The 72,089-nt window shown below is 46.3% G+C and overlaps 2 protein-coding genes across 2 annotated transcripts; both read right to left on the minus strand.

Annotated features, from left to right (window-relative positions):
* Window positions 1-30,183: 30,183 nt before the first annotated feature.
* On the minus strand, window positions 30,184-31,594 carry LOC119286572 (putative clathrin assembly protein At1g33340). The gene has a single exon (XM_037565958.1). The coding sequence runs from the start codon at window positions 31,541-31,543 to the stop codon at window positions 30,356-30,358; it is 1,188 nt and encodes a 395-aa protein (XP_037421855.1). The 5' UTR covers window positions 31,544-31,594; the 3' UTR covers window positions 30,184-30,355.
* A 3,636-nt stretch (window positions 31,595-35,230) lies between these two features.
* LOC119286573 (PHD finger protein ALFIN-LIKE 8) lies at window positions 35,231-44,148 on the minus strand. Its single transcript, XM_037565959.1, has 5 exons — window positions 43,913-44,148; window positions 43,764-43,796; window positions 42,501-42,729; window positions 35,974-36,100; window positions 35,231-35,883 (listed from the first exon to the last, which is right to left on the minus strand). Exons 1-5 carry the CDS (start codon window positions 44,001-44,003, stop codon window positions 35,599-35,601), a joined length of 765 nt encoding a protein of 254 aa, XP_037421856.1. The 5' UTR covers window positions 44,004-44,148; the 3' UTR covers window positions 35,231-35,598.
* Window positions 44,149-72,089: the final 27,941 nt, after the last annotated feature.

The following is a 72,089-nucleotide window of genomic DNA, read 5'->3' on the forward strand; positions in this document are numbered from 1 at the left end:
TCAAATGTGTTCTTATGCCGGGCCACCTCTTAATCATCCACTCCTTGCTATTCTTTTGTTCCGGAGTGCTCAAGATATCTCGAAGATTCATGTTTCTACTCTGCTTTCGTTCAAGATCTTTCGAGGATGTTATCTCATTCAAGCCATTTAAATCAACCGGCGCAATCTATATTTTAAATCATCAACAGTGTTTCTCTTGAGTGGGCCCTAACCCACAGGTGTTTTCCCAGGATCTTACCTGAATCTTCTTATTTTCCCGGAGCTATCCTTAATTCGTTTCAAAGTTTGACGTAAGTACGAATTATCATCAGTCAAATGCCTTTCTCCAAGATCTTTAAAAGTCTTTTCATCGTTGGCTCGACCTTTCCATTTTTTTTCATTTCGGTGTGCCTCAATAATTCATGGTGGTGTTTCTCCTCGTCATTCTCAACATTTGAAGACCGAAGAAGAGTTTCTCTCATTCTTGCTCCATTCTCTTCAAGATTCGTCATTCTAGCTTGTTGCCATCCTCTCATAGTTGTTTTTGGATTGGGAAAATTCTTTTCACCTATCTGGAGCAATTCAGGAGTCTTCTCAGTTTGATTATCCGGAGTCCATAAATTCAGGTTTATTCATTCTTAGTTGTCAGCTCTTATTCTCCAAATCTAACCGGTGCATCATTCAAGTATATTCTCTAATCAGTTCATGATCTCTTTGCTCTCTTGTATCTAAATCCTCTCAAGCATCCTCGTTCATTTTATAATTCTTCCCAGTGTTTCTTTATCTTCTCGTCGTTCATTTTCAATTCTTTCGTTCTTTCAAATCCTACGGTGGATCATTGAAGGCCTCTTCAAGTTTGCGCAATATCTATCTTAATCCTTTCTACGAGAATAAGTAGTATGCCAAATCCGTTGCTTGTCATCAATTTAAATTGGTGAAGGATAAGCATAATGTAATTCTTATTCTTGTTTCATCCAAGAGATTAATTCCTTATTCCGGAGGTTCAGCAAATTCTTTGTTTCACTTGTTTTCATCTTTTCTTTCCCGGAGTTCCAAGCTCTAATTATCACGGAGATCCATCTAAATCATTGCAAGGATTCACCTAGTGTTTTCAATTTCTCTTTCTTTTGTTATCGGAGTTCTTCATGGAGGCTCGACATGGTCTTTCATCAAGGAATTAATTCCTTCTCGAAGTTTTCATCGAGATTCATTTCTAGGGAGCTCAAGTATTTGTTCATCTTGCAATCCGGAGTGCAATTTCTTTCTACCGTATCTTTGGAGGTGGTATTATGCCATTCTTGATAATTTGAGTTCATGTTTAATGATTCACATGTTATTAAGAATGAGGTATTCTAAATCCATCAATCTCATCATTGGAGTTACCTTGGGTTATATTTCACCTAAAGCTTTCCCTAAGGATTGTTGCTATCTTTGGTGCTTATAAATGATCCAAGTTCTTCTTTATCCTCCCGGTGAAATATTTTCTCGTCTCCTTGGTCATACCAATCCAATTCTTTTTCCCGTGAGTGGCAGGTTGTCACCTCATAATTTGAGATGTATTCCATAAGACCATATCAAGCTTACTCTTTTCGTTGTTGGTTTTCCAACAACTCCGTTCGACACTTCTCCTAAGGATACCTTTTCAACCTCTTTCGTAGCAGAAGTTGGCCTTTTCTTCTACATTCTTTTATCTCAATCATCTATCTTCTATTTCTCTCTTTCAGAGGCATTGTGATGTTGCTCTCTTCAACCCATCATCTTGGTTGTCAAGATCATGTTCAGTTCCTTCCATTTTCAGTCGAGCGCCCGGTCTCTCCCGACGCCTAGCGCCGCCTGTCGCCGGCTTGCTCCGCCGCCTGCCTCCGCGCCCCGCGCCGCAACCTCGCCGGAGTTGCTGCTCGTGCCGCCGGAGTCGTGCCACCATCGCCGGAGTGCCTCCCCACCGGAGTTCCGCACCTCGCCGGTCCTACCCGTCTCGCCGTCGCCCGGGTCCGGCGTTCTCCGGCCAGATCCGGCAGCCCCCGCGCCGTCCCCGGCCTTCCCCGTCGTTCTCCGGCCGCCCCGTCATCTCTTTGTCGCCGCCGCCGCGTTCGTTCCCTGGATCGGGAGGACAACGCCCCCAGCGCCGCCCGCGTGGGCCGCGCCCGAGTCCGGCCCAGCTCGCCAGCCTCCTTCCTCTCTGTTTTGAGCCGAAGCCCATGGGTGAGCCACCATTATTCCCTGCCCCGTGCGCGACATATTATCTTACGCCCAGTTCCAGACTTGGCGATTTTCACTAAGTCCCCGAGTTTTCCAGATTAAATGCCCATGTTCATCATGTCATAACTTTGCATCTGTAGCTCCGATTCATGCGTGTAGCATATCAGATTGTTTGCCTAAGAGAGCACATCATTTCATCTCACTGCATCATTTCCATTTGAGCTCATTTTGATGCCCGAAATGTTGTTGGAAGAGTGCTATTCGAGTTTATTGTCAGATCTGTTGCACCAAATAGCTATTTGTCATTTTTGCCATGTTTAATGTGTGCATGATATGCTCATGAGCTCTACATGTGTTTTGTTATATGTTTTGCCATCTTTACAGAGGTGATATCCATGTATTTTTGTGATATGTGTGGTGACTAGCACAACCTTGCAAAGTAGTATACTCGTTAATGCTGATTTCAGGGACTTAGCATTTCCACTAAGTCTTTGGTCTATTTTTATCAATATGCCATATGTTCATGTTGTTTCCTAGTGATCCGTGCCTATTTTGAGGATGATCAGTAAGGATGTTTTGTTAATCTTGTGGTGCTCTATCCATCCATGTCTTTGTTTGCAATTATGGAGCACCCTAGCTTGAGTCAGTTGAGCTCTACTTTTGCTATTTCGTGAATCTGGGCGGATTGTCTACTTGTTAGCGATTTTGTCGAGGATGTTGTAGTTGATTCGTGCATGATATGTTGTTGTTCTTGCCATGTCTAGCTTGTACAAGGTGTATTATTGACAGGCGTATGCTTAGTTTGTCATGCCTTGCTCTGTAGTGAGTGCATCGAGCTCGTGAACATGCCTACTTGTTAACAGATTTGCATGTTTCAGTTTTTCACTAAGTGTGTAATCTGATTATGTTTTTGCCATGTTCACATGCTTGCAATTGTATTTTATGATCCCTTTTGGCTCAAGGTCACTAAGGGACTTTTGTTAAGCTCTTTGAGTAGCTCCATGCCATGCCTTGTTTTTCCATGTTAAATGCCTATAGCATATAGTTTTCATGCTCCAAAGTGTGCTACCTGATCTGAAATTGCAGACTAGTGTTAATTTCACTAAGTCTAAAACCTGTTTACCAATTGCACTTTTGCCATGCTTGTTTGAACCTGTTAATGGATGAATGGGCCGTAGCTCAGCGTTCATCTTTTGTCAAGCATCATGAGTGGATCTTTTACATGTATTTTGTTGCCATGTTTGTGTGCTGTAGCATATTTATCTTGATGCATTTAGATGGCTACTTGCTGTTTATCGCAGACCGGTGCCATATTTGTTTTGCTTGCCATTTCCAAACCGTGCATCCGATTCCGGTGATCTTTATATCGATTTCAACCGAAATCACCTCACCTTTCCAGTGGCCCACTTGGATTTCCATGTTGAGGCCAGGTTCAATCATTCCTTTGCAAATCATGCATATGCATCGCATAACGCATCCCGCATATCATACCATGTTCATGTGTTGGTTGTTTACTATGTTGTGTGCTTCTTTCCGGTGTTTGCTTCTTCGGGTTGGGTTCGGTAACGTCGCGTTTGTGAGGACCCGTTTGTCTACGTTCGTTTGTCTTCTTCATGGACTCCTTCCTCCTTGCGGGATTTCAGGCAAGATGATCATACCCTCGAAATCACTTCTATCTTTGCTTGATAGTTGCTCGCTCTTTTGCTATGCCTATGCTGTGATACCTACCACTTGCTTATCATGCCTCCCATATTGTTGAACCAAGCCTCTACCCCACCTTGTCCTAGCAAACCGTTGTTTGGCTATGTTACCGCTTTGCTCAGCCCCTCTTATAGCGGTGTTAGTTGCAAGTGAAGATTGAAGTTTGTTCCTTGTTGGAACATGGAGATGTTGTTCCTTGTTGGAACATGTTTTACTTGTTGGGATATCACAATATATATTATTTAGTTAATGCATCTATATACTTGGTAAAGGGTGGAAGGCTCGGCCTTATGCCTGGTGTTTTGTTCCACTCTTGCCGCCCTAGTTTCCGTCATATCGGTGTTATGTTCCCGGATTTTGCGTTCTTTACGCGGTTGAGTAATAATGGGAACCCCTTGACAGTTTGCCTTGAATAAAACTCCTCCAGCAAGGCCCAACATTGGTTTTACCATTCGCCACCTAGCCCTTTTTTCCCTTGGGAGTCACGCATCCCGAGGGTCATCTTTATGTTAACCACCCCCCGCCCCCCCGGGGCCAGTGCTTCTCTAAGTCTTGGTCCAACTGAGCAATGTGCGGAGCTACCAGGGGCAACTCTGGGCTGGCCCACCCGACGTCTGGCTCATCTGATGTGCCCTGATAACGATGTTGGGGAACGTAGCAATAATTCAAAATTTTCCTACGTGTCACCAAGATCAATATATGGAGTCATCTAGCAACGAGGGAGGAGTGGAACTACATACCCTTGTAGATCGTGCGTGGAAGCGTTCAAGAGAACGGGGTTGATGGAGTCGTACTCGTCGTGATCCAAATCACCGATGATCCTAGCGCCGAATGGACGGCACCTCCGCGTTCAACACACGTACGGAGCAGCGATGTCTCCTCCTTCTTGATCCAGCAAGGGGGAGGAGAGGTTGATGGAGATCCAGCAGCACGACGGCGTGGTGGTGGAAGTAGCGGGATTCCAACAGGGTTTCGCCAAGCGCTGCGGGAGGAGGGAGATGTGTCATGGGAGGGAGAGGGAGGCGCCAGGACTCAGGTGTTGCTGCCCTCCCTTCCCCCCACTATATATAGGGCCAAGGGAGAGGGGGCGCAGCCTTGGCCCTTCCTCCAAGGAAGGGTGCGGCCAAGGGAGGAGTCCACCCCCCAAGGCACCTAGGAGGTGCCTTCCCCTTTTAGGACTCTTCCTTTCTTGCTCTCTTGGCGCATGGGCCTCTTGGGGCTGGTGCCCTTGGCCCATACTGGCCAAGGCGCACCCCCTACAGACCATGTGGCCCCCTGGGGCAGGTGGCCCCACCCGGTGGACCCCCGGGACCCTTCCGGTGGTCCCGGTACAATACCGGTGACCCCGAAACTTGTCCCGATAGCCGAAATAGCACTTCCTATATATAATTCTTTACCTCCGGACCATTATGGAACTCCTCGTGACGTCCGGGATCTCATCTGGGACTCAGAACAACTTTCGGGTTACCGCATACTTATATCTCTATAACCCTAGCGTCACCGAACCTTAAGTGTGTAGACCCTATGGGTTCGGGAGACATGCAGACATGACCGAGATGACTCTCCGGTCAATAACCAACAGCGGGATCTGGATACCCATGTTGGCTCCCACATGTTCCATGATGATCTCATCGGATGAACCACAATGTCGAGGATTCAATCAATCCCGCATACAATTCCCTTTGTCTATCGGTATGTTACTTGCCCGAGATTCGATCGTCGGTATCCCGATACCTTGTTCAATCTCGTTACCGGCAAGTCTCTTTGCTCGTTCTGTAATACATCATCCCGTGATCAACTCCTTGATCACATTGTGCACATTATGATGATGTCCTACCGAGTGGGCCCAGAGATACCTCTCCATTTACACGGAGTGACAAATCCCAGTCTCGATTCGTGCCAACCCAACAGACACTTTCGGAGATACCTATAGTGTACCTTTATAGCCACCCAGTTACGTTGTGACGTTTGGCACACCCAAAGCACTCCTACGGTATCCGGGAGTTGCACAATCTCATGGTCTAAGGAAATGATACTTGACATTAGAAAAGCTTTAGCATACGAACTACATGATCTTGTGCTAGGCTTAGGATTGGGTCTTGTCCATCACATCATTCTCCCAATGATGTGATCCCGTTATCAACGACATCCAATGTCCATGGTCAGGAAACTGTAACCATCTATTGATCCACGAGCTAGTCAACTAGAGGCTTACTAGGGACATGGTGTTGTCTATGTATCCACACATGTATCTGAGTTTCCTATCAATACAATTCTAGCATGGATAATAAACGATTATCATGAACAAGGAAATATAATAATAATCAATTTATTATTGCCTCTAGGGCATATTTCCAACAGTCTCCCACTTGCACTAGAGTCAATAATCCAGTTCACATCGCTATGTGATTAACACTCAAGGTCACATCCCCATGTGACTAACACCCAAAGAGTTTACTAGAGTCAATAATCTAGTTCACATTACCATGTGATTAACACTCGATGAGTTCTGGGTTTGATCATGTTATGCTTGTGAGAGATGTTATAGTCAACGGGTCTGAATCTTTCAGATCCGTATGTACTTCGCAAATCTCTATGTCATCTCCCAGATGCAGCTACCACGTTCTATTTGGAGCTATTCCAAATAACTGTTCTACTATACGAATCCAGTTTGCTACTCAGAATAATCTGGATTAGTGTCAAAGTTTGCATCGGCGTAACCCTTTACGACGAACTCTTTTATCACCTCCATAATCGAGAAAATTCCTTAGTCCACTAGTTACTAAGGATAACTTTGACCGTTTCCTGTGATCCATTCTTGGATCACTCTTGTACCCCTTGACTGACTCATGGCAAGGCACACTTCAGGTGCGGTACATAGCATAGCATACTGTAGAGCCTACGTCTTAAGCATAGGGGATGACCTTTGTCCTTTCTCTCTATTCTGTCGTGGTCGAGCTTTAAGTCTTAACTTCATACCTTACAACTCATGCAAGAACTCCTTCTTTGACTGATCCATCTTGAACGCCTTCAAGATCATGTCAAGGTATGTGCTCATTTGAAAGTACCATTAAGCATTTTGATCTATCCTTATAGATCTTAATGCTCAATACTCAAGTAGCCTAATCCAGGTTATCCATTGAAAAACACTTTTCAAATAAATCTGCATGCTTTCCAGAAATTCTACATCATTTCTGATCAACAATATGTCAACAACATATACTCATCAGAAATTCTATAGTGCTCCCACTCACTTCTTTGGAAATACAAGTTTCTCATAAACTTTTTATAAACCCAAAATCTTTGATCATCTCATCAAAGCATACATTCTAGCTCCGAGATGCTTACTCCAGTCCTTAGAAGGATTGCTGGAGCTTTGCATACTTATTAGCATCTTTCAGGATTGACAAAACCTTCCGGTTTGTATCACATACAACCTTTCCTCAAAAAACATCGAGGAAACAATGTTTTGACATCCTATCTGCAAGATTTCATAAATAATGCAGTAATCGCTAATATAATTCCAACAGACTCTTAGCATCGCAACGAGTGAGAAAGTCTCATCGCAGTCAACTCCTTGAACTTTTCGGAAAACATCTTAACGACAAGTCGAGCTTTCTTAATGGTGATACCTACCATCATTGTCCGTCTTCCTTTTAAAAAATCCATCCGTACTCAACAGCCTTACGACCATCGAGCCGTTCTGCCAAAGTCTACACTTTGTTTTCATACATGGATCCTCTCTCGGATTTTATGGCCTCGAGCCATTTATCGGAATACGGGCCCACCATTGCTTCTCCATAGCTCGTAGGTTCATTGTTGTCTAGCAACATGACTTCCAAGACAGAATTACGTACCACTCTGAAGTAGTACGCATCCTTGTCATCCCTCGAGGTTTGTTAGTGACTTGATCTGAAGTTTCATGATCACTATCATAAGCTTCCACTTCAATTGGTGTAGGTTCCACAGGAACAACTTCCTGTGCCCTGCCACACACTAGTTGAAGAGACGGTTCAATAACCTCATCAAGTCTCCACCATCCTCCCACTCAATTCTTTCGAGAGAAACTTTTCCTCGAGAAAGGACCCGATTTTAGAAACAATCCCTTATTGCTTTCGGATCTGAGACAGGAGGTATACCCAACTGTTTTGGGTGTCCTATGAAGATGCATTTATCCGTTTTGGGTTCGAGCTTATCAGCCTGAAACTTTTCCACATAAGCGTCGCAGCCCCAAACTTTTAAGAAATGACAGCTTAGGTTTCTCTAAACCATAGTTCATACGGTGTCGTCTCAACGGAATTGCGTGGTGCCCTATTTAAAGTGAATGCGGTTGTCTCTAATGCCTAACCCATAAATGATAGTGTAATTCGATAAGAGACATCATGATATGCACCATATCCAATAGGGTGCATTTATGATGTTCGGACACACCATCACACTATGGTGTTCCAGGCGGTATTAGTCGTGAAACAATTTCCAAAATGTCTTAATTGTGTACCAAACTCGTAACTCACATATTCATCTCTATGATCACATCATAGACATTTTATCCTCTTGTCACAACGATCTTCAACTTCACTCTGAAATTACTTGAACCTTTCAATAATTCAGACTTGTGTTTCATCAAGTAAATACACTCAGCATTTACTCAAATCATCTGTGAAGTAAGAACATAACGATATCCACAGCGTGCCTCGGCACTCATTGGACTGCACACATCAAAATGTATTACTTCCAACAAGTTCCATTTTACTGAAAACGAGGCTTTCAGTCATCTTCCCATGTGGTATGATTTGCATGTCTCAAGTGATTCAAAAATCAAGTGAGTCAAACGGTCCATTTGCATAGAGTTTCTTCATGCATATCTACCAACAAACATGGTTTGCATGTCTCAATCCTTTCAAAAATGAGTGAGTCCAAAGATCCATCAACATGGAGCTTCTTCATGCGTTTTATACCAATATGACTCAAGTGGCAGTGCCACAAGTATGTGGTACTATCATTACTATCTTATATCTTTTGGCATGAACATGTGTATCACTACGATCGAGATTCAATAAACCATTCATTTTAGGTGCAAGACCATTGAAGGTATTATTCAAATAAAAAGAGTAACCATTATTCTCCTTAAAGAATAACCGTATTGCGATAAACATAATCCAATCATGTCTATGCTCAACGCAAAAACCAAATAACAATTATTTAGGTTTAACACCAATCTCGATGGTAGAGGGAGCATGTGATGCTTGATCACACCAACCTTGGAAACACTTCCAACACATATCGTCATCTCACCTTTAGCTAGTCTCCGTTTATTCCATAGCCTTTTATTTCGAGTTACCAACACTTAGCAACCGAACCGGTATCTAATACCCTGGTGCTACTAGGAGTAATAGTAAAGTACACATTAATATAATATATATCCAATATACTTCTGTCGACCTTGCCTGCCTTCTCATCTACCAAGTATCTAGGGTAGTTCTGCTTCAGTGACCATTCCCCTCATTACAGAAGCACTTAGTCTCGGGTTTGGGTTCAACCTTGGGTTTCTTCACTAGAGCAGCAACTGATTTGCCGTTTCATGAAGTATCCCTTCTTGCCCTTGCCCTTCTTGAAACTAGTGGTTTTACTAACCATCAACAATTGATGCTCCAACTTGATTTCTACTTTCCCGGTGTCAAACATCGCGAGTTGCTCAAGGATCATCATGTCTATCCCTGATATGTTATAGTTCATCACGAAGCTCTAATAGCTTGGTGGCAGTGACTATGGAGAACCATCACTGTCTCATCTGGAAGATTAACTCCCACTCGATTCAAGCGATTGTAGTACTCAGACAATCTGAGCACATGCTCAATGATTGAGCTTTTCTCCCTTAGTTTGCAGGCTTAAGAAACTTGTCAGAGGTCTCATACCTCTTGACGTGGGCATTAGTCTGAAATCCCAATTTCAGTCTTTTGGAACATCTCATATGTTCTATGACATTTCAAAACTGTCTTTGGTGCCACAATTTTAAACCGTTAGCATCAAACACTGAACTATCACGTAGTCATCAAAACATGTATGTCAGATGTTTCGTAACATCTACAGACGACGCTCGAGGTTCAGCACACTGAGCGGTGCATTAAGGACATAAGCCTTCTGTGCAGCAATGAGGACAATCCTCAGTTTACGGACCCAGTCCGCGTAATTGCTACTATCAACTTTCAACTAAATTTTCTCTAGGAACATATCTTAGTAGAACTAAAGTGTAAGCTACGACATTATTTGCAAAGACCTTTTGACTATGTTCATGATAATTAAGTTCATCTGATTATTTAATGAACTCCCACTTAGATAGACATCCCTCTAGTCATCTAAGTGATACATGATCCGAATCGACTAGACCGTGTCCGATCATCACATGAGACGGACTAGTCATCAACGGTGAACATCTCCATGTTGATCGTATCTACCATACGACTCATGCTCGACCTTTCGGTCTCTTGTGTTCCGAGGCCATGTCTGTACATGCTAGGCTCGTCAAGTTAACCTAAGTGTTTCGCATGTGTTCTGAGCCCATGTCTGTACATGCCAGGCTTGTCAACACCCGTTGTATTCGAACGTAAGAATCTATATACCCGGTCATCACATGGTGCTTCGAAACGACGAACTTTCACAACGGTGCACAGTTAGGGGGGACACTTTCTTGAAATTATTATGAGGGATCGTCTTATTTACTACCGTCGTTCTAAGTAAACAAGATGCAAAAACATGATAAACATCACATGCAATCAAATAGTGACATGATATGGCCAATATCATATTGCTCCTTTCGATCTCCATCTTCGGGGCTCCATGATCATTATCGTCACCGGCATGACACCATGATCTCCATCATCATGATCTCCATCATCGTGTCTTCATGAAGTTGTCTCGCCAACTATTACTTCTACTACTACAGCTAACGGTTAGCAATAAAGTAAAGTAATTACATGGCGTTGTTCAATGACACGCAGGTCATATAATAAATAAAGACAACTCCTACGGCTCCTGCCGGTTGTCATACTCATCGACATGCAAGTCGTGATTCTTATTACAAGAACATGATCAATCTCATACATCACATATATCATTCATCACATCCTTTGGCCATATCACATCACATAGCATACCCTGCAAAAACAAGTTAGACGTCCTCTAATTGTTGTTTGCATGTTTTACGTGGCTGCTATGGGTTTCTAGCAAGAACTTTTCTTACCTACGCAAAAACCACAACGTGATATGCCAATTGCTATTTACCCTTCATAAGGACCCTTTTCATCGAATCCAATCCGACTAAAGTGGGAGAGACAGACACTCGCTAGCCACCTTATGCAACTAGTGCATGTCAGTTGGTGGAACCAGTCTCACATAAGAGTACGTGGAAGGTCGGTCCGGGCCGCTTCATCCCACAATGCCACCGAATCAAGATTGGACTAGTAACGGTAAGTATTTAACAAAATCAACACCCACAACTACTTTGTGTTCTACTCGTGCATAGAAACTATGCATAGACCTAGCTCATGATGCCACTGTTGGGGAACGTAGCAATAATTCAAAATTTTCCTACGTGTCACCAAGATCAATATATGGAGTCATCTAGCAACGAGGGAGGAGTGGATCTACATACCCTTGTAGATTGCACGCGGAAGCGTTCAAGAGAACGGGGTTGATGGAGTCGTACTCGTCGTGATCCAAATCACCGATGATCCTAGCGCCGAACGGACGGCACCTCCGCGTTCAACACACATACGGAGCAGCGACGTCTCCTCCTTCTTGATCCAGCAAGGGGGGAGGAGAGTTTGATGGAGATCTAGCAGCACGACGGCGTGGTGGTGGAAGTAGCGGGATTCCAACAGGGCTTCGCCAAGCGCTGCGGGAGGAGGGAGATGTGTCATGGGAGGGAGAGGGAGGCGCCAGGACTCAGGTGTTGCTGCCCTCCCTTCCCCCCACTATATATAGGGCCAAGGGAGAGGGGGGGCGCAGCCTTGGCCCTTCCTCCAAGGAAGGGTGCGGCCAAGGGAGGAGTCCATCCCCCCCAAGGCACCTAGGAGGTGCCTTCCCCTTTTAGGACTCTTCCTTTCTTGCTCTCTTGGCGCATGGGCCTCTTGGGGCTGGTGCCCTTGGCCCATACAGGCCAAGGCGCACCCCCTACAGCCCATGTGGCCCCCCGGGGCAGGTGGCCCCACCCGGTGGACCCCCGGGACCCTTCCGGTGGTCCCGGTACAATACTGGTGACCCCGAAACTTGTCCCGATAGCCGAAATAGCACTTCCTATATATAATTCTTTACCTCCGGACCATTCTGGAACTCCTCGTGATGTTCGGGATCTCATTAGGGACTCCGAACAACTTTCAGGTTACCGCATACTTATATCTCTATAACCCTAGCGTCACCGAACCTTAAGTGTGTAGACCCTACGGGTTCGGGAGACATGCAGACATGACCGAGATGACTCTCCGGTCAATAACCAACAGCGGGATTTGGATACCCATGTTGGCTCCCACATGTTCCACGATGATCTCATCGGATGAACCACGATGTCAAGGATTCAATCAATCCTGCATACAATTCCCTTTGTCTATCGGTATGTTACTTGCCCGAGATTCGATCGTCGGTATCCCGATACCTTGTTCAATCTCGTTACCGGCAAGTCTCTTTACTCGTTCTGTAACACATCATCCCGTGATCAACTCCTTGATCACATTGTGCACATTATGATGATGTCCTACCGAGTGGGCCCAGAGATACCTCTCCATTTACACGGAGTGACAAATCCCAGTCTCGATTCGTGCCAACCCAACAGACACTTTCGGAGATACCTGTAGTGTACCTTTATAGCCACCCAGTTACGTTGTGACGTTTGGCACACCCAAAGCACTCCTACGGTATCCGGGAGTTGCACAATCTCATGGTCTAAGGAACTGATACTTGACATTAGAAAAGCTTTAGCATACGAACTACATGATCTTGTGCTAGGCTTAGGATTGGGTCTTGTCCATCACATCATTCTCCCAATGATGTGATCCCATTATCAACGACATCCAATGTCCATGGTCAGGAAACCGTAACCATCTATTGATCAATGAGCTAGTCAACTAGAGGCTTACTAGGGACATGGTGTTGTCTATGTATCCACACATGTATCTGAGTTTCCTATCAATACAATTCTAGCATGGATAATAAACGATTATCATGAACAAGGAAATATAATAATAATCAATTTATTATTGCCTCTAGGGAATATTTCCAACAAACGAGATATGTGCAGCTCCTATCGGGATTTGTTGGCACATCTGGGTGGCTTTGCTGGTCTTGTTTTATCTTTGTTGAAATGTCTTGTAACCGGGATTCCGGGTCTGATCGGGTCTTCCCGCTAGAAGGAATATCCTTCATTGACCGTGAGAGCTTGTGATGGGCTAAGTTGGGACACCCCTGCAGGGATTTGAACTTTCGAAAGTCGTGCCTGCGATTATGGGCAGATAGGAATTTGTTAATGTCCGGTTGTAGAAAACCTGAAGTTGACCTTAATTAAAATACATCAACCGCGTGTTTTACCGTGATGGTCTCTTTCCGGCAGAGTCCGGGAAGTGAACACGGTGTTGGAGTTATGCTTGACGTAGGTTGTTTTAGGATCACTTCTTGATCATACTTTTATCGACCGTGCTTTGCCTTCTCTTCTTGCTCTCATTTGCGTATGTTAGCCACCATATATGCTAGTCGCTTGCTGCAGTTCCACCTCATACTTTTACCCTACCTATAAGCTTAAATAGTCTTGATCGCGAGGGTGCGAGATTGCTGAGTCCCCCGTGACTCACAGATACTTCCAAAACCAGCTTGCAGGTGCCGATGAGCCCGTACAAATGACGCAACCAAGCTCAGGAGGAGCTCGATGAAGATCTTGTCCTTTGTGTTGTTTCGTACTAGTTGATCAGTAGTGGAGCCCAGTTGGGGTCGATCGGGGACCTTGTCTCTTTTGGGGTTCTTCTTTTATTTTGGTTACGTAGTCAGACCTTGATTGTATTTGGATGTTGTAATGCTTTATTCATGTATTGTGTGAAGTGGCGATTGTAAGCCATCTATGTATCTCTTTCCCTTATGTATTACATGGGTTGTGTGAAGATTACCTCACTTGCGACATTGTTTTCAATGCGGTTATGCCTCTAAGTTGTGCTTCGACATGTGGGAGATATAGCCGCATCGAGAGCGTTACACGAGATGCTTGCACCAGTCCATAGATGGATCGCTGGAGCTTGTATATTTTGTTAGCACCTTTAGGATTGACAAAACCTTCTGGTTGCATCATATACAACTCTTCTTTAATAAATCCATTAAGGAATGCAGTTTTGTTTATCCATTTGCCAGATTTCATAAAATGCGGTAATTGCTAACATGATTTGGACAGACTTAAGCATAGATACGAGTGAGAAACTCTCATCATAGTCAACACCTTGGACTTGTCGAAAACCTTTTGCGACAATTCTAGCTTTGTAGATAGTAACACTACTATCAGCGTCCGTCTTCCTCTTGAAGATCCATTTAATCTCAATGGCTCACCAATCAACGGGCAAGTCAATCAAAGTCCATACTTTGTTCTTATATATATGGATCACATCTCAGATTTCATGGCCTTAAACCATTTTGCGAAATCTGGGCTCATCATCGCTTCCTCATAGTTCGTAGGTTCGTCATGGTCAAGTAACATGACCTCCAGAACAGGAACACAGTACCACTCTGGTGCGGATCTCACTCTGGTTGATCTACGAAGTTCTGTAGTAACTTGATCTGAAGTTACATGATCATCATCATTAGCTTCCTCACTAATTGGTGTAGTAGTCACAGGAACAGATTTCTGTGATGAACTACTTTCCAATAAGGGAGCAGGTACAGTTACCTCATCAAGTTCTACTTTCCTCCCACTCACTTCTTTCAAGAGAAACTCCTTCTCTAGAAAGGATCCATTCTTAGCAATGAATGTCTTGCCTTCGGATCTGTGATAGAAGGTGTACCCAACTTTCTCCTTTGGGTATCCTATGAAGACACATTTCTCCGATTTGGGTTTGAGCTTATCAGGATGAAACTTTTTCACATAAGCATCGCAACCCCAAACTTTAAGAAACGACAACTTTGGTTTCTTGCCAAACCACAGTTCATATTGTGTCGTCTCAACGGACTTAGATGGTGCCCCTTTTTAATGTGAATGCAGATGTCTTTAATGCATGACCCCAAAATGATAGTGGTAAATCGGTAAGAAACATCATAGATTGTACAATATCAAATAAAGTACGGTTATGACATTCGGACACACCATTATGCTGTGGTGTTCCAGGTGGCACGAATTTGTGAAACTATTCCACATTGTTTTAATTGAAGACCAAACTCGTAACTCGAATATTTGTCTCCGCGATCAGATCGTAGAAACCTTATTTTCTTGTCACCATGATTTTTAACTTCACTCTGAAATTCTTTGAACTTTTCAAATGTTTCAAACTTGTGTTTCATCAAGTAGATATACTCATATCTGCTCAAATCATCTGTGAAGATCAAAAAATAATGATACCTGTCGCGAGCCTCAATATTCATCGGACCACATACATCAGTATGTATGATTTCCAACAAATCTTTTGCTCTCTCCATTGTTCCGAAGAACGGAGTCTTAGTCATCTTGCCCATGAGGCATGGTTCGCAAGCATCAACTGATTCATAATCAAATGATTCCAAAAGTCCATCAGCATGGATTTTCTTCATGCGCTTTACACCAATATGACCTAAACGGCAGTGCCACAAATAAATTGCACTATCATTATTAACTTTGCATCTTTTGGCTTCAATATTATGAAAATGTGTATCACCACGATCGAGATCCAACAAACCTTTTTCATTGGGTGTATGACCATAAAAGGTTTTATTCATGTAAACAGAACAACAATTATTCTCTAACTTACATGAATAACCGTATTGCAATAAATGTGATCCAATCATATTCATGCTCAACGCAAACACTAAATAACATTTATTTTAGGTTTAACACTAATCCCGAAAGTATAGGGAGTGTGCGATGATGATCATATCAATCTTGGAACCATTTCCAATACACATCGTTACTTCACCCTTAACTAGTCTCTGTTCATTCTGCAACTCTCGTTTCGAGTTACTACTCTTAGCAACTGAACCAGTATCAAATACCGAGGGGTTGCTACGAACACTAGTAAAATACACATCAATAATCTGTATATCAAATATACCTTTGTTCACTTTGCCATCCTTCTTATCCGCCAAATACTTGGGGCAATTCCGCTTCCAGTGACCAGTCCCTTTGCAGTAGAAGCACTTAGTCTCAGGCTTAGGACCAGACTTGGGCTTCTTCACTTGAGCAGCAACTTGCTTGCCGTTCTTCTTGAAGTTCCCCTTCTTCCCTTTGCCCTTTTCTTGAAACTAGTGGTCTTGTCTACCATCAACATTTGATATTTTTCTTGATTTCTACCTTCATTGATTTCAGCATTATGAAGAGCTTGGCAATCGTTTCCGTTATCCCTTGCATATCATAGTTCATCACGAAGTTCTACTAACTTGGTGATGGTGACTAGAGAATTCTGTCAATCACTATCTTATCTGGAAGATTAACTTCCACTTGATTCAAGCGATTGTAATACCCAGACAATCTGAGCACATGCTCACTGCTTGAGCTATTCTCCTCCATCTTTTTAGCTATAGAACTTGTTGGAGACTTCATATCTCGCAACTCGGGTATTTGCTTGAAATATTAACTTCAACTCCTGGAACATCTCATATGGTCCATGACATTCAAAACATCTTTGAAGTCCCTATTCTAAGCTGTTAAGCATGGTGCACTAAACTATCAAGTAGTCATCATATTCAGCTAGACAAACGTTCATAATGTCTGCCTCTACTCCTGCAATAGGTCTGTCACCTAGCGGTGCATCAAAGACATAATTCTTCTGTGCGGCAATGAGGATAATCCTCAGATCACGGATCCAATCCGCATCATTGCTACTAACATTTTTCAACATAATTTTTCTCTAGGAACACAATAAACTGGGAGCAACATCGCGAGCTATTGATCTACAACATAGATATGCTAATACTACCAGGACTAAGTTCATGATAAATTAAAGTTCAATTAATCATATTACTTAAGAACTCCCACTTAGATAGACATCCCTCTAATCATCTAAGTGATCACGTGATCCAAATCAACTAAACCATAACCGATCATCACATGAAATGGAGTAGCTTTCAATGGTGAACATCAATATGTTGATCATATCTACTATATGATTCATGCTCGACCTTTCGGTCTCGGTGTTCCGAGGCCATATCTTCATATGCTAGGCTCGTCAAGTTTAACCTGAGTATTCTGCGTGTGCAAAACTGGCTTGCACCCGTTGTAGATGGACGTAGAGCTTATCACACCTGATCATCACGTGGTGTCTGGGCACGACGAACTTTGGCAACGGTGCATACTCAGGGAGTACACTTTTATCTTGAAATTTAGTGAGAGATCATCTTATGATGCTACCGTCAATCAAAGCAAGATAAGATGCATAAAAGATAAACATCACATGCAATCAATATAAGTGATATGATATGGCCATCATCATCTTGTGCTTGTGGTCTCCATCTCCGAAGCACCGTCATGATCACCATCGTCACCGGCGCGACACCTTGATCACCATCGTCGCATCGTTGTCGTCTCGTCAATCTTATGCTTCCACGACTATCGCTACCGCTTAGTGATAAAGTAAAGCATTACAGCGCAATTGCATTGCATACAATAAAGCGGCAACCATATGGCTCCTGCCAGTTGCCGATAACTCGGTTACAAAACATGATCATCTCATACAATAAAATTTAGCATCATGTCTTGACCATATCACATCACAACATGCCCTACAAAAACAAGTTAGACGCCCTCTACTTTGTTGTTGCAAGTTTTACGTGGCTGCTACGAGCTTAGCAAGAACCGTTCTTACCTATGCATCAAAACCAGAATGATAGTTTGTCAAGTTGGTGTTGTTTTAACCTTCGCAAGGACCGGGCGTAGCCACACTCAGTTCAACTAAAGTTGGAGAAACTGACACTCGCCAGCCACATGTGTGAAAAGCACGTCGGTAGAACCAGTCTTGCGTAAGCGTACGCGTGATGTTGGTCCGGGCCGCTTCATCCAACAATACTGCCGAACCAAAGTATGACATGCTGGTAAGCAGTATGACTTATATCGCCCACAACTCACTTGTGTTCTACTCATGCACAACATCAACGCATAAAACCTAGGCTCGGATGCCACTGTTGGGGAACGTAGTAATTTCAAAAAATTTACTACGCACATGCAAGATCATGGTGATGCATAGCAACGAGAGGGGAGAGTGTTGTCTACGTACCCTCGTAGACCAGAAGCGGAAGCATTAGCACAACGCGGTTGATGTAGTCGTACGTCTTCATGGCCCGATCGATCAAGCACCGAAACTACGGCACCTCCGAGTTCTAGCACACGTTCAGCTCGATGACGATCCCCGGACTCCGATCCAGCAGAATGTCGGGGAAGAGTTCCGTCAGCACGACGGCGTGGTGACGATCTTGATGTTCTACCGTCGCAGGGCTTCGCCTAAGCACCACTACAATATTATCGAGGACTATGGTGGAGGGGGGCACCGCACACGGCTAAGAGATCAATGATCAACTGTTGTTTCTATGGGGTGCCCCCTTCCCCCGTATATATAGGAGCAAGGGAGGGAGGTGGCCGGCCTAGGAGGAGGGCGCGCCAAGGGGGGAGTCCTACTCCCACCGGGAGTAGGACTCCTCCTTCCCTTGTTGGAGTAGGAGAGAAGGAAAGAGGGGGAGAGGAACAAGGAAAAGTGGGCTGCACCCCTTGTCCAATTCGGGCCAGAGGGGGGGCGCGCGTCTCCTTCCTTTTGGGCTCTCTCCTCTATTCTCGTATGGCCCAATAAGGCCCATATACTCCCCGGCGAATTCCCGTAACTCTCCAGTACTCCGAAAAATACCCGAATCACTCGGAACCTTTCCGATGTCCGAATATAGTCGTCCAATATATCGATCTTTACGTCTCGACCATTTCGAGACTCCTCGTCATGTCCCTGATATCATCCGGGACTCCGAACTCCTTCGGTACATCAAAACTCATAAAGTCATAATATAACTATCATCGAAACCTTAAGCGTGTGGACCCTACGGGTTCGAGAACTATGTAGACATGACCGAGACACGTCTCCGGTCAATAACCAATAGCGGAACCTGGATGCTCATATTGGCTCCCACATATTCTACAAAGATCTTTATCGGTCAGACCGCATAACAACATACGTTGTTTCCTTTGTCATCGGTATGTTACTTGCCCGAGATTCGATCGTCGGTATCTCAATACCTAGTTCAATCTCGTTACCGGCAAGTCTCTTTACTCGTTCCGTAATACATCATCTCGCAACTAACTCATTAGTCACAATGCTTGCAAGGCTTATAGTGATGTGCATTGCCGAGAGGGCCCAGAGATACCTCTCCGACAATCGGAGTGACAAATCCTAATCTCGAAATACGCCAACCCAACAAGTACCTTCGGAGACACGTGTAGAGCACCTTTATAATCACCCAGTTACGTTGTGACGTTTGGTAGCACACAAAGTGTTCCTCCAGTAAACGGGAGTTGCATAATCTCATAGTCATAGGAACATGTATAAGTCATGAAGAAAGCAATAGCAACAAACTAAACGATCAAGTGCTATGCTAACGGAATGGGTCAAGTCAATCACATCATTCTCCTAATGATGTGATCCCGTTAATCAAATGACAACTCATGTCTATGGCTAGGAAACATAACCATCTTTGATCAACAAGCTAGTCAAGTAGAGGCATACTAGTGACACTTTGTTTATCTATGTATTCACACATGTATTATGTTTCCGGTTAATACAATTATAGCATGAATAATAAACATTTATCATGAAATAAGGAAATAAATAATAACTTTATTATTGCCTCTAGGGCATATTTCCTTCAGTTTCCCCTTTGGTGCAAAGGGGGCAAGCACAGGCCAAGGCATCGGGCAAAGGTTGCCATTCCGGTGCAACGAGACCAAGACCAGCCGGACGGAGGTCACTGTGGAGCCCAATACGGCGTCATCACCAATGCTTTTGGCAGCCGAAGACCACCTTTAGTCAGGATAACTTGTACTAGATGTTCCCCTTTAAAATGGCCAATTGTTGGCGCCCTTCCCGCTCAATTATTTGGGGAGAGGCCCAGGGCTTCTATATATAGAGCTAGCCACCATAGAGTAGAGGGACCGAGAAAACCTCGAGACATCGAGAAGAGATCGAGAGATCTGGTAGAACCCTAGCAGAGAGAGAGAGAGAGAGAGAGAGAAGCGACTGAACTCACCCTAGCAGTTCATCGCACCAGCTCAAGAACACCTGTCGCGAGGCTGTTCTTCCCTTGTACTGTCCATCATCAGCCCCAGAGGCAATCCACCATACCACACATTGGAGTAGGGTATTACACCACAACGGTGGCCCGAACCAGTATAAACCTCGTGTCTCTTGTGTTGTTCATCATTTTCATCTTAGTTCGCACGAGAGGATCGGACGTAGATCGGTAGGGTAGAGATCTCCGTGCGCACCCCAGTGTTCGAACCTCAAGGGTCTGCCGGAACCCGAAATCCGACATTTGGCGCGCCAGGTAGGAGTGCGCCAGAGTCCTTCTTCCTCCGCATCGTGTTCCGCCGCTATGCCATCCAGATGTCAAGCAACCCGGCTGCCAACGCCAACCGCTGGGCGGCGTGGCCAGCCCACGCCGTGTCGCCATCTCAGAACGACCTCAACCTTGTGCCTCAGGCAGCTCACGCTCTGCAGAGCGCTGCGGGGAGTGGGCGACGTGGCCAGACACCGCCTGCCCTCACGCCACGGCAGGTGCAGGCCGCAGCAAGGGCCTCGAACCACGCCGCTGCCACGACACCATACACCCGACGGGAGCAGGCGAACTCCAGGGCCGCGCTCACGGTGGCCCGAGAGCTACTACGGTGTCGTTTGCTGGAAGGCGGCCGCGACGTGTTGTTGGAGCGAGTGGCCGAGCTCCTGGACGCCGCCGCCTCAGGAGCGCCCCCTTTCTGCATCCAGCTGCTGCCCCAGATCCAGGACAGGTCGCACGACGGCATTATGCGCGCCCACGCGACTTCAGGCGGGTCCCAGGGCTGGTCCAGCGCCAATACCTCCGCTAGCACCGGGCGGTTGATCGCGTCGGCCCTTCCCCAGGCCGACGAGGGGATGCGCACCACGGCCTTTGGCCTCAGCGGACCACCGCGTCATCACCTACAAGGCGACGCTCCAAGTCAGACTGCGTGGCATGCAGGGCGCTACAACAAGGCCCACGAGGTGGTTGCCCCGGAGGCTTATGTACCCCACCTGGTGGTTGCCCCGGAGGCTTATGTACCCCACGAGGTGGTTGCTCCAAGTCAGACTACATATTGGAAGAAGGTCACGGCTCGTTCCTCGGGCCCGGCTGGGACGAGGAGGCGCCGGAAGCCGAGCTCTTTCAGGAACCCCAAGAGAGCATCGACAACCGCGCCGACAACAGCAACTATCGGGTACCACTCATCCCTCAGGAGCAAGCTTACGCTAACCATGGGTCGCAGGAGGTACAGGTCGCCGCAGCGGATGACTGCCCCAACACTGCAGCCTCTTATCCCTCAGGAGGAGGGCGCAGGGGGCTGCAGGAGAGGGGCCGAGATCCGGGGGTAGGCGCGGAGGTGCCCCATGGCCTGCCCCCGGCGGAGGACCCGTGGTCGTCGGGGGAACCGCTGGTGACCGCTCTACCCCATTGGCGTCGTCCTTGGTTTCCGGTCGCCGTCAATGGCGGCAGAGTGAGGCGCAAGGCGGGGCCCTCATCTGGCGATATGAAGCAAGGCCGGTACCTGTGAAGAAGGCCCAGTGTCTGTGAAGCTCGCCGCCCCGTGACACTCTCACGTAATAATGAGTGGGGTTGTACATGCCCCGGAGTCTCAGGAGCGCCGGCCTCAGGCCCTGGGGCTCCCGCCCACGCCCAGTGGCAGCACTCAGCTCTGCGCTGGTGAGAAGACGTTGAAGACTAGACTAGGTGCCGGACGCAACTTTTTTTCTTGTCTTCCGCCTTCTTGCTTTTTTTGCTTCTTCCTTGTCGGCAAGTTTCTTCGGTTTGGATTTAAGTTGGATTTGAGTTTGAAGCTTGCGTGCATTCGGGGAGGGGGTGTTTAGTCTCGTTCGAGCAATCTCTCGCGTTCTGGTTTTGGCTTTGCATCCAAGGTTAACATCGGCTGCCCCCCCCCCCCTCGCGAGCCGGGCCGGGCCAGGCACGTTCACAACCAGGACCGCTGTTACCGCACCCTTTCCGGAGGTTTTCATCGCGGGATCCACAAGTTAATCAGAAGACACCGAGGAGCAGCGGCCCCCACAGGCCCGCTCGGGACTCGTTGGGGTCGGAAGGTACACAAGTCAGCTGACCCATCACCGGGCCGACAGCTACGCTCACACATAACATCACGCTTACCAGAGTACTAAGTGCAAACCTTTACATGAGGGGCTTCCCCTCCCAAAATGCTCTTACATCCTTCAGGGTCAAGCCCGAACTTTCTTTGTGCAGGTTAAACGGCAGTAACGCGCGGTCAGTCGGACATATCACTCGCCGCGTGATGGGGGTCCTCAGAGGCATCACTGGCATCGTCGGCATTCCCGCCGCCGCCGGCGGCATCTCCATCAACGCCAGGCTCGTCCACAACATCGCCTTCATTGGAGCCCACAACCACGCCGTCGTCATCGGACGCAAAGGCCCTGACGAGGGCGCCCACGTTGTCCTCCACCCACCGCGCCAGGTCGCCCCGGACGGCAATGGGCACGGGTGCGATGGCAGCGTCGAAGTCGAAGTGGGGGTCCCTGTCCTGCAGATGGCTGAAGACGCGGGAGAAGGCACGCCCAAGCAAGGCTCGGCTCCTCTCTTCGACAAGCCAACGGGACCTCTCGGACCGGTTCTCTAGAAGCATCACCACATCGGTGAAAAATTGGAGGTTGCCGACGTAGGTGACCTCGTGCGGCTCCCTAGCGGCAGCCTCGCAGATGTAGCCCAAAGCTGTGTTGGCCCTCTCTCGGAGCGTTTGAAGCATGGGGGCGTGCACGTGCTCCAGAGCCCGCCGCCGTTGGAGCTCGTCCCCACTCTGCTGCGCGACGGCCTCGCCGTCATCAACCCTCTGTTGAAGAAGAAGCTGCTTGGCCCGGGAAGAGGACAGCTCCGCCTGCGCCACGCTGAGGGCGGCTGCGGAGGAGTCCGCGCGCCGCGTCGCTTCGGTCAGTTTGGCCCTGAGGGCTGCGGTCCTGCCCTCAGCCTCAACCTTAATCAGCCCCAACCTCGTCTTGTATTCATGCTCGAAGGCCGAGCGAGCTTCCGCCATGCGGCGATCGACTTCTTCCTGGGCCCAGGCTTCACGCGCGGCAACGTCATCCTCCGCCCGAGCCACCAGGCGCTCCCTCGTCTCCAACCGCTCAAGGTCAAAGTTGCGCTCGGCGGCCTCCAGCGTCAGCGCCTCCTCGCGCTTCAGAAGCTCCGCCTGGTCAACAGAGGCCAACCCCATCGACTCAAGGGCCGCCTGGCGCAATTCCACTTGCTGCTCCAGGGAGTTGCTCCAGGCCTGGAGCTCCCGTGCACGCTCCTCTGCATCCTTGCACCGTCGGTCTGCCTCCCGAGCCTCCTCAACGGCCAGGGAGCAGGCCTCCCGCGAAGCCGCTAGCGACGCTTCGGCCTTCGCGTTGTCGAGGTCACGTTGATGACACGCGAGGGCAATGGCCACCTTCAGCTTGCGCCTCTCCTCAGCAAGGCGCAGGCCTTCAGCCTCGAGGTGCGCATCCTCGGCAGCAAGCTCTGCTCCGACCCGGTTCACCGCATCCGCCGCCCCCTGGAGGAACTCTTCATGATGGGCACAACGCTCCCGAGCGCGCCTGAGCACATCTTCCACATCACCCTCTTCCGCTGGAGCATGCAGAGGGCCCCGAGGCGGTAAGCCCCCTCCAGGCGTGGGGCAGGGGGCTGCCGCCCTAGCCGTCACCGAATGGACCGCCCTGAGAGTCCGGCCCGGCGTCGACCCACCCACGGAGGAGGAGCCAAGGACAGACCTCAGCCATTCGCCTTCTATGACCAGAGAAGGGGCGCGGGGCAAGCCTGACGCGCCCCAAGAAGACTCGCGAAGGAAGGGCATCGGGCGAGCAAGCTCGAGGCACCCTATGGAGCAGATCACTCCACCAACCGATCCAGCGGCGAGGGCGCCACCCGAGCTCGGCGGACCCAGAGCCAGCAAAGGGGGCGGAGCTGCAGGGGCCGACTCCTGGGTCGACTCGGCGGACTCAGCAAGGCGGGACCTGAAGGGACACAATGAGCCACAAGGATAACAGAGCAAATGAGCAGGGAAAGGAGAAGGCTTACTCATCCATGGCAAAGTACTTCCTGCGCTTCAACAAGCGGCAAGGGCGGTCGTTGCCGCCTGAGGCCTCCTTCCTCTTGCGAAGGGCCTCGAAGTCTACACGAAACCGACCCAAGCGCCTGGGCGGGGGTCGGCCTGGGGCGCAGAAGAAGCCTCAGGATTGTCGGTGCCAGAGGAGTTAGCTTTGGGGGCACCGTCGGGCGTCGCCTCGCGAAGAACGGCTGGGGACTCGGGAGCCCAGGCCTCAGGAGCTGAAGGCCAAAACCCTGCTCAACCGCCACCCCAGGGCGGGCCTCGGGAGACATCGCCTCCGAGGCTTCACGCGGCGCCACCACCTCGACATCAGCCACCTCAGCTCACATCAGCTCTCTCCCCGCTCTGTCGCTTGAGGAGGGACCGCTGTGGGCGGTGGGGGGAACAACCACGACAACTGGGTTCTCGTGTGGCCCCGTGAGGCCAGCCGGGTGCAGCCCCCACTCGTCGAAGCTGGGCATCTGCTTCACGAAATCAGCCCTGCCGGAAAAAAAAGGTAGAGAAGGACGCCACGCTCCGTAGGCTGCCTGGGGAAGGATCACCAGTCAAGACCCAAAGCACCATCCGCAGCACTTCGGGCGCCAAATCCTCCTCCTGAAGCCGCATGCGGTCTCCGCGCTCCGCAAAGTCCCACATCCGGCGAGAGTGGCGTTGGAGAGGAGCAACGCGACACAGAAGGAACTCCCTCGCCACCTTGGGCGCTGTCACATTGTGGGCCCTCAACTTTCGAAGCGGCGCCAGACGAAAGCGAGTCGGGGGCTCGCGAGCGGTTCATGACCCCAGCCTGGGTTGGGAATAGCAGGCAAGGTCGGGTGCGAGAGCAAGGGGCTGGGCACCCCGACGTCCACGTACAGCCACCGCTCTCTGAACCTGGCCTGAGAAGGTGGAAGGCCAAAGTCAATCCCTGAAGCAGCCGTCTCAGGCACGGCGAAGAAGTTTACACACCCCGAGCACTAAGTGGGATCACTCAGGCGCAGAGAAAAGAAGTGGCGCAGCAGGGCAACAGAAGGAGGGATGCCTATCATCGCCTCGCACACGAAAGCAAAGACAGCCAAAAGGGTAATGGACTCCGGCCCGAGGTGCATCATGTGGATCTGATAATGGGAGAGCACAGCATTGAAGAAAGCAGAAAAGGGGGGAACCAGACCCGCCCACAAGGCATCGGCGAAGAATCGGACCTCCGTGACGGTCCTAGCAAGAAAGGCGCGGGATGCAGGCCAAACTGTGGTCCGGCCGCACTCGTTGAAGATGGAAGCAAGGGCGGAGTGGACCTTGTCCAAGGCTTCCGGGTTGAGTATGATTGACCGATCGACGGCGGGGGCCGCCGCTGGAGGTGCGCAGGACAAGGGCGCGGGCTTCTTCCCCCTTCCTTTCTTCGTCGGTGCCATGGCGTTAGGGAAGGGGAAGAGCTCGAGCCGGATTGGCGGCGGAGGTTGGAGCTCGGAGAAGAAGGAAAGGTAGGAAGCGAGCGGGCGGCCAAAGGAGGAACAACTGTGTGCAACTATGGGTCCGCTTAGCCGGGCGCGTAGCAAGGCATCGTGGGAAGTGCAGGCGCCCACATCCAATCAACCGCCATGCGGCGCCCAAGGACGTAGGCTGTTAGGGCCCGTGGCGCTTCGTGCTTGCCCTTCGCTTCTCTGCTAAGCCAAGCCCGCACGCGCCTTGGGCCCGGGGGCTACTGTCGGCGTTCTGGGAATGGGGGTCCCCAGACTTGCCTGCCTGCGGCCTGCGGCGTGGCTCAAGTGGGGGCCCAGTGCGGCCCATCTTCATTAGCCCAAGCTTAAGACCCTCGCGAGGGGCCAAGCCTCGTGGGGCGGACGACAGAAAGCTTCCTCAGAGGCAGCCTCATCAGGCAGGCTCGCGAGGAGGCGGAGAGATCAAGGCAGGGGTACCTCGCGAGGAACCCATGACGCAAGCCATGACGATCGAGACCAGGCGGGCGCCAGGCGGGCGCCGGCCTGCGCAGTGTCCTTGTTTCCCCTTTGGTGCAAAGGGGGCAAGCACATGCCAAGGCATCGGGCAAAGGTTGTCATTCCGGTGCAACAAGACCAAGACCAGCCGGACGGCCGGACGGAGGTCACCGTGGAGCCCAATACGGCGTCATCACCAGTGCTTTTGGCAGCCGAAGACCACCTTTGGTTAGGATAACTTGTACTAGATGTTCCCCTTCAAAATGGCCAATTGTTGGCGCCCTTCCCGCTCAATTATTTGGGGAGAGGCCCAGGGCCTCTATATATAGAGCTAGCCACCACAGAGTAGAGGGACCGAGAAAACCTCGAGACATCGAGAAGAGATCGAGAGATCTGGTAGAACCCTAGCAGAGAGAGAGAGAGAGAGAGAGAGAGAGAGAGAGAGAGAGAGAGAGAAGCGACTGAACTCACCCTAGCAGTTCATCGCACCAGCTCAAGAACACCTCTCACGAGGCTGTTCTTCCCTTGTACTGTCCATCATCAGCCCCAGAGGCAATCCATCATACCACACACTGGAGTAGGGTATTACACCACAATGGTGGCCCGAACCAGTATAAACCTCGTGTCTCTTGTTTTGTTCATCATTTTCATCTTAGTTCGCACGAGAGGATCGGACGTGGATCGGTAGGGTAGAGATCTCCGCGCGCACCCCAGTGTTCGAACCTCAAGGGTCTGCCGGAACCCGAGATCCGACACAGACCCAACTTCACAAATTGACAAATAATGCCTCAACATGTCAGGTACCCCATGCATCTGCACCCAAATGGAGTGCAACTTCCCTTTGGCTTTGTCATCAGGACTCCAAAAATTCACCTCCACCATAGCACCAGTACCCAGCAGGGTGAATTTCTCAAAATTCTTCAACTCCGCCAGCTTGGCCTTATTAGGAGACCTCACCAGAAATTATTTAGGACTTTGAAACTTGGCTCTCCAAGTCCACCCCCAATGAAACATCCTAGTAAGGTCTTGTACCGAAGTAGTTTCATTAAGTCCAGAGTGTGCCACCAATATTGCCATTGGATTAGCATGTTCCACAAGTGAGATCTCCTTAGTGGTTTTGCACTAGAAAACATCCCAATCCTCTTGCCCCATATCCCACATATTTAGCAACTGGTTTTGGTTGTCTCAAGATGATAGAATCTTCAGTTCTGCGTGACCCTTTCTGGCACACTACACAAAACACATTGTTTTACCATCTTTGTTGTCATGTCCAATTCCTTTGCATCTCCAACAAATATGGTCCTTTCCTCCCCCTCCATCACCCTTGGTTCCATTAACTCTTTCATTCACTTCTATTTCTCCACCAGGCACTGGCAAGACACTATTCTTATGGACATTGGCCAATAGGTACTAATGTTGTTGTGCCAATTGTTTAGGTGGGAGAAAACCAAACTGCCCATCCCAAGACCTAGTGGCACCACCTATGAAAATTTTTGTAAGGGAGCAATAGGCAGAGCCCCACCCCACTAGCGACTGATTATTCCCCTAGACTCCTTTTTGCCTACCATCACTGCCCCCTTGTCCTACAGAGCTAATCTGAGGCCTCTCCTCCCTATGTTGTTGATAGCTGCCTTTTCCACCTTGACCAACAAAATTCCTAGATCCAGAAGCACCTCTTCGATCTTCCACAAAATTTCCACCAAATCTCCCCTACTGGAACCCTTCTCCTCTAGATCCATTGTTGTTGTTCCCAGCTCCACCCATAAAGCTCCCCATACTCATAATATTTGTCCTCCTGCCTCCCAAAATTCCTCCCGGGTGAGATGTTGTTTCTGCCAGAAGGAAAATTTCCGCTCCCTCCAAATTCACCCCTTCCAAGCCTTGGTTGTCATTATCCATACCTCCCCTCCATGATCTCCGCCCCTCTATTTTGTTCTTCACCTGAGTCAGCCGCCGCAACCCTAACCTCTTCAGGACAATAGGAATCACAAAAATCCAAATACTATAGGGCAGTGATGGAGATGTGGTTTAAATATGCCCCATCCCCATCACCCTCACATGGTCCAGCCATGTCATGGGCTTCATCTCCCTCACGTGTCAGCTGTCGAAGCCCAGCAAGCCCACCCAGATCAAAAAATTTAAATTCAATCCCCACCTTCCCTCGAGAGTCAAAATCCATCACATCTTCACAAAATTCTTCCAGAAATACATTCTCATGAATATCAACTTTCTCACTATATGTTTTATCAATCTCACTCCTGCCCTTTTCATCAGAAAATCCTTTCTTATCAATGGTAAAATCATCATCCCCCTCAATCCCATCAAATAAATTTGGCAACCTGCACAAATCTTTGAATCTAGGTATGAGGGGTTTCATTTTAATTAAAGCCATATCCACCTCAGCCATATGATATTTTCCCCAATTTGGGGAATCAACACATGGATACATCTGTTGCATAATCTCTCCCAATCGACCACTTTCCTATTTACATGGTTGTCTAACATTCCCAACATCCCTGAGAAATAAACACTGCACATATCTCTCCATTTTTACTCTATTTGTATAACTAAACCATCCAATACGACGGTGTTTTTTGATCTCACTACTCGTCAATCTCCCACCACTAGACAGTGCATCAGATTGCAAGTAGCGAGCATGAGAAGGGTTATTGATCATACCATTGCTACGGTCCTTGTCGGTGTCAGCCTCTGATTCCTCGCTGCCTAACAACCAGAAGTGGTTATTAGCCAGCTGGGGGATCAGATCCCCTTTCCGGCGAGGAGAGTGGAGCGACGAGGAGCTGGTGCTGGGGCCAAATGGGCCGAGCGGCATGGTGGAGTCGTCGCGTCCTCCCCTGAAGCATCTCTGCGCCCTGGAACCCTCCTCCCACTGCTTCCTTCGCCCCCGTCGATCCCAATTGGGGTGAAAACCAATCCTGGCGCCGGGAGGGCCAGGACCGTCTCGTCTGCCCTCATCGCACATGCCCTCGTCGTTGGGGCCAACAGCTTGGTGGAGAATGAGATGAACGTCGCCCACTTGTCTGCCCTCACTGAATCCATTGAATCCGACTGGTCCATCGCCAACATCAGAATCTCCAGTGAATGGCGCTTGCGTATCCTACTGAAAAGTTCCCCTTTTTCTTCCTCTGTCAGCGAATCTAGCACCGCCTGCGCCTTCATCCGCATCTCCTCCTTGGTGTCGAACCATGACCCAATCTCGAGCAGGGGCGCACGCTTGCACGGATCCGACCCTGCAAACTCCCTCATCCTCACTTCTGTGATCTCCACCATCAATGATGAGGGTTTCGGCTCTTTGTGGCTCTTTGTGCACTAGATTGGGGAGGAAGGAGAAGATTGAATGCAACCCACCCCCTCCACCAACCCCTGATGGCTTTAAACCACTCTTACCCCGCACGTCATTCACGCAGTCGCGCCGCTCGAGGTGCGTTGCCATAGGGCCAGTCGCCTCCCCAAGTTTCACAACGTGACAAGGGAAGTGCACTGTGTTGCACGGAACAACTTCCTCACCGTGGTGTCATGCGCGTCGATCCACCACCCATCGTCGACGAGGGAGCACATGGTCCCACAACACCACCCGCCGGTAGATGAGCACCCCCGCAGCCTTGAAGTACGGCAAGTACCACGCCACCATTGCGAGTCGCCATGAGAGTCACCCGCCGCATCGCATGAAACGCTATCCATCCAAGTTACATATTGAACATCACCACATCTTATATTATGGTACGGAGGGAGTATATATAATCACTTGGTAGTTCAAACATGATGGCAAAGAACACAAAACACACTAGGTGTAAGGATATATCGAGACCGCAACAAAGGAGGCGACCAAAGAACAAAAGGAAACAACACAAATAAGTGAAAAGGAATTATTGGCTTTCTTGCCAGCTGAATGAAGACACGGACCCTTCAGAATGATTAACCTTGCACACAAGAAGAGGGGATCGAGGAGACCAATCCAATCACTCAAAATTAATATATTTGGACATTGCAAAAGAACTCCTACATACTGTACTAGCTAGGCCGGCTAGCTGCTGTGATCATCCCGGGTAAACTCACGGCCAGCCTGGTGATCTTCGTCGTCGAACTCGACCCACACCGCACTGATAGTCGTCTCCAGCTTGCTCTCAAAGGGCGCGTCGCCTTCGTTCTCCTCCGCTACCACACCGGCGCCGCCAAGCTCCTTCCGACCATCCTCTTCACAGACCGGCGGCATGAGCTCAATTGCCGAGGCCTGCGCCGGCGTAACGACCCTGACGACGGGGTACTCTGTGATCTTGCCGACATTGCTCTTCTTGCACTTGTGGTAGAACTCTTTCAGCTCAGGCGTCTGAGCGCACGCCTTCCTCAGCACCCCCTGAGCTGAGACCCTGAGAGACTTGCTGAGACGACCGGCGCTTCTTGACCTTAGCAGCACGTCGATGCCGTCATTGAAGGAGTCGTAGACCTTGAAGCTCTCCCGGAGGACAATGCCGAAGGCTGACCGCGCGGCGGCGCTGGCGCTTGTGTTGTTGTCCGGAAGGAGCTGGACAGCGACGTCAAGCAGCCTCTGGCACATGGTGAGCTTGAAGAGGAGCTCCTCGGCGGCGACGGCATCGTAGGAGGAGGCCGGGTGCGGCTTGTCGTCGTGATCTTGTGGTGGGGGGCGGGTGGGCTCCAGGTTGCCGGACTGGTTGATCACCCACTGCATGCGCTCCTCGAGGTAGGCCGTGTAGCCGTGGAGGAAAGAGCACGCGCCGGTGGCGGTCACCGTGCTGGCCGTGACATAGTTGGCGCCGGCGCCTGAGGCAGCGAGGGGAGAACAGGAGCAGCCGCAACGTGGCGCGTCGACGCGGAGGTCGCGGGAGGCCCAGAGGCCTCGGAAGTCCTGCTCGAAGTAGCGGTCGCCCGCGCGGAGGAGGCGGTGGACGAGGAGCAGAGACCGGAGCGCGGTGGCCGGGGTCCGCGCCGCCTCTAGGCGCGCCGTGATGCGGCGGGAGAGGAAGGTGATCGCGCCCGGGGCGTTGGAGACGAGGAAGAGGATCTCGTGGACGTGGCGGTCGTCACCGACGCTCCCGCCCCCTCCACCGTCCGTGCACCGCGCGATGGCCGCCTCGATGTCCGTGAGGAGCGCTCGGTCTGGCACCGCCGCCGTGGAAGCCTTGTTGGAGGCTGCGCCTACATGATCCATGAGTGACCCTAGTGCTGCCCAAATCTTGCCTCTGAACACCTTCATGTCTTATATGCCCTCATGAGAGTAGAGAGAGGAGGAGGAGATGAGAGAGATGGCGTATGTGAGTTATAGCACACTCCCTCTTGTGCATGCACTCACTTGCAGGTGGGCCAAGGGAGATATAGGTAGAGAGAGAAAGAGAGCTATAGATGGCCACGGTCAGACTCTGATGAGTGTCATCTTCACAAGAATTTCTCGAGTGAAGCGTCTGCATCAGCAAATCCACTATTGGCCTTATGACTTGGGGAAAAGGAGTTGCAGGATGAAAGCTAACCCTCCACTACTACCACCAATATCATGAGAGAGAGAGGAGAGAGAGAGAGCAAGAAATTATATTCGGAGGTCAACTCTTGGGTGGAAGAATCAAATGCCTTTGGAATGAGGTGCCCCTCCAGCATCAAAGGCTTCCTTCCTCCATTGGCAATGGACAGTAGGTTTGACTCAAACAAACAAGTTCTTTGGTATGAGGATGGATTCCTACACATCAACATCAAAACAAGGAGCTTTTGGGAGGAATGTAGGGTTTTGGGACTAACTAAAGGGGAGGCACGGTTAACCCACACTTAAGTACATTCCCAGGAGAAGCAGGGTCATAATCTATATTCCCCTCCTCACAAACATATCTCTCACCCTCAGCCACCTAGTGATGGGATAATGCTAGACTTTGCTTTATACTCGGATATACACGCCTCGCAAGAAATTAGTGGGGGCTTTACAACCCCTCATGGTCATGGTTTAGTTTAATGGTGGTGTTGATGTTGTTGTTCCGACGCACTTTGTAGCACAAAGTGTGCCGCCCGATGAGTCGACGAATCACAACGCGAAAAGTGTTAGGTTCGATAATTTCCTCGAAAGATGTTTTCGATAAAGAGAATTGCTTTTCCAATATAGAGAAATTGAAGGTGTGGAACATTCCTAGCCATTTGAAACAACTCAACCCCACATATATTCTCCGTGTCATATTGGTGGTGGCGGTAGTCGCTGGAATCAGCTACAAAAACTGCTTCACAACTTGCACTAGGTTATACAGTTGGAAGGGAAAAACAAGATAGCATATGATTAGGGTATTGTGCAAAATTTTACTGTATGCACAACTTACACTCTCTCTAGCTAAATGTCGGAAAACAGAAGACCAGCTCAAGGGAGCGTGCCTTGCGAACCGAAGAAACTAATTTCTGTATCCATGTCGACATTTTGTCACCACTTGCTTCAGTCCACCATGCTTGAATTCTTATATTCTCAAAAGGACCGATCGATCACATGGGTCGATAGCAACATCATATGGGAATTATATCTACATATCCCATGAACCCAGCATGCCAATTCTACAGGACCTTGAGCTGATCATTTGTCCATGTCATCGTATGCAACATTTCCCTCAAAGAACATTCCGTCGGAGAGGGAGGATTGGAGAAAGTGTAAAGGCAGTTCTACTTGACGAGACTAAAGGCAAAGGTAGTGTTTCTTTAATAGTACTTGCCTTTTAGTGAAACAAACAATGGACTTGGAATTTTTATGTTGTTCCTCTTTCCTATCCTCTGCCTTAGCATGAAAAATTCCACAGAAAAGGGTAGACTTTATAGGGGCCTAAGCACATCCTTCATGTGGTGCATGCAACACTAACTGGCATCAGTGGGGTTTACAATACTGGAATTTGATGCTGCTTTGCTACAGCATCAGATTCAAATCCATTAACCAGGAATTTGAGGTATTCATTAATTAATTGGCACTACATTACAAAAAACATGTATCCCAATTATTGATTATATCACCTACTAAAATAGAGCTACACCTAAAATGCGTAGTAAGTACACAAAAATGCCCATACAGCTTTATAAAAGGCTGAGTAATTGTATATTTTGATAAAATTCAACTTCCTGCTTAATTCATATTTAAGTAAACTGTGCCCGGCTAGGAGAGTATATTGCTACTAGTTTCCTCTAAATGATTACTATCTCTTAAATGAAAGAACATGGATATGTCCTCAAAATTAAGTACCTCCACGACAAAATAGATGACGTCCTAGAAAATGTGTTGTCGAACATCTCTAGCTCCAACTATGTAAAAAAGGTTATTCCGATTGCTCTTAGATAATACTAGTACCATTAGAATTTTCAAGGAAAATATGTTGTAGTTTTATGATACCATTTCTATGATTACATACTTAAAAAGCATAACGTTGCAGCTTAAAAATTGTTCATGTCTAAAATGGCATGTATTTAGGCTTGCGTTGGTGACAGTACTGAATACCAATTTTAAGGATGCCACGTGGAAAAGCTGCATTTCCTCCTTCAAAGAATTTGCATATTTACATGTATGGCGCTGAGTGTTGGCCAACTAAAAGGTGACATGTTCAACAGTTACGTGTAGCAGAGATGCGCATGTTGAGATAAATGTGTGGCCACAAAGAAAGGATTGGGCCCAAAATGATGATATACATGGTAGAGTCGGGGTAGTACTGATTGAAGAGAAGTTTGTCCAACATCGTTTAGGATGGTTTGAGCATATACATCGCAGGCCTTCTGAAACTCCATTGCATAGCGGACGGTTAAAGTGTGCTCATAATATCAAAAGAGAGGTCGAGGTAGATCAAACTTGACATGGAGGAGTCCGTAAAGAGAGATCTGAAGGACCGAAATATCACCAAAGAACTAGCCATAGACAAGGGTGCATCAAACCATGAGTTGGCTTCAAGATCTTATGAGTTTCGGCTCTAGTCTATCCTACCTTGTTCAGGACTAAAAACTTTGTTGTTTGTTATGATGGTGGTGGTTTTATATAACACAAAGAATTGAAGATAAGCTGACTAGACAGGAGCGAATGGATGTTTGGCACATAAAAAATGCCACAAGTCCTACTTACTGCAGCTGACACAAGAAATGTTACAGTATAGTAGAAGCTAACCTGCTTGCCAGCTAGGCGCTATCTGTTACAGTATAGTAGAAGCTGGCGTGGAACCTGACCTGTGTGCCACTTAAATCATCGTCATATCTATCCAAACAGCCAACACGCTAACCAGCCAAAGAAAAAATCTCACGGAACAGCAAGCCCATTGTTGTCGCCAGGATTTGGAGCGCTTGGAAAGCGCTGAAGGAGACCACAAAAGAAAAAGAAATGCGATAAACTTGGACAAGTCAAAAAGGCAAGGTTGGCAGGGCAGAGTGGGAGATAAAGTTGATAGGTTGCAACTAGTAGGACAGGGACATCACCAGCAGAAAACCAGGCCGGGAAAAGAGGAAAAGAGAGGAGCGGCACAAAAAGGAGACCTTGATTGATCTGCGTGTAAACTAGCGGGGCAGCAGCAATGGCATCGGATGCAGTCTACTCTTCCTGCCTCTTGCCAATCTGGGTGCGTGTGTTCCATCTCACAAAAGTCGAGCACTGCACAAGTCAAACCCGCCAGATTACACGGAGATTAGGCTGCCTCAAAAGCGTCGGAGAGTGGGCACTATCTATACCTGAAACATAAGTCCATGATCAGTGACATGTATTCGCAGGCAAACTTTTTTGAGCTTTTGCCACAACCAAAAGATAGGATAGCAAACCATCAGAAGGGGAATACAACCTACACTTGTGGCAAGCACCGCCGACAATCCATCTTAAACATTGAACCAGCAGCCGTGATTTCCCGAGTAGACAAACACCCAACTACTTACCATTTACCAAGTTCTAAAACAGTGGAACCATGTGTAGATGCTAGATACCATGTCCAAATAACTAGGCTGTAAAAGCTAAGATAACAGGCGATTCTTCAACAAATTACAACAAGGGTACATGATGACATGATACATCACGGGACCTAGGACACTGAGAGTCCAGAACAGGCGCACTGACAAGGCTCCAAGACATACAAGCTGTTACAATTAGTTGCTACGACTACAAGTAAATCTAGAACATCACCGACATACACCAAATAACAACACAGCAAGACCCCTAAAGCTGGTACTAATCTCAAAGCAACAACTGAATGCACATCCATTGGCATTCCGTCCCACATGCGTCTTTACAGTGAGTCAAATCCTTGGATCTTCAGACATGAGCCATGGAGGAATCCAATATCATGCTCTGGCCCTCTTGCTACTGCTGCTGCAATTTGGGCATTTGTAGTGCTTGATGTGCTCAGCTTTGGCAGGAGTGATCTTCACACACTTACCGTGGAACCATGTCTCACAAGCATCACAGCAGATCCAGAATTCATCCTGTCCATAGTTATCGTTACACGCACCACATAATGCCTTTTCATGTTCTTCTCCCTCTTCTTCCTCGCCTCCACTGTCGTCCTCATCCTTCGGAGGTGGTGGCATCTTTGGACCCCTTGAGTTGGGTTCTGGCTGGCGAGATGGCTGGGGAAGTGTGTTTGCGCCACAAGACAACAAATTATGAGCTTAGTTTTAGGTCAGCATTGTTGCAGTAAAACGAAAATGGTTCATTACCTTAGTGCCAGATTTATTTATCTTGCTGCTGCTTTTGGGGTGTTTTTCTTTGACCTGCTTCTTCGCAGTTCCGGTGACAACCTCATATATGGTGGGGAGGTTGTTTATCATGCTAAAAAGCCGCTTCCTGCAACAAAAACACAAAATGTAACTAATGACGCTGATCTTCACTATATGTAAGAAATACAATCATAAGAAATACAATCACACCTATAAAAGAATGAAATATCTAAAGGGACTAAATATGACAAGAGAAAACTTGTATCTATACAAGATGGTTAACGATTTTTTAATCTCAGAATCCACATAAGAAACCAAAGATCACAACAACAGCAAAGAGAGTACATAAAAAGGCTCACCTGTCAACCTAACCAAACTTCACATTTGCAAGAGAACAACATTTGATAAGCAGAAATACCTAGACAATTCATTTAAAGCAAAAACTGTTGACCGTAGATACTCCAACTGAATTTTCAAATTTGCATATCCAGAACTGCTCAAATAATTTCAATTTACTCATGTACAATCATTTCAATTGCAAGTATGCATGCATGCATGTCTGTTCCTACAAAATGGTAGTTCCATTTTAGGTGGTGTGTCCTTTCGCGTACTCCGTTGTAAAACTCTACTGATATATCTGCACATCTTTTGGTTCAACTGTTGATGGATTATAAGAAATGATGACTAAAACAGCAAATTCGTTATTCATTAGCAGGAATGGGTTGATCATGATGTTAATAATGTATCAAAAACTTAAATCAAAATATGCATAGAAAACAAGAGATACTCCATGGACAGTAGTAAGGCTTAAAAAGGCTCCAGGTGCTAGGTGAGCGTTTACCCAGCACCAGCTCTTAGGAGGCTTAGGGGTAGGCAGCTACTAGGTCAGAGGAGAGGATGGGGCTGCAGCGCCATGGGAGCTCGAAGGTGAGATGGGGGAGGCGGGAAGCTCCAGTGCTATCTCCTAGCAGCTGACGAGCAGAGGAGATTGGGATGGAGGCATATACTCCCTCCCTTCTGGTTTAAAGGGCTTAACTCAAAAACTCCTCAACCAAAGTAGATAGTGAGTGGTGGAACAAATTACATAGGTTGCAAAACTGTCCAATTAGCACTTTTTCCCCGCAAAAAAGGTGCTTTAATCTGGCATTAACTCCAGCGCATGTATGCATGGCCACTAAATGAGTAGAAACAGCCACATGCACTAGTTAGTTTTCTTCTAATTGCCTCAGAATCTAAAAAGGTTGATGAAGAGGAACGAAAACGGGACCAACAAATTGGAAAAACTAAAAAAAAAAAGAGATAGGCCCAATAAACCAGAAAGGAGGGAGTATGGAAGAACAGCGATTTGGGAGACGAGCGACAGGCAGATCTATCATGAGTGTTGATTTGTGCATTGGAATCTGCAGATTAACGGTGGTGCAATACGGTGAGTGGTGTGCCCAATTTGAACAGTGCTACTGTATGTAGGTGGGTGGGACAGTAGGAGGATGGTGGTTAATGAGGCAAAGAATTTATCTAGACAAAACCACTCAAAGTAATGGAAGACACATGTTGACAGATTCAACCAATAAAAAATGAACTTTCCTGACAGTAGGGACTGGGGAGCATCATATATCATGCATAGTATCATAGATTAGTCTCTTACATGATCTTATTTATTGTCATGCATGACTCATAGTAACATAAAATTTATTATGATATAGTATCATAATAATATGATACCAGCCCTCCCTTTCTTCATTTAATTCGATGCCACCTCATCAAAATTGCCAGTTGGCATGCATGATACTAGCTATGATACTCCCACTGCGGGTAGCCTCGTACAAATGGGCGGGTAATAAAGAGTAGCATTTGATTACTGTCAGTGAAAGCCTAGCTCAATGTTTGGTAAAAAGCTCACCAATATATTGCTACAATTATTGTTAGTGATCTTAAAATAATAATGACAATGTGATATTGGTACAATTATTTTCCTTAGCCACATAAAAAGAGTAATTATGCTTGATAAAAGTACATTCTATTAATAATATTAAGATTTAAGTGCCATGTACAATTAAAGTGAAAAGGTATGAGGGAATATATATATATGTCTCAGTCAACTAGATAATTAACTAATTCTCACTTTTACAAATTCATTCATACAGATCTAAGAAGTTGTTCAGTGTGTTGAGGGAATAGGAATACATTTTGAGACAGAGGGAATATTGTCTTAGTCCAATGAGAATTACCTAATTATTTGATAATTTCACAAATATTTCATGCGAATCTAAAAAGAACATTCCAATGTAATAGTTGTTCATTAAGTACCAAAAGTACTATTGTCTGAGTCGACCAAAACTTAACAAATCATCAATGAATTTTACAAATATATTCGTACATATCGAGAAACAATCACCGTGCTATAATGATTTGTTCATCTAGTGTAAAAGTATCTATTGTTTAAATATGAAATCTCGTACATATCTCCACATCGGATTGACGGCGCTTAGTGTCAACCAAGAACTAAGAAGCTCCATACGAATGAAGATAAAAATATAGTACATTAAACAATTGACACTAACCGCTCAATTTATCACTAAATGAAAAAATAGAAATGTTAACCATGAGATTAATACGAAAATGAGATATGTTATTTCATGTGCCGAAGTAGATTACCCAGGTATTTTAGGGTCAAGTAGATTATTTAGGGGCTTCTTTAGGGCAAGATAAACTATTAGCTATGACATACTTGCCCCCAACTGTTTTGGTGTTAATGACAACTCAAAAGAGGGGACGCACAGTGGAGATTTGGTGGGAATCAACTCACGTACACTAACCTACATGCACTCACAACCCATCCCATGGAAGAGAGAACCCACTTTGAAAACCTGGCTATGTTTTGTTTCTAGCACCCCAGGAACCAACTTCGGGCACAACAGAAAGGATGCAATTGGGTTGTAATGTTTCTGTTGAGCCTTCCCCCAGCAGCCCGGACCCTCCGGCCAGCCCCCCAGACTTAGCAGAAAAGTTTTCAACTTCGGTTGCAACCTCGGTGGGAGGCTCAAGGAGAATAGGGTGAGCCTATCGTGGCGCTCGAGAAGCTTTGGTTTTCGCACCGCTCTAGCGGACATTAGCACTCTCCCAAGAGTGCAAGGTTGGGGATACATCCTCTTCTCTAACTTGTGATTCTTGCTTAACTTGTTCTGTTAACTTGCTTGTTGCATCATATAGAATGGTCTCACCGTAGAGTGCATATGTAGAGAACTTAATGTATCCTCACTATCCCTAATTTGTCAAGAAAACCTTAAAAATTGTAGTCCCCTATATCGAGTGGCCATCTTTGTCATGTCAGAAACTCAGAACATCTGCAACCCATGGAAAATCTCAATTGGGATGCATGGAAAGGGAACTCTGCAGCGCTCCAGAATACTAATCCATATATGAAACTATAATATGAATACCCCGAGATAATAGCATGATGGACCAAAAAGAAAGAGACATAACTTAAAAGAAAAGAGAAAGACAGGAGCAGCAGATTTCCCCGATGTAAAGAAGATACTAAAAGTCTCATTTGTTGATTCTCTTAAAAAATCACTGACACTATTCTAATTTATTAGATTCTTGTTTAAAAGAATCAAAAAAGTTCAATAGGACGAACACATAAAGAAGTGTATAGAGCTGCAAGGTGGGTTTGTGCCAAGGATTCCGAGCTGCCTGGTGCTCGGGGCCTAAATGGACTTTTCACATATATGGCCATTAGTTACAGCTCGTATGGAAACACTTCCTAGCCCATGTGGAAACCCTAAAATATCTTCACAGGCCGGAGGAAGAATCTAAGCCATCCATTGCTTATTAGTTGCTGCTAGATCCTTTGCTTCGACAACACCAACAGTGTACCACACGAGTCTTTGCCTCCACAGACTTCTGCTTCGACACAATCCCGATGCCTCCTCTCTCCCTGCAGCACATCTGCCTCTCTCTCCTGCAGCACCACCATTCCTCCATCACCGAGGACTTCACTGGATGCCTTGACCACAGCTAAGGGCCGAAGCAAGCAAAAGGCAACCGCCCCAGTGCTAAGGTGCGCTTCCACCTTTTTGGACCTTGGACAATAGTCAAACAAAAAGACTAATCCTGAAGGACAAATTCCTCCTTACCTACTACAAAATTTGATAAGCCATAAATGGAACAAAGCAGAAAGACACGGTGTATGATCAAGTCTAACAAAATAGAATGGAGGGGATCTATGGATGAATTAAAGCTAGATTTAACACCAAGTCTGTTAAGAATCAAATATAATATGGGACTACCTAGCACACAAAACCGAAAACAAATTTGACTAGATAACATGCAATAACACAAGAATATTCCAAGATAAAAGATGATAAAACAAGAGGCAAAAGATTTAGTGAACGACTAGATGCACTTATATGATGAGTCATTTAGTTACAAAAATCAACAAGATGAGTCACACATATATTGACGGAAAGAAAATTTTAACAAAATATTCCATGGTGATCGTTATTAGAGCATCTCTTAGTTAACAAGTGACCCAAAAGCGACTTACACATCGAGTGACAAATCACAAAGCGTCATAGCATGGAGTGGCAATCATATGTACTATAAAATTAACATGCCAACTACAGAACATTGGCCTCCCTTGCAATGAACCTTCCAAAACATTTTAGCCTATTTAGGCTTACAAAACCAACATCGAATTACACCAACTTAACTATCAGCTGGACATGCCCAACTGACAGAAAATGATGTGTCAAAAGCCACTGATAAAACATGGATGGGGAGTACAGCAGTAAATTAGCAAGAATTTTTTACAATATATCTTTGTGTAAAAACACTAATAGGCTAAAGGCAAAGCATGGTATGGTTCATGTACCCAATCAAGTACTCCCTCCATGAAGTAATATAAGAGCGTTTAGATTACTACTTTAGTGATCTAAACGCTCTTATATTACTTTACAGAGGGAGTAATTAATAGATCCACAATGAAGAAAACAAAAGTTCCTCTACATTGCAGCTATTTAACGTTTTTCATTCTGCTGTATTTTTTAACTTTTATCTAAAAAACAAGAAAAAGATCCATATCCAGGTAGAAAAAGCAAGTTAAACTTAATTTCGGTTTGGTTTTGTTTATGATGCTGTAATTGTCAACCCACAGGTCAAAACCGTAGATTAAGTTTATTTACTATTTATCTGAAATACCGTATAATGTTCCTTGTGCTCATTTCATCTTGACCATGTGGACACAAAATTTAATATCAACAGTTATTCACCAAGAAACTGAAATATCTAACCCTGTATTTTCTCAACATTCCTGCACAAGTCCATTTCCATACAGCAGTAGTATACTCTGTCCAGTCCAATATATGTTACCCTCTAACTACAGTCTCCAAAATACACAGTTTTGATCAATATGTTTTATTGAATGAATATATGTATTGTGGGCACGCAAGTTTGCTACGGCAAAGTTTGGCCACAAAACCAGATATAAAAATTTACCAACTAAAGCAGAACAAATGGTGTAAACAAAGCGAAGAAGAACAGCTTCATGGAGGCATGGCCCATGTATGCTTTTGAGCATAGCTCATCTGGATAAAGCCGAGTTTTTATAATATCTGAACTAAGCAAACATCATACTTCACCAAGAAGGCATTTTCCGACAAAAAAACTATATTATCGATGAAGTCAAGCTATGCTTGCAACATGGACATTGATTCTTGTGCTGTCTTTTGTTCTTCATGTGTCATCCAAGCCCTACCGTTCAAATCAGATCTTAGCCATCACAAAATACGTCATGCTTTCATGGGCAACCGGCCCCATTGTCTGGGCTATGCCCTCTCACACCCGATTGACCATCACCTGGTTCCCCAGCATGCCCACCGCTGCTTCGCCCCCGTCGACATTGTCTAGCACCGCTTCGCTATCCCTTCTGTTGTGGCCGACAATACTTGATACCAGCTCTACCGCGGCCCTGGCAATAGTCGTGCTTACCCTCCCAACATCCACTCCATATGTGTACTCTTCCTCTCCAACAGTGGCGAGATCGTTGAGTCCATGTACTTGTACTCCGACTCGGGAAAGATCTAGGATGGAGAGTGGCAAGCCTCGGAATTAGTGCTGATTTGTAAATGGTCGTGATTTCTCCTAACCACTAATGAGATTGACTAGCCGAACTAGAGCTTTTGTGAGCGTCATTCGAGCAAAGGTCAAGCTCAGTGAGTCACTGTGAAGCTCAAAGCTGCTTTCTAGCCAAGCGTGGGTAAGTCTTGTCTAGCCTGTTTTCTCGTTGACAGACCTAGCATGCAAATGACTAAAGTTTATGCTTCCAATATGCTTGATGCACACCGTGGGAAAAACAGTTACATTGACAACATATGAACTGAGGCCTCACTATCCGGTGGTCACATTATCAGAATATGACTAAAACCAGAGCACAACAACATTTGCTAAAAGATGAAGGGTAGAGCAACACTATACAAGCATAAGCAAATCATAAGTAAAAAAGCTGCGTGCCTAAAAAAATGCAATACCTGGATTCTTTGTCAAACCCGAATCTTGCTCCAAAGTAGAAGGCTACTGCTAGCAACCAGGCATCACTGTGCACCGCAACAAGTGACAACCAATCTTTCTCATCCATCCCATCCCGAGCAAAATTAATTCCCAGTGCCGGCTCTGGAAGTTCTGGGGGAACCTCCTCTGCAGGCAAGTTCACTTCCCATGTTTCATTGGGAAGACCATACAGACATAGATTCTCTTTCTCTGAAATCAAAATGGCAACCTCTTAAGCCCCCTGGTCCCATTCAAGACTATATTCTATCCAATAAAATCAAGCCAGGACCAAGAAAGCCTCAGCACGACTGCAACTGTGTGCCCAAGAAACAAAAACGAGAAAAGAAGAATGAGGAAAAGATCCGTCCAATCAGACTCTATAATGCGCCTTCGCGATCATAACACAACAGATACAAATTTTAAGACTAATCCGGGATAAATACTACAGCTGCCAACGAAGACTAATCCGGGATACACTAAAATATGGCAAATTATTGAGTATATCATCTGACATCACGAGGACATGTGGTGGTGAACTAAAGACGCGAAAAAGAATGCCAAACGAAGATGGCGTACCAAAACTTGGAAAGCCTCGAAAGTTCTCCACAGGATAGCCTGATCTAGTACTGTTAAACTTATGCACTATGTCCGTGGAAAATGACTAATTAAATAAAAGCCCGAAAATACCCTTCATAAGATGGATACCATGGTCATTTGGTTACACCGCACCACACATCATTTTTCTGTGTGAAGGGCGACGAGAGCACTAGTCAACAAATCAGGAAAAAAACAAGCGCCCCACCTCATCCCTTTCTCTCTCTTACCCACACCCACTGACACCCACCCACACGCACACGCACACGCACCATTTTTCTAGTACAACTGATCTGTTAGTAGATCGAAAGCAAGAAGCACCAAATTAAAACAGAGGGAAACAATCCAGTGGCTTTTCCTGCAAAAATCACAAAGCTTCCTAAAGGTTTGAAAAATCCCCAACCCACCGGTACAGTAATTCCAGCGAAATTCCCCTACAGAAATCGGGGCAGAGAGACTCCCAAATTAGAGCCAATAACAAGTTAACAACAAGTAGCGCACAAATTTCCTCTTGAGAGAAGAGGCAAAGAGAAAACCACGCCAGAAACACAAACTCCACTCAAGCAGGTAAACAACCGCATCACTTCCATGTGAAACCTCAGCGAATTCGAGGTCCGAGAACGGCGAATCGGAGATGGTCGCGAGCTCACCTGGGTCGCACTGCTGATAGAACTTCTCCACATCTGCAAATCCACCGACCAAAAAACCAGAAACTAATCAGAACCTCCAAATCCTCACAACAGAACCCCGGAAATACTCGAAAAAAATATCGGCCGGGGAGAAGAAAGCGAGCGCGCACCGGTGGTGAGCGCCTTAATCATGCCGGCCCGCCGCGCGCGGAAATCCCTGAACACGTCCTCCGGCGTGCGATGCGTGCCTCCCCCGTCCATTTGGAGGCGCGAGCGTCGCCTGAGCTCCGGGGCTAGGGTTAGGGTTTTGGTGGCGGAGGCGACTGGCCGAGGCGAGTAGTAAGGCTTTGGAACAGCGAGGGGATTGGCGACCAGCCGAGGAGATGGATTTTGAGGAGATAGTGGAGCGGAATGGCCAGTTCGGGGGACCGGAGCGCGGGCTTTGAATCACATCGAGGTTCCATCTGCAAATTTACCGCACTTGCCTGTTCTGCTGGTGGAATTGCATTCGCACCCAGGAAAGGTTTGCGATTTTCAGCTGCGCCTCCGGAGAAAACGGTCACGCGCGGCAAAGCCCTGACCGCTGTAAAGCCGTGTTAAACGCATGCCCGATGGATGAGCCGCTGGTGTGTGGGTCCTGGCAGCGGCTGTCTCTGGTTCCGTGCGACTTTGCACACCTCGAAATAAGCGAAAATTCATACAGATGTACCAGTCATATTACGGAACCAAATAATTTCAAAACACTTAGAAGCTGCACATTAACTCTCACCTTATTCCTTATTTCTTGACATAAATAAAAAAATCAACCAATAAGAAACGTGGGGTGTGTATGTTTTCAATGGCTTAGACTACGTTGCACGAGATGCAGTAGTTAGTTCATTGCATGCAATAATATTAATTAGCAAATAAACATTAAGTTCTTTCGTTTTCGCCTTCACCTTCATCGGGGTGCACAACATAAGATGATTTATGCACTGGTACGGAGGGAGTAGGGACTTGCACCTGCACATTGGTCTACCGCCATTCCGTTGGGGCGTGTTTGTTTCTTTTTAGTCTAAACACACTTCTTTTTATTGATTGATATTAAAAATAATGGGAACACTCCCTCAAAAAAAGGATAATGAGAAGACAATTTATATCGGGTGGGTTTAGGAACCACAGACAGCGTCCTACCCAAAGTCCTAAAGCATGTGTAGTAAAGCTATGTACCTCTTGTACCTCTATTTGATCTCACGTCCTTCAAAGATGAAGGAACACTCGGTGGACTAGCCTTACGTAGCTTGAATCTCCTTGATGATTGTAGCATAGTTTCCTCATGTATCTCTGAGTATGTCATTGATCACTCCTTGATAATCAGAGGATATTATCACATGTAAAGGGCTCGAGTAAGAGATAACCGAGGCACGCGGAGACGACTATGTATCTCGAAGTTCACACCCGTGTGGATGCTAATCTTCGTTTGGAGCGGTGTGGAGGCACAATGCCCCCCAAAAACTGTCTAGGGGTCACCGTAATCTCCTCACGCCCTTGCACAATGCAAGATGCCGTGATTCCACTAAGGGACCCTTGAGGGCGGTCACTGAATCCGTACAAATGGCAACCCTTTGGGGCGGTCACCGAACCCGTACACTTTGGCAACCCTTAAGGGCGATCACCGGTACCCGTCAAATTGCTTAGAGCGATCTCCGCAAATTGGAGACCTTGACGCTTGCCCGGAGCTTTACACAACAATGATTGAGCTCCGAACACCAACAACCGTCTAGGGCGCCCAAGCACCCAAGAGTAATAAGCTTCTCAACTTGTAACTTTCATGTATCACCATGGATAACTCAAACCGATGCAACTAATGCAATCGCAAGGGCACATAGAGTGCCCAAGTCCCTCACTCTCAAATCCCACCAAAGCAACGAAAGCTATGGAGGAAAAAGAGAGGAAGAACGAGAACACCAAGAACTCAAAGATCTAGATCCAAGCGGTTCCCCTCACAAAGGGGAGAAAGTGATTGGTGGAAATGTGGATCTAGATCTCCTCTCTCTTTTCCCCCAAAACTAGCAAGAATCCATGAAGGGATTGAGAGATAGCAAGCTCTAAGAAGGTCAACAATGGGGGAAGAGCACGAGCTAGAAGGATCAGGTTCAATGCGGAAGAAGACACCCTTTTATGGGTGGGAAAAAATCCAACCGTTATGTGCTCAGCCCGCACACGAGCGGTACTACCGCTCCAACGAGCGATACTACCACTCAGGCGGTAGCAACAGGAAAATAGAGCAACGGCTAGGAACTTTGGGGTGGTAGAGCTGCCAGAGTGGTACTACCGCTCATCCCAGCGGTACTACCGTGGGAGAAGTAGAACAGGGGAGTAGAGGAGGCAGGGTAGAGCATAGCACGACGGTAGTACTGCAGTAGCGGTACTACCGCCCGAACGGGGCGGTACTACCGCTTATTGGCGATACTGCCGCACTTCACTGCCGCCCTACTACCGTTGAACCTGTAAGTGCATCTAGTGCCCCTTAGTGATTTTGGTGTATTGAAGACTTATAGGTTAAGGGACTAATGAGTTTGTGAGTGTACATAGGTTTATAAGTCTATGAGGAGTTTGATATTTATGATGAAAGTCGACCCCTAAAAATGAATGTCTTCAGCTGAAGACTTTGGTTTTCTTGAAGACTTTGAAAGTGAAGAAATTGGTGTGACCATGAAGACTTGATATTCATGCGAGGATTATGAAGCGTGAAGACTTTTGTTTTCGTAGTTTCATTTTCTCTTTCTTGAGTCATAGGTGTTGGGGAACGTAGTAATTTCAAAAAAAAATCCTATGCACACGCAAGATCATGGTGATGCATAGCAACGAGAGGGGAGAGTGTTGTCTACGTACCCTCGTAGACTGGAAGCGGAAGCGTTAGCACAACGCGGTTGATGTAGTCATACGTCTTCACGGCCCGACCGATCAAGCACCGAAACTACAACACCTCAGAGTTCTAGCACACGTTCAGCTTGATGACGATCCCCGGACTCCGATCCAGCAAAGTGTCGAGGAAGAGTTCCGTCAGCACGACGGCGTGATGACGATCTTGATGTTCTACCGTCACAGGGCTTCGCCTAAGCACCGCTACAATATTATCGAGGATTATGGTGGAGGGGGGCACCGCACACGGCTAAGAGAACGATCACCAAGATCAACTTGTGTGTCTAGAGGTGCCCCCTGCCCCTGTATATAAAGGAGCAAGGGGGGAGGTGGGCCGGCCCTTGAGGCGTGCCAAGGAGGGGGGAGTCCTCCTCCTAGTAGGAGTAGGACTCCCCTTTCCTAGTCCAACTAGGAGGAGGGAAGGGGGAAGGAAAGAGAGGGAGGGGGAAAGAGGGGCCGCGCCCCCTCCCCTAGTCCAATTCGGACTCCCCATGGGAGGGGGCGCGCCACCTCCTAGGCTGCTGCCCTCTCTCTCCCCTCAGGCCCACTAAGGCCCAATACTTCCCCGGGGGGTTCCGGTAACCCTTCCGGCACTCCGGTTTTCTCCGAAATCACCCGAAACACTTTCGATGTCCGAATATAGCCGTCCAATATATCGATCTTTATGTCTCGACCATTTCGAGACTCCTCGTCATGTCCGTGATCATATCCGGGACTCCGAACAACCTTCGGTACATCAAAATATATAAACTCATAATGAAACTATCATCGTAACGTTAAGCGTGCGGACCCTACGGGTTCGAGAACAATGTAGACATGACTGAGACACGTCTCCGGTCAATAACCAATAGCGGAACCTGGATGCTCATATTGTCTCCCACATATTCTATGAAGATCTTTTATCGGTCAGACCGCATAACAACATACGTTGTTCCCTTTGTCATCGGTATGTTACTTGCCCGAGATTTGATCGTCGGTATCTCAATACCTAGTTCAATCTCGTTACCGGCAAGTCTCTTTACTCGTTCCGTAATACATCATCCCGCAACTAACTTATTAGTTGCAGTGCTTGCAAGGCTTATGTGATGTGCATTACCGAGAGGGCCCAGAGATACCTCTCCGACAATTGGAGTGACAAATCCTAATCTCGAAGTAGGCCAACCCAAGAAGTACCTTCAGAGACACCTGTAGAGCACCTTTATAATCACCCAGTTACGTTGTGACGTTTGGTGGCACATAAAGTGTTCCTCCGGTAAACGGGAGTTGCATAATCTCATAGTCATAGGAACATGTATAAGTCATGAAGAAAGCAATAGCAACAAACTAAACGATCAAGTGCTATGCTAACGGAATGGGTCAAGTCAATCACATCATTCTCCTAATGATGTGATCCCGTTAATCAAATGACAACTCATGTCCATGGTTAGGAAACATATCCATCTTTGATCAACGAGCTAGTCAAGTAGAGGCATACTAGTGACACTATGTTTGTCTATGTATTCACACATGTATTATGTTTCCGGTTAATACAATTCTAGCATGAATAATAAACATTTATCATGATATAAGGAAATAAATAATAACTTTATTATTGCCTCTAGGGCATATTTCCTTCAGTCTCCCACTTGCACTAGAGTCAATAATCTAGACTACACAGTAATGATTCTGACACCCATGGAGCCTTGGTGCTGATCATGTTTTGCTCGTGGAAGAGGCTTAGTCAGCGGGTCTGCAACATTCAGATGCGTATGTATCTTGCAAATTTCTATGTCTCCCACTTGGACTAAATCCCGAATGGAATTGAAGCGTCTCTTGATGTGCTTGGTTCTCTTGTGAAATCTGGATTCCTTTGTCAAGGCAATTGCACCAGTATTGTCACAAAAGATTTTCATTGGACCCGATGCACTAGGTATGGCACCTAGATCGGATATGAACTCCTTCATCCAGATTCCTTCATCTGCTGCTTCCGAAGCAGCTATGTACTCCACCGTTTAGTAAAAACACGTATCCAGTTTGCGATTTAGAATCGTCCGGATCAGTGTCAAAGCTTGCATCAACTTAACCATTTACGATGAGCTCTTTGTCACCTCCATATATGAGAAACATATCCTTAGTCCTTTTCAGGTATTTCAGGATGTTCTTGACCGATGTCCAGTGATCCACTCCTGGATTACTTTGGTACCTCCCTGCTAGACTTATAGCAAGGCACACATCAGGTCTGGTACACAACATTGCATACATGATAGAGCCTATGGCTGAAGCATAGGGAACATCTTTCATTTTCTCTCTATCTTCTGCGGTGGTCGGACATTGAGTCTTACTCAATTTCACACCTTGTAACACAGGCAAGAACCCTTTCTTTGCTTGATCCATTTTGAACTTCTTCAAAACTTTGTCAAGGTATGTGCTTTGTGAAAGTCCAATTAAGCATCTTGATCTATCTCTATAGATCTTAATGCCCAATATGTAAGCAGCTTCACCGAGGTCTTTCATTGAAAAACTCTTATTCAAGTATCCTTTTATGCTATTCAGAAATTCTATATCATTTCCAATCAATAATATGTCATCCACATATAATATCAGAAATGCTACAGAGCTCCCACTCACTTTCTTGTAAATACCGGTTTATGTGATGTACTGCTTTCCAATAAGGGAGTAGGTACAGTTACCTCATCAAGTTCTACTTTTCTCCCACTCACTTCTTTCGAGAGAAACTCCTTCTCTAGAAAAACTCCGAATTTAGCAACAAAAGTCTTGCCTTCAGATCTATGATAGAATGTGTACCCAATAGTCTCCTTTGGGTGTCCTATGAAGACACATTTCTCCGATTTGGGTTCGAGCTTATCAGGTTGAAGCTTTTTCACATAAGCATCGCAGCCCCAAAGAAACGACAACTTTGGTTTCTTGCCAAACCACAGTTCATAAGGCGTCGTCTCAACGAATTTCGATGGTGTCCTATTTAACGTGAATGCAGCCGTCTCTAAAGCATAACCCCAAAATGATAACGGTAAATCAGTAAGAGACATCATAGATCACACCTTATCTAATAAAATACGATTACGACGTTCGGACACACCATTACGCTGTGGTGTTCTGGGTGGCGTGAGTTGGGAAACTATTCCGCATTGTTTCAAATGTAGACCAAACTCGTAACTCAAATATTCTCCTCCACGATCAGATCGTAGAAACTTTATTTTCTTGTTACGATGTTTTTCAACTTCACTCTGAAATTCTTTGAACCTTTCAAATGTTTCAGACTTATGTTTCATTAAGTAGATATACCCATATCTGCTTAAATCATCTGTGAAGGTGAGAAAATAACGATATCCGCCACGAGCCTCAACATTCATTGGACCACATACATCTGTATGTATGATTTCCAACAAATCCATTGCTCTCTCCATAGTACCGGAGAACGGCGTTTTAGTCATCTTACCCATGAGGCACGGTTCGCAAGTACCAAGTGATTCATAATCAAGTGGTTCTAAAAGTCCATCAGTATGGAGTTTCTTCATGCGCTTTATACTGATATGACCTAAACGGCAGTGCCACAAATAAGTTGCACTATCATTATCAACTTTGCATCTTTTGATTTCAACATTATGAATATGTGTATCACTACTATCGAGATTTATCAAAAATAGACCACTCTTCAAGGGTGCATGACCATAAAAGATATTACTCATATAAATAGAACAACCATTATTCTCTGATTTAAATGAATAACCGTCTCGCATCAAACAAGATCCAGATATAATGTTCATGCTCAATGCTGGCACCAAATAACAATTATTTAGGTCTAATACTAATCTTGAAGGTAGATGTAGAGGTAGCATGCCGACCGTGATCACATCGACTTTGGAACCATTTCCCACGCGCATCGTCACCTCGTCCTTAGCCAATCCTCGCTTGATCCGTAGCCCATGTTTCGAGTTGCAAATGTTAGCAAAAGAACCAGTATCAAATACACAGGTGCTACTGCGAGCTTTAGTAAGGTACACATCAATAACATGTATATCACATATACCTTTGTTCACTTTGCCATCCTTCTTATCCGCCAAATATTTGGGGCAATTCTGCTTCCAGTGACCAGTCTGCTTGCAGTAGAAGCACTCAGTTTCAGGCTTAGGTCCAGACTTGGGTTTCTTCTCCTGAGCAGCAACTTGTTTGTTGTTCTTCTTGAAGTTCCCTTTCTTCTTCCCTTTGCCCTTTTTCTTGAAACTGGTGGTCTTATTGACCATCAATACTTGATGCTCCTTCTTGATTTCTACCTCCGCGGATTTTAGCATTGCGAAGAGCTCAGGAATAGTCTTATTCATCCCTTGCATATTATAGTTCATCACGAAGCTTTTGTAGCTTGGTGGCAGTGATTGAAGAACTCTGTCAATGACACTATCAACAGGAAGATTAACCCCCAGTTGAGTCAAGTGATTATGATACCCAAACATTTTGAGTATATGTTCACTGACAGAACTATTCTCCTCCATCTTGCAGCTATAAAACTTATTGGAGACTTCATATCTCTCAATCCGGGCATTTGCTTGAAATATTAACTTCAACTCCTGGAACATCTCATATGCTCCATGACGTTCAAAACGCTGTTGAAGACCCGGTTCTAAGCCGTAAAGCATGGCACACTGAACTATCGAGTAGTCATCAGCTTTGCTCTGCTAGACATTCATAACATCTGGTGTTGCTCCTGCAGCAGGCTTGACACTTAGCGGTGCTTCCAGGACGTAATTCTTCTGTGCAGCAATGAGGATAATCCTCAAGTTACGGACCCAGTCCGTGTAATTGCTACCATCATCTTTCAACTTTGCTTTCTCAAGGAACGCATTAAAATTCAACGGAACAACAGCACGAGCCATCTATCTACAATCAAACATAGACAAGCAAGATACTATCAGGTACTAAGTTCATGATAAATTTAAGTTCAATTAATCATATTACTTAAGAACTCCCACTTAGAAAGTTATCCCTCTGATCCTCTAAGTGATCACGTGATCCAAATCAACTAAACCATGTCCGATCATCACATGAGATGGAGTAGTATCAATGGTGAACATCAATATGTTGATCATATCTACTATATGATTCACGCTCGACCTTTCGGTCTCCGTGTTCCGAGGCCATATCTGTTATATGCTAGGCTCGTCAAGTTAAACCTGAGTATTCCGCGTGTGCAACTGTTTTGCACCCGTTGTATTGTAGAGCCTATCACACCCGATCATCACGTGGTGTCTCAGCACGAAGAACTTTCGCAACGGTGCATACTCAGGGAGAACACTTATACTTTGATAATTTAGTGAGGGATCATCTTATAATGCTACCGTCAATCAAAGCAAGATAAGATGCATAAAAGATAAACATCACATGCAATCAATATAAGTGATATGATATGGCCATCATCATCTTGTGCTTGTGATCTCCATCTTCAAAACACCGTCATGATCACCATTGTCACCGGCGCGACACCTTGATCACCATCGTAGCATCGTTGTCGTCTCGCCAATCTTATGCTTCCACGACTATCGCTACTGCTTAGTGATAAAGTAAAGCATTACAGCGTAATTGCATTGCATACAATAAAGCGACAACCATATGGCTCCTGCCAGTTGCCGATAACTTGGTTACAAAACATGATCATCTCATACAATAAAATTTAGCATCATGTCTTGACCATATCACATCACAACATGCCCTGCAAAAACAAGTTAGACGTCCTCTACTTTGTTGTTGCAAGTTTTACGTGGCTGCTACGGGTTTAGCAAGAACCGTTCTTACCTACGCATCAAAACCACAACGGTAGTTTGTCAAGTTGGTGCTGTTTTAACCTTCGCAAGGACCGGGCGTAGCCACACTTGGTTCAACTAAAGTTGGAGAAACTGACACCCGCCAGCCACCTGTGTGCAAAGCACGTCGGTAGAACCAGTCTCGCGTAAGCGTATGCGTAATGTCGGTCCGGGCCGCTTCATCCAACAATACCGCCGAACCAAAGTATGACATGCTGGTAAGCAGTATGACTTATATCGCCCAGAACTCACTTGTGTTCTACTCGTGCACAACATCAACGCATAAAACCTAGGCTCGGATGCCACTGTTGGGGAACGTAGTAATCTCAATAAAATTCCTACGCACACGCAAGATCATGGTGATGCATAGCAACGAGAGGGGAGAGTGTTGTCTACGTACCCTCGTAGATCGGAAGCGGAAGCGTTAGCACAACGTGGTTGATGTAGTCCAAATCTTCACGGCCCGACCGATCAAGCACCGAAACTACGGCACCTCCGAGTTCTAGCACACGTTCAGCTCGATGACGATCCCCGGACTCCGATCCAGCAAAGTGTCGGGGAAGAGTTCCGTCAGCACGACGGCGTGATGACGATCTTGATGTTCTACCGTCGTAGGGCTTCGCCTAAGCACCGCTACAATATTATCGAGGATTATGGTGGAGGGGGGCACCGCACACGGCTAAGAGAACGATCACCAAGATCAACTTGTGTGTCTAGAGGTGCCCCCTGCCCCTGTATATAAAGGAGCAAGGGGGGAGGCCGGCCGGCCCTTGAGGCACGCCAAGGAGGGGGGAGTCCTCCTCCTAGCAGGAGTAGGACTCCCCTTTCCTAGTCCAACTAGGAAGAGGGAAGGGGGAAGGAAAGAGAGGGAGAGGGAGAGGGAAAGAGGGGCCGCGCCCCCCTCCCCTAGTCCAATTCGGACTCCCCATGGGAGGGGGCGCGCCACCTCCTGGGCTGCTGCCCTCTCTCTCCCCTTAGGCCCACTAAGGCCCAATACTTCCCCGGGGGTTCCGATAGCCCTTCCGGCACTCCGGTTTTCTCCGAAATCACCCGAAACACTTCCAGTGTCCGAATATAGCCGTCCAATATATCGGTCTTTATGCCTCGACCATTTAGAGACTCCTCGTCATGTCCGTGATCATATCCGGGACTCCGAACAACCTTCGGTACATCAAAATATATAAACTCGTAATGAACCTGTCATCGTAATGTTAAGCATGCAGACCCTATGGGTTCGAGAATAATGTAGACATGACCGAGACACGTCTCCGGTCAATAACCAATAGCGGAACCTGGATGCTCATATTGGCTCCCACATATTCTACGAAGATCTTTTATCGGTCAGACCGCATAACAACATACATTGTTCCCTTTGTCATCGGTATGTTACTTGCCCGAGATTTGACCGTCGGTATCTCAATACCTAGTTCAATCTCGTTACCAGCAAGTCTCTTTACTCGTTCCGTAATACATCATCCCGCAACTAACTTATTAGTTGCAGTGCTTGCAAGGCTTATGTGATGTGCATTACCGAGAGGGCCCAGAGATACCTCTCCGACAATCGGAGTGACAAATCCTAATCTCGAAATACGCCAACCCAACAAGTACCTTCGGAGACACCTGTAGAGCACCTTTATAATCACCCAGTTACGTTGTGACGTTTGGTGGCACACAAAGTGTTCCTCCGGTAAACGGGAGTTGCATAATCTCATAGTCATAGGAACATGTATAAGTCATGAAGAAAGCAATAGCAACAAACTAAACGATCAAGTGCTATGCTAACGGAATGGGTCAAGTCAATCACATCATTCTCCTAATGAAGTGATCCCGTTAATCAAATGACAACTCATGTCTATGGTTAGGAAATATAACCATCTTTGATCAACGAGCTAGTCAAGTAGAGGCATACTAGTGACACTATGTTTGTCTATGTATTCACACATGTATTATGTTTCCGGTTAATACAATTCTAGCATGAATAATAAACATTTATCATGATATAAGGAAATAAATAATAACTTTATTATTGCCTCTAGGGCATATTTCCTTCAATAGGAAACACCGTACTGTTAAAGGGGGTCGAGGTAAAACTAAGGAAAAGTTTCCAAGTGATGCTCATCTCAAAATCCTACACCACCAATCCTTTCGAGTGAAGCCATTGGAAATCTCATATAGTTTAGTCAATTTCTTCAGTGACAGAGACGAAGATCTTCTAGTCTCTGAGTAATTTATTATGACTAAGGAGTTAGGAATTCGCCAGTGCGGATTGCCTACAAGTGATTAACATGATAGCCCTGAGGAATTTGATAGCCAAATTTCCGCCTGTTGTTGTGCTATGCGCCAACTGTCCCAAAATATCCACCCACCTAACGGTCATATCATTGAAGGGCATTTATGTCTTATCATGTCGGGCTTCTCCCTAGGCTATAAATAACCGCCCCCTACAACCACTAGTTGGTTGGCTGCTCCACGAGAAACTGACACTTGTCATTGAGAGCATCCCATCCTCCGAGGACTTTGACCGAAAATCATCAAGTGTGGAAAACCCAAACCCAAACACCTACAAACCCAAAGTGATTGAGCATCACTGAAGAGATTATTCCTGTGTGGAACCGACGCTTGTTACCTTTGAGGACTGTGCATCCTCCAGACAGTTAAGCGTCATGGTCTAGAGCATCCAAGAGGAAATTGTGGATCGCCGAGTGTCCGAGTCTGTGAAGGTTTGGAAGTCACCTGAAGACTTACCACGAGTGATTGGGCGAGGTCTGTGTGACCTTAGCTCAAGGAGAATACGGTGAGGACTGTGTGTCTGGGACTGTCTGTCCTCAGGTTTAAATACCTAGCCGCTCCAACCAGATGTACAACTGTCACAGCAGTTGGAACTGGTCTACCAAATCACTGTCTTCACCGAGCCACTGGTTCTATTTCCTCAACCCTTCCATTTCCTTATTCATATACTGTTGTACTTGATTGTTACTGTTTAAAGACTTTGACTGAAGACTTTCTCAATTTCCTCAATCCTAATTCTTCAGTCACCTTGTCTTCAGCCTGCTTATCCTGTGTTTACGCTACTTGTACTCTGTGCTTGTTTTCATTTCATCATGATGACTGTGCTACTACTCTGTTATGCTTGCATCTGAGTACTTATTCTGCTGCTAAGTAGTTTGTTGCTTAGGAATTTCTTCACTCTGAATTCCTCAGTGATGAATTTGTAAAAATTGCCTATTCACCCCCTCTAGTCGATATAACGCACTTTTAATTGGTATCAGAGCAAGGTACTCCCTTGTTCTGTGTGATTTTGGTTTAACCGCCTAGATAGTTATGTCGGCCGCGGGAATGAAGACAATGACATGCCCCATCTTTGACGGTCATGATTATCCCAAGTGGAAGGCCATGATGAAGAAGCGCCTCATGGCGATGAAAAGCAAACTATGGACCGTCACTGAGATTGGTCTTACCGATCTATGCAAGATGGCGGAGGCTGATGATATTCACAAGTATACTCTACTTAACCTCACGGCGAAGGAAATCATCTACTACTGTTTGTCCCAAAATCAGTTCAGGAACATTGTGCATCTCAGCCATGCGAAGGTTATCTTGGACCGACTCTATGAGGTCTATGAAGATCATCGAACTCGTCATGATCCCTAGTTTGAGGATTTCAAGGAATCGCTCAAGGCGATGACTTTCGATCCGAAATCATCATCCTCTGCACCATGCCTTATGACAAAAGGTGCCAAGGTAACTGAATGCTACCTATCTGAGTCCAGTGATGATGAATCTGGTGATGAATTTGGACCCAGCTATACCAAACTTGCTTCCCTTGCCACTAAACAACAAAGAGCTTTGGAAAAAGTTCAAAACATGCCTGATGAAAGTGATAATATGTTGGGTGAAGAAATGGATTGAACTCAAACCTTGACTGATAATCTTAAGAGACTTCAGTCCAAGTTTGACAACCTTCAAAGTCATCATAACACTCCCTTATCTGATCACGAGAAGCTTTCTTATGAATTTCTTCAAAGAAAGAAAGATCTTGAAAAGCTAAGGGTGAGTTATGAAGATCTTCAAAAGGAACGTGATTCATTGCTTGCTCAAAAGATCAGTTCCGCTCAGGTTGAATTCATTCCACCATGTTTGAAATGCATTGAACGTGAATCTGCTAATTCTTTACCTGAAAGTTCAAATGCTTCTATTGCTACAAATTCTTCAACTGTCTCTACTATCACAAATTCCTCATCTGAGGTTTCTACTAGTATCACTGATCATGCAGGGTTGAAGGAATTGTATATGACAGGTATGTACAAAAGTCTCAAAGGGCATTAGGCTCTTTGTGATGTGCTTAAAAAGCAGATCCTCAATAGGAACCCTAGGAAAGAGGGTATTGCATTTGAGAGGAAACTCAATGCTGATGGGACCTACTAGAAACCTGAGCAGTGTCCCAAAACCTCATGGGTTGCTACAAAGGGACCTCCCGTAGATCCATCCACTTTATCTGGCTTTACATGTGAATCTTCATATTCTTCTGATGAGTCATTTGACTCCAACTATAAACTGTTCAAAAATCAGAATGGTGAAGTATTTGCTAGATATGTTGGCACTAACTGCAGGAATGGTCACCCTATGAAGAAAATCTGGGTTCCCAAAAGGTGTGTTGAAAGTCTTCGGGTGAATGTCATCATGACACCACCTGCGAAGAATAGGAACCCCAGATCAAATTCTTCATATGGACCAAAGTCTTCATATGGATCCAAGTCCTCATATGGACCAAATTCCTCACGTGGATCAAATTCTTCATATGGATCCAGATCCTCATATGAACATCATCGTGCTAACACTTCTGTTTCGCAGGGAAGATCTAAGGGTTATGAATATGTGCATTATTCTTCAAATCATTATGTTCATAAGTCCTCGAAGAATTTCTTTGCTTATTCATATGCTTACTCTAACCCCTCTTCTGTGAAATGAAGTGGACTGGCTTCTATGCCAACTTTCTCATATGGAGCACGCAGAATGATGAACTCTTTGCCACCCCTCCAAATGTGGGGGTGAAGAAAAAGAACTAATCTCTTATGCAGGGTCAGGTCTCCAGACGAACTTAAACGTATGAAGAATTTACTGGAGACCTAAATATGCTTGAAAGGACATGAAATGATCGAGAAGAGGTGTCTAGAGGGGGGGGGTGAATAGACTCTTAACAAATAAAAGTAGCAATTTTTATTTTCCTCAAGTTAAGGTAGAGATTTATCACAAGTTTAAACATTCACAATACATTTCAAGAAAGCATGACAAGAGTATATGAGCAGTGGAAAGTAAAGCATGCAAGTTGCGAGAATGTAAAGGGATGGGATTGGAGTATGCAAACGGAATTGGAGACACGGAGATTTTTGGCGTGGTTCCGATAGGTGGTGCTATCGTACATCCACGTTGATGGAGACTTCAACCCACGAAGGGTAACGGTTGCGCGAGTCCACTGAGAGCTCCACCCATGAAGGGTCCACGAAGAAGCAACCTTGTCTATCCCACCATGGCCATTGCCCATGAAGGATTTGCCTCACTAGGGTAGATCTTCACGAAGTAGCACTACAAAAAAAGACACATCCGTGACATTTTGGGCCGAACGAATTTTTTTTCTATCATACTTATGACACTTCTATGACGATAATTGTGACAAAACCCGGTATCATCATAAATGTGGTGGGCTCCTACTTCTATGACAAAAAATCATGACAGAAAATGGGCTTTTCGTCCTGGGCGGGCCGAAGACGCAGTTGCATGACATTCTTTGGGCCGTCCATGACGAAAAAAAACGTGGTAGAAGCGAGGGCGAAGAAAATTTCGGGGAGTTCTCGGTTACGGTGGGTGGTCAGGGACCGAGCGATGCGCGTTTCTCTCATACACGTACGCGCGTGTGTGCGAGGCGTTGGGCTCTAACTGAACCCGAGCGATTGCACTAGCTACATTACTGAACCCGAGTGATTCCTTCGCTACTGCTGCTAACTGAAGCCGATCTATGCTGCCTCTGGATGAACAGTGAGTGTTGCTGGGGGGTTTGGATGAACAATTCCCGGTGGGGGTGGATGAACAAGACCCCGATCGATCGAGCCGGTCGGGGCTGGATGAACAGGACCACCCCGTGGAGGGCTGGATGAACAGTAGACGGTGGAGGGCTAGATGAATAGTAGCCCGTGGAGGGGTAGTTGAACAGGAGCCCGTGGAGAGGGCTGGTTGAACAGTAGCCGGTGGAGTAGCGCGCGGTGGAGGCTGGATGAACAGGAGCCCGTGGATGAACAGTCACGGGTGGAGGCTGGAGGAGGTCGACGGTGGATGAACAGTAGCCCGTGGAGGCTGGAGGGGGTCGACGGTGGAGATGAACAGTATCCCATGGAGTCCCGTTTTGCGGTACGCCACACCCCTCCCAATGAACATGACCCCCATTTCGACCGTAGCGCTCCAACACAAGTCTGTTTCCTCCGTTTTGCGGTACGCCACACCCCTCCCGATGAACAGGACCCCCATTTCGACCGTAGGAGGTCCGTTTCCTCCGTTTTGCGGTACGCCAGACCCCTCCCGATGAACAGGATCCTGTTTCGAACGTGGCCGGTCAAACACAAGGCCGTTTCCTCTGTTCTGCGGTATGCCAGGCCTCGTTTCCATCAACTGTTCCATCCAAGCCCTCCTGATGAACACGACGACGCATTCCATTCCGACCCAGCCGGTTGGCTCCCCATGAACACAATGACGACGTTGTTTCTCCGTTCCGACCCAGCCATGTACACAAGCCCTGACCGTACGTATGCGTGAGTAGGCATTCGAGACCCTGCCCGTATGTACGTACATGGTCGTATTTTCTTTCTTGCACACTGGCCGCTGTACGTACGTGTACATGCTACGTGCGCGCCTCTACTATGACACATGCGTGCCTCTACATGGACCAGTATGTACGTACACGTTCGCAACCAGAATGACAACGCTACGTATGCTTCGACCAGGTGGGTCCCGACTGTCAGGAACTTCCTTGCGTGCGAAGATGTAGCTGGTGGGTCCCAACTGTCAGGGGGCGAATAATTTTTTTGCCCGGACGCACTTCCTTGCATGCGAAGATGTCGCTGGTAGGTCCCAGCAGTCAGGGGGAACGTTTTTTTCGTGAAATACGGTTGCCCGTCTGGTGGGTCCTTGTTGTCAGGTGGAGGAATCATTATTTTCCGCGTAATAAGGAGGCACTTCCTTGCTATGACCGTGGACCCAGCTGTCAGCCTCTCCATGTACAGTCCACGTCAGATGGAAGCCGTTCCTTGACCACGTTGACGACGCCGCGTCGAGAGCACCAGGGAAGTGGACGACGGCGAGGCCTAGGAAGGGGACGACGCGGAGCCGGGGAAGACGCGGCAGTGGATGCCCACGCATAGAGGAGTATGAGGGTTCACTGGTTCGCTGCGGTGTGAGGCTGCTATCGCCGCAGAATAACAGGGGGTGTGGGTGAGTAGAGAGATGGCCTGGCCAGCGGTGGGAGTAGTAGGGGGCGGTGAGGCCTCCGCAGCATCGCAGCCGGCCACGGGAGGCAAGAGCACGAGGCACGACCGGTGCTGGTTTGGGCGGCTGGAGCAAGAAGACCAGAGGTTGAAGAAGCACTATGGCCGTTGGATGGACATCGTATGGTCACTGGAGCTAGAATCGTTCATATTGACTAAGTTGACAAAGCCCTCCGTCCCCGTCAACTTAGTTGGCCCACAATTCAACCTCCCACTATTGTGGGTCCTAGCTAGCAGGGGGGGTATTCATTTTTTGTGCGTAATAAGGAGACACTTCCTTGCATGCGAAAATATAGCTGGTGGGTCCGACCTGTCAGCGATGGGAACGTTTTTTCACGAAATACAGAGGCCCTTCCGGTGGGTCCGAGTTGTCAGGTGGAGGAATCATTATTTTGCGCGTAATAAGGAGGCATTTCCTTGCGTGTGGCCGTGGACCCAGCTGTCATCCTCTCCACGCACAGTCTACTTCCCATGGTGTCATTCATTGACCACTCCGCGCCGAGCGCATCCAAGGTGGTGGACGACGGCGGGGCCCCGGACAACAATGAGATGGAGATGGGAAGACGCGGGAGTAGAGTCGCAGACGGAGAGGTGTACGAGGGTTAACTGGTTTTGGTGCGGTGTGGTTCGGCAGTCGGTGGAGAAGAATAGGAGGTGTTGAGGGGTGGAGGGATGGCCTGGCCAATGGTGGAGTAGCACTTCACAGCGAAGTGTGCTAAGCAGAGCTGCTAGCAGGAGGAGGCGGAGCAGGTGGTCCCGGCGACGCTGGACGAAGAAGACGAGAGATTGAAGATGGATGCCAGTCGTTGGATGTAAATCCAACGGCTAACGATGTCAGAATAGTTTGTTGACTAAGTTGACAACGACTTGCATTGGCTTCGATCTATTGGCCCATATTTCAGTCTCCAAAAATGTGGCACGTATTCAACCCATTTTTTTTTAATTTATAGTCTTTTTTGCGGGGTAGAATTTACAGTCAATTTGATCTCTTTTTTTATTTACAGTCCATTAGCTGGGCTGGGTGAACAAATAATGTAGCGTCCATGCGGCCCATTTATGTTTTTCCTAAAAAATTACAGGCCATTTGCACTTTTTCGAAATACACGATTTTGCTGGGCTGATTCTAATTATAATGTTGGGGTGGGCGCAGCAATATTATCAGAAAATAAACAGGGGCTAAGCATTTTGTTATATATATTTAAATAGTAAGTGATTTATTATTACATTGGTCCTTAAATCTTACCAAGCTTTTGTACACAATCACCAGGATTTTTGTTGCCAAAAAAATCCAGGATTTTATTGTTAAGAAATTATTTTTATAAGTTAATAAAATGTGGGATATTATTTTCTTACATATGTAAGTATCTGTCAAATATATGATGACAATAACAATAATATATAATAACATATAAAATAATTTAAATATATATAATATAGTTAGAAGGGAAACATAAGTTGGACCAGGCGTTCCTATTCTTATATAGAAAAATAGAACAGACCTCTGTGTTTTCTTCAAAAAAATACATAAATTGGGCTGCCGATGTTTTAGGAAAAAAAACCTTGGATGGGAGGTCCATAGGCCGGTCGATACATGACGGCCCTCAAGAAAATACAAACAGGCCTATGGACCTCTCATCCGAGGTCGTGGGCTGCGCATGTTAAAAAAGAAAGACTAGACGGGACAGCCCAAAACCCAGCTGATACTTGCTGCCCCAGTGATAATAAATGATACCTGCTAGCTCCCCGGCTTCGTTGTGAATTTATCTCCTATAGTAACTACGTTGAAGCACCTAAAAAATGTAACTATGTTGACAAACCCGTGGGCCCCAATGTCACTATAGCATTAGGAGGAAGTATTTTTTTGATGAGCACTTGCTTGCGTATGGCAATAGACCTGGTGGGTCCCGACTATCTGCCTCTCCATGTACAGTCCTCTCCAGATTCCTCTCGTTTGTTCAACATGTTCACAACGGCAGACAATGGCGTCGCGGCGAGCGCACAAAGGCGTAGGAGGAGATCACCACTAGAGGAAGTACCTTATTAGTAACGAAACAACTGAACTAGCCTAGTGGCCGAGTGACACTACCCGACAGCTGTTCCACACGGGTTCGATTCCACCTGTGCAGAGAAAATATCTCCAAATTTTTTGCCTCTGCCTTTATTGACATGTGGGTCCCAATTGTCATCTACGCACACCATGTCCAACAGTTGCCAAAACTTCGTCCCTCGTCTTTCTCTATTTTCCGCACACTCGATATTGTGTGGGCATTTTGAAAATAGCATATCTTTTTGACTGTGCATCATATAAAGATGTGCTATGCATGATGTTAAATGGCTGTTAGTTCCAGTTTCGACCATGAATAAAACTTCCAACATGATGTCAACATTGTTAATATAAATGCTCTGCCTCTGAAAGTTGCAGTTTCTTATCTGAAACTGAACTTGGAGTTTCTTATCTGAAACTGAAACTTGTAGTTTCTTCTCTGAGAATCACATTGTCTGCACTTTTTGTTGGGGAACATAGTAATTTCAAAAAAATCCTATGCACATGCAAGATCATGGTGATGCACAACAACGAGAGGGGAGAGTGTTGTCCATGTACCCTCATAGACCGAAAGCGGAAGCGTTAGCACAACGCGGTTGATGTAGTCGTACGTCTTCACGATCCGACCGATCAAGTACCGACGGCATCTCCGAGTTCAGCACACGTTCAGCCCGTTGACGTCCCTCGAACTCCAATCCAGCCGAGTGTTGAGGGAGAGTTTCGTCAGCACGACGACATGGTGACGATGTTGATGTTCTACCAACGCAGGGCTTCGCCTAAGCACCGCTACAGCAATATCAAGGTGGACTATGGTGGAGGGGGGCACCGCACACGGCTAAAAGATCAAACGATCAATTGTTGTGTCTATGGGGTGCCCCCTGCCCCTGTATATAAAGGAGCAAGGGGGGTGCGGCCGGCCAGGGAGGAGGCGCGCTAGGAGGAGTCCTACTCCCACCGGGAGTAGGACTCCCCCCTTTCCTAGTTGGACTAGGACTTGGGAGGGGGAAAGAGTGGAGGAGAAGAAGGAAGGGGGGCGCCGCCCCCCTCTCCTTGTCCTATTCGAACTGGGGGGAGGGGCGCGCGGCCCAGCCCTAGCCGCCTCTCCTCTCTTCCACCTAGGCCCACTAAAGCCCATTAAGTCCCCGGGGGGTTCCGCTAACCTCTCGGTACTCCGGTAAAATCCCAATTTCACCCGGAACACTTCCGATATCCAAACATAGGCTTCCAATATATCAATCTTCATGTCTCGACCATTTCGAGACTCCTCGTCTTGTCCGGGATCACATACGGGACTCCGAACAACCTTCGGTACATCAAAACATGTAAACTCATAATATAACCGTCATCGAAACTTTAAGCGTGCGGACCCTACGGGTTCGAGAACTATGTAGACATGACTGAGACATGTCTCTGGTCAATAACCAATAGCGGAACCTGGATGTTCATATTGGCTCCCACATATTCTACGAAGATCTTTATCGGTCAAACCGCATAACAACATACATTGTTCCCTTTGTCATCGGTATGTTACTTTCCCGAGATTCGGTCGTCGGTATCTCAATACCTAGTTCAATCTCGTTACCGGCATGTCTCTTTACTCGTTTTGTAATACATCATCCCGCAACTAACTCATTAGTAGCAATGCTTGCAAGGCTTAAGTGATGTGCATTACCGAGAGGGCCCAGAGATACCTCTCCGATATCCGGAGTGACAAATCCTAATCTCGAAATATGCCAACCCAACAAGTACCTTCGGAGACACCTGTAGAGCACCTTTATAATCACGTAGTTACGTTGTGACGTCTGGTAGCACACAAAGTGTTCCTCCGGTAAACGGGAGTTGCATAATCTCATAGTCATAGGAACATGTATAAGTCATGAAGAAAGCAATAGCAGAATACTAAACGATCGCGTGCTAAGCTAACAGAATGAGTCAAGTCAATCACATCATTCTCATAATGATGTGACCCCGTTAATCAAATGACAACTCATGTCTATGTTTAGGAAACATAACCATCTTTGATCAACGAGCTAGTCAAGTAGAGGCATACTAGTGACAATCTGTTTGTCTATGTATTCACACATGTATTATGTTTCTGGTTAATACATTTGTAGCATGAATAATAAACATTTATCATGATATAAGGAAATAAATAATAACTTTATTATTTCCTCTAGGGAATATTTCCTTCAGTCTCCCACTTGCACTAGAGTCAATAATCTAGATTACACGGTAATGATTCTAACACCCATGGAGCCTTGGTGCTGATCATGTTTTGCTCGTGGAAGAGGCTTAGTCAACGGGTCTGCAACATTCAGATCTGTATGTATCTTGCAAATTTCTATGTCTCCCACCTAGACTAAATCCTGGATGGAATTGAAGCGCCTTTTGATGTGCTTGGTTCTCTTGTGAAATCTGGATTCCTTCGCCAAGGCAATTGCACCAGTATTGTCACAAAAGATTTTCATTGGACCCGATGCACTAGGTATGACACCTAGATCGGATATGAACTCCTTCATCTAGACTCCTTCATTTGCTACTTCCGAAGCAGCTATGTACCCTGCTTCACATGTAGATCCCGCCACAACGCTTTGTTTAGAACTGCACCAACTAACAGCTCCACCGTTCAATGTAAACACATATCCGGTTTGCGATCTAGAATCATCCGGATCAGTGTCAAATCTTGCATCAACGTAACCATTTACGATGAGCTCTTTGTCACCTCCATAAACGAGAAACATATCCTTAGTCTTTTTCAGGCATTTCAGGATGTTCTTGACCGCTGTCCAGTGATCCACTCCTAGATTACTTTGGTACCTCCCTGCTAGACTTATAGCAAGGCACACACCAGGTCTGGTACACCGCATTGCATACATGATAGAGCCTATGGCTGAAGCATAGGGAACATCTTTCATTTTCTCTCTATCTTCTGCAGTGGTCGGGCATTGAGTCTTACTCAACTTCACACCTTGTAACACAGGCAAGAACCCTTTCTTTGCTTGATCCATTTTGAACTTCTTCAAAACTTTGTCAAGGTATGTGCTTTGTGAAAGTCCAATTAAGCATCTTGATCTATCTCTATAGATCTTGATTCCCAATATATAAGCAGCTTCACCGAGGTCTTTCATTGAAAAACTCTTATTCAAGTATCCCTTTATGCTATCCAGAAATCTATATCATTTCCAATCAACAATATGTCATCCACATATAATATTAGAAATGCTACAGAGCTCCCACTCACTTTATTGTAAATACAGGCTTCTCCAAAAGTCTGTACAAAACCATATGCTTTGATCACACTATCAAAGCATTTATTCCAACTCTGAGAGGCTTGCACCAGTCCATAAATGGATCGCTGGAGCTTGCACACTTTGTTAGCTCCCTTTGGATCGACAAAACCTTCCGGTTGCATCATATACAACTCTTCTTCCAGAAATCCATTCAGGAATGCAGTTTTGACATCCATTTGCCAAATTTTATAATCATAAAATGCGGCAATTGCTAACATGATTCGGACAGACTTAAGCATCGCTACAGGTGAGAAAGTCTCATCGTAGTCAATCCCTTGAACTTGTCGAAAACCTTTCGCAACAAGTTGAGCTTTGTAGACAGTAACATTACCATCAGCGTCAGTCTTCTTCTTGAAGATCCATTTATTCTCAATTGCTTGCCGATCATCGGGCAAGTCAACCAAAGTCCACACTTTGTTCTCATACATGGATCCCATCTCAGATTTCATGGCCTCAAGCCATTTTGCGAAATCTGGGCTCACCATCGCTTATTCATAGTTCGTAGGTTCATCATGATCTAGTAGCATGACTTCCAGAACAGGATTACCGTACCACTCTGGTGCGGATCTTACTCTGGTTGATCTACGAGGTTCAGTAGTAACTTGATCTGAAGTTCCATGATCATCATCATTAACTTCCTCACTAATTGGTGTAGGCGTCACAGAAACCGGTTTCTGTGATGAACTACTTTCCAATAGAGGAGCAGGTATAGTTACCTCATCAAGTTCCACTTTCCTCCCACTCACTTCTTTCGAGAGAAACTCCTTCTCTAGAAAGGATCCATTCTTAGCAACGAATGTCTTGCCTTCGAATCTGTCATAGAAGGTGTACCCAACAGTCTCCTTTGGGTATCCTATGAAGACACATTTCTCCGATTTGGGTTCGAGCTTATTAGGTTGAAGCCTTTTCACATAAGCATCGCAGCCCCAAACTTTCAGAAACGACAACTTTGGTTTCTTGCCAAACCACAGTTCATAAGGCGTCATCTCAACGGATTTCGATGGTGCCCTATTTAACGTGAATGCGGTCGTCTCTAAAGCATAACCCCAAAATGATAGCGGTAAATCTGTAAGAGAAATCATAGATCGCACCATATCTAGTAAAGTACGATTACGATGTTCGGACACACCATTACGTCGTGGTGTTCCGGGTGGCGTGAGTTGCGAAACAATTCTACATTGTTTCAAATGTAGACCAAACTCGTAACTCAAATATTCTCCTCCATGATCAGATCGTAGAAACTTTATTTTCTTGTTACGATGATTTTCAACTTCACTCCGAAATTCTTTGAACTTTTCAAATGTTTCAGACTTATGCTTCATCAAGTAGATATACCCATATCTACTTAAATCATCTGTGAAGGTGAGAAAATAACGATATCCGCCACGAGCCTCAACATTCATCGGACCACATACATCTGTATGTATGATTTCCAACAAATCTGTTGCTCTCTCCATAGTTCCGGAGAACGGCGTTTAGTCATCTTGCCCATGAGGCATGGTTCGCAAGTACCAAGTGATTCATAATCAAGTGGTTCCAAAAGTCCATCAGTATGGAGTTTCTTCATGCGCTTTACACCGATATGACCTAAACGGCAGTGCCACAAATAAGTTGCACTATCATTATCAACTCTGCATCTTTTGGCTTCAACATTATGAATATGTGTATCACTACTATCAAGATTCATTAAAAATAGACCACTCTTCAGGGGTGCATGACCATAAAAGATATTACTCATATAAATAGAACAACCATTATTCTCTGATTTAAATGAATAACTGTCTCGCATCAAACAAGATCCAGATATAATGTTCATGCTCAACGCTGGCACCAAATAACAATTATTTAGGTCTAAAACTAATCCCGAAGGTAGATGTAGAGGCAGCGTGCCGACCGCGATCACATCGACTTTGGAACCATTTCCCACGCGCATCATCACCTCGTCCTTTGCCAGTGTTCGCTTAATCCGTAGTCCCTGTTTCGAGTTGCAAATATTAGCAACAGAACCAGTATCAAATACCCCAGTGCTACTGCGAGCTCTAGTAAGATACGCATCAATAACATGTATATCACATATACCTTTGTTCACCTTACCATCCTTCTTATCCACCAAATACTTGGGGCAGTTCCGCTTCCAGTGACCAGTCTGCTTGCAGTAGAAGCACTCAGTCTCAGGCTTAGGTCCAGACTTGGGTTTCTTCTCCTGAGCAGCAACTTGCTTGCTGTTCTTCTTGAAGTTCCCCTTCTTCTTCCCTTTGCCCTTCTTGAAACTAGTGGTCTTACTGACCATGAACACTTGATGCTCCTTCTTGATTTCTACTTCCGCAGCCTTTAGCATTGCGAAGAGCTCGGGAATTGTCTTATCCATCCCTTGCATATTGTAGTTCATCACGAAGCTCTTGTAACTTGGTGGAAGTGATTGGAGAATTCTGTCAATGACGCTATCATCTGGAAGATTAACTCCCAGTTGAATCAAGTGATTGCAGTACCCAGACATCTTGAGTATATGCTCACTAACAGAACTATTCTCCTCCATCTTGCAGCTATAGAACTTATTGGAGACTTCATAACTCTCAATCCGAGCATTTGCTTGAAATATTAACTTCAATTCTTGGAACATCTCAAATGCTCAATGACGTTCAAAACGTCGTTGAAGTCCCGGTTCTAAGTCGTAAAGCATGGCACACTGAACTATCAAGTAGTCATCATCTTTGCTCTGCCAGACGTTCTTAACGTTGTTAGTTGCATCAGCAGCAGGCCTGGCACTCAGCGGTGCTTCCAGGATGTAATTCTTCTGAGCAGCAATGAGGATAATCCTCAAGTTACGGACCCAGTCCGTGTAATTGCTACCATCATCTTTCAACTTTGCTTTCTCAAGGAACGCATTAAAATTTAACGGAACAACAACACAGACCATCTATCTACAATCAAACATAGACAAGCAAGATACTATCAGGTACTAAGTTCATGATAAATTTAAGTTCAATTAATCATATTACTTAAGAAATCCCACTCAGAAAGACATCCCTCTAATCTTCTAAGTGATCACGTGATCCAAATCAACTAAACCATAACCGATCATCACGTGAAATGGAGTAGTTTTCAATGGTGAACATCACTATGTTGATCATATCTACTATATGATTCACGCTCGACCTTTCGGTCTCAGTGTTCCGAGGCCATATCTGCATATGCTAGGCTCGTCAAGTTTAACCTGAGTATTCTGCATGTGCAAAACTGGCTTGCACCCGTTGTAGATGGACGTAGAGCTTATCACACCCGATCATCACGTGGTGTCTGGGCACGACGAACTTTGGCAACGGTGCATACTCAGGGAGAACACTTTTTATCTTGAAATTTAGTGAGAGATCATCTTATAATGCTACCATCAATCAAAGCAAGATAAGATGCATAAAAGATAAACATCACATGCAATCAATATAAGTGATATGATATGGCCATCATTATCTTGTGCTTGTGATCTCCATCTCCGAAGCACCGTCATGATCACCATCGTCACCGACGCGACACCTTGATCTCCATCGTAGCATCGTTGTCGTCTCGCCAATCTTATGCTTCCACGACTATCGCTACCGCTTAGTGATAAAGTAAAGCATTACAGGGCGATTGCATTGCATACAATAAAGCGACAACCATATGGCTCCTGCCAGTTGCCGATAACTCGGTTACAAAACATGATCATCCCATACAATAAATTTAGCATCATGTCTTGACCATATCACATCACAACATGCCCTGCAAAAACAAGTTAGACGTCCTCTACTTTGTTGTTGCAAGTTTTACGTGGCTGCTACTGGGCTTAGCAAGAACCGTTCTTACCTACGCATCAAAACCACAATGATAGTTCGTCAAGTTGCTGTTGTTTTAACCTTCGCAAGGAACGGGCGTAGCTACACTCGGTTCAACTAAAGTTGGAGAAACTGACACCCGCCAGCCACCTGTGTGCAAAGCACGTTGGTAGAACCAGTCACGCGTAAGCGTATGCGTAATGTCGGTCCGGGCCGCTTCATCCAACAAGACCGCCGAACCAAAGTATGACATGCTGGTAAGCAGTATGACTTATATCGCCCACAACTCACTTGTGTTCTACTCGTGCATATGACATCTATGCATAAAACCTGGCTCGGATGCCACTGTTGGGGAACGTAGTAATTTCAAAAAAATTCCTACGCACACGCAAGATCATGGTGATGCACAACAACGAGAGGGGAGAGTGTTGTCCACGTACCCTCGTAGACCGAAAGCGGAAGCGTTAGCACAATGCGGTTGACGTAGTTGTACGTCTTCACGATCCGACTGATCAAGTACCGAACGTACGACACCTCCGAGTTCAGCACACGTTCAGCCCGATGATGTCCCTCGAACTCCGATGCAGCCGAGTGTTGAGGGAGAGTTTCGTCAGCACGACGGCGTGGTGACGATGTTGATGTTCTACCAACGCAGGACTTCGCCTAAGCACCGCTACAACAATATCGAGGTGGACTATGGTGGAGGCGGGCACCGCACACGGCTAAAAGATCAAACGATCAATTGTTGTGTCTATGGGGTGCCCCCTGCCCCTATATATAAAGGAGCAAGGGGGGTGCGGCTGGCCAGGGAGGAGGCGCGCCAGGAGGAGTCCTACTCCCACCGGGAGTAGGACTCCCCCCCTTTCCTAGTTGGATTAGGACTTGGGAGGGGGAAAGAGTGGAGGAGAAGAAGGAAGGGGGGGGGGGCGCCGCCCCCCTCTCCTTGTCCTATTCGGACTGGGGGGGAGGGGCGCGCGGCCCAGCTCTAGCCGCCTCTCCTCTCTTCCACCTAGGCCCACTAAGGCCCATTAAGTCCCCGGGGGGTTCCGGTAACCTCCCGGTACTCCGGTAAAATCCCGATCTCACCCGAAACACTTCCGATATCCAAACATAGGCTTCCAATATATCAATCTTCATGTCTCGACCATTTCGAGACTCCTCGTCATGTCCAGGATCACATCCGAGACTCCAAACAACCTTCGGTACATCAAAACATATAAACTCATAATATAACCATCATCGAAACTTTAAGCGTGCGGACCCTACGGGTTCGAGAACTATGTAGACATGACCGAGACATGTCTCCAGTCAATAACCAATAGCGGAACCTGGATGTTCATATTGGCTCCCACATTTTCTACGAAGATCTTTATCGGTCAAACCGCATAACAACATACATTGTTCCCTTTGTCATTGGTATGTTACTTGCCCGAGATTCGGTCGTCGGTATCTCAATACCTAGTTCAATCTCGTTACCGGCAAGTATCTTTACTCGTTCTGTAATACATCATCCCTCAACTAACTCATTAGTAGCAATGCTTGCAAGGCTTAAGTGATGTGCATTACCGAGAGGGCCCAGAGATACCTCTCAGATATCCGGAGTGACAAATCCTAATCTCGAAATATGCCAACCCAACAAGTACCTTCGGAGACACCTGTAGAGCACCTTTATAATCACCCAGTTACTTTGTGGCGTTTGGTAGCACACAAAGTGTTCCTCCGGTAAACGGGAGTTGCATAATCTCATAGTCATAGGAACATGTATAAGTCATGAAGAAAGCAATAGCAGAATACTAAACGATCGTGTGCTAAGCTAACAGAATGGGTCAAGTCAATCACATCATTCTCCTAATGATGTGACCCCGTTAATCAAATGACAACTCATGTCTATGGTTAGGAAACATAACCATCTTTGATCAACGAGCTAGTCAAGTAGAGGCATACTAGTGACAATCTGGTTGTCTATGTATTCACACATGTATTATGTTTCTGGTTAATACATTTCTAGCATGAATAATAAACATTTACCATGATATAAGGAAATAAATAATAACTTTATTATTGCCTCTAGGGCATATTTCCTTCACTTTTATACTCCTATGAAACTACATTTTTTGAGTGCTAAAAATAGATCTCTATAATTCATAAAATACTTCATATGCTCAATACTGCAAATGTAAAATTCAAAAGACATTCATATCTGAAAGTACTCTCAAAATACACAACACAAAACACAATTCACAACCTGCAAATACTAACAACCCTAAGCTCCTTCTGACAATTCATAACCTGCCCGACTATTGGGCTGGGGGAGGGTAGTCCCTCCTATTCCTCGGCGGCAGACAGCCGCCCCGTGAGACGATGTGAATGGCGAGGGAGAGGATGGCGGGGAAGCATCATCGGGCCAACTGTTTTTCTCCTCTTGCAGTTGGGTTCGCTCGACGAAGACTCCACCGGCTCGCTCTGGCATGACACCCTCACAAACGGCACCCTGTAGATGCTCGATCCTTCAATCTCTGGTGGATGCTCCATCTGGGATCGATACTCCCACCACCGCTACCTCACGATCGGATTCGATGAATCTGTTTGCTCCATGGCCCAGAGGAGCAGCTCTATGTACTCCCGCGCGACTCCTTCCGAGAGTATCGCCGCCTTTCGCTCTGTTGTAGATATTTGGCCATGGATGTCGCCGTCGCCGCTAGTTGGTCCTTGTTGTCAAACCAAGACTGTATCTCCAACATCCTAGCTAGCTTCACAGGGTCACTGTCTGCGATCCTCACGTATCGGTTGTACTCCTCCATCGATCTACTTCTCCACAACACCTTCACTCACCGGCAGTGGTTTTTGAATGGAAGAGGAGAGGAGCAGCGCTGGTTTTGGATTAGAACGGGAGAGGAGGGACGCTAGTTTTGGATTGGAACAGGAGAGGAGGGGAGGTGGTTTTGAAATGGAAGAGGAGAGGAGTGGCGCTGGATT

Source organism: Triticum dicoccoides, chromosome 4A, assembly GCF_002162155.2.
Source record: "Triticum dicoccoides isolate Atlit2015 ecotype Zavitan chromosome 4A, WEW_v2.0, whole genome shotgun sequence".
Lineage (NCBI taxonomy): Eukaryota > Viridiplantae > Streptophyta > Magnoliopsida > Poales > Poaceae > Triticum > Triticum dicoccoides.

Coding starts and splice junctions, on each gene's coding strand:
- LOC119286572 (XM_037565958.1), bottom strand. CDS start 31,543: ATGAAGGTGTTCAGAGGCAAGATTTGGGCAGCACTAGGGTCACTCATG.
- LOC119286573 (XM_037565959.1), bottom strand. CDS start 44,003: ATGGACGGGGGAGGCACGCATCGCACGCCGGAGGACGTGTTCAGGGAT. Junction 43,797..43,912: donor GATTAAGGCGCTCACCACCG/GTGCGCGCTCGC, acceptor GTGGATTTGCAG/ATGTGGAGAAGTTCTATCAG. Junction 36,101..42,500: donor GGGTTTGACAAAGAATCCAG/GTATTGCATTTT, acceptor TTTTTGTTGCAG/GAAGCGGCTTTTTAGCATGA.